Below are 70620 nucleotides of genomic sequence, written 5' to 3' on the forward strand. Positions count from 1 at the left end.
TAACTGGGCACGGGTGTGTGCAGTGGGAATTGTGACCTCTTGGCTGCTCTGCTCTATGACACTGAAGGGCACAGACAGGTGTTCGGTCCCTTCTGCCCTGCATTACAGCTCAAAGTGGCACAGCAGGAGCAGCAGAAAGACAGAAACGAAGCCTTCTGACTGCTGACCCAGAAGGGAAGCATTATGGTAAGCAGGAAAATGGGAAATCGAGCCTGAAGGGAAATGATTGCGTGTTTCTGCTACTTGCGCTGTTATGCAGGGAGGCTTATCAGATGGGAAGTGAGGCATTCATTGAGTCTGGACAATTTCTTTGATAATCACTCTTCCAGAGACCAAGATCTGCAGCCCTGTGCAAAACGACATGCCATGAGGGCTCCACCAGAGTCAGGAGGCCTTATTTCCATGTAAACATATTTAGGATAGCTGCATGTTTCCACCTTGAGAAAGAGCAGCACACACAAACCCGGGGAACTCACCCAGCTATTTCAATGCTGAGATTTTGAATATTTACTCTTACCCTTTCTTGTGGGTGGTGGTGGTAGGGGGTGTTATTTTACCAACAGATGCATAGGATATTATCCCCATGGTACAGATGGGACTGAGAGTGACTTACTGGTTCTCAGACCAGGGCTAGAGATGGAAACTGCTAGAACTGGTTTGTTGATAAGCATTTTTATTCTTCTGTGGGGTGGGGTGTAAGTGTGTGTGTGCCATGACAACTGCATGTACTTCAGTCTTTCCCACTACATCTGTGCTTTGGTATTTCACTGCACAACTGAGAAGCATATGCATCTTGGTCATTAAATATATATATGTATATCATTATAGCCTGCCTTTCCCCCCCCCCCCCCGCCCTGCAAGGAACACAAAGGAGCTTACATAGTCTTCCTCTGCCTCATTTTATCCTCACAACAACAACCCTGTGAGGTAGGATGGGCTGAGAGGCCAGGACTGATCCAAAGTCATCCTCTGAGCTACATGGCTGCATGGGGACTAGAACCCAGATCTCCTGAGTGGCAATCCAGCACTCTGACCATCATACTGCCTCTTATATTGGCTCACATAAACTGTGAAATTTATTGCTGCAGGAGGTAGTGATGACTACCAGTTTGGACGGCTTTTAAGGGGGATTGGACAATTAATGGAAGGAGGTTATCGAAGGTCTCTGGTCTTCCTGGCTATGTGCTACCCCCATCACCAGAGACGGCATGCTTGCATGCACCAGTTGCTGAGGAGCTTGGCAAATGGAGATCTTGCCCCTGTCGTGTTTGAGATTCCTGTGGGCAGCTGGTTTGCCACCATGAGAATGGTGTGCTGGACTGGATGGAGCACTGGTCTGATCCAGCATGGCTTTTCTTAACTTCTTACATTCTTATGCATATACTTCAGTTTGAAGATGCTTTTCTGGCAGTCACGTCTGCTTGCCTAAAGCAGCTTCTAGCAAGGAAAGTCATTTCATGTTTCTAAAATAATCCCCACATTAGTTTTCCCCTCTGACCTGGAAGCACAAGCCTCCCGGGCTCCCACTGGGCAGCCTGTAACCCAGTGTTTAAGAACCATTGTTTTCCATATTGATACAAAGAGCTGTGTGTAGTCTTTTACAAACAATGAGTTCCTCCATTCATCACACAGCCTGAAGGCTACTCACTGATCCATTTATGACATCAGGCACCTGCTGGCCTGTAGCTTCTGTCATAACCCTTTGGCTTACTGAAAGGTTGCCTGGGGGTTAGAGGAGCCTCATCCTTCCTTAAGACCTTATGGCAGCCTCCGGGGAATTACAGCTGGGATTACAGGAGTTGCAGTCCAACACGTTTTGGAGGGCACTGAGTTGTGGAAAGTAACTTCTAAGTTACCTTAGAAGTACCAACTCCTGTCTTTGGCTAGTGCTAACTCTACACACCGACAGCGCAATCTTATGCATGCATCCTTAGAATTAAGTCAATTGGAGTCTGAGCTAATTACTTTAATAATTAAACCGGCATTGGTGCTACTGTAAGCACAGCCCCTATTTTTAAAAAAGGTCTGATCAGCAGCAGTAAGATTGCTATAATTATAATGTAGTGGGGAAAGGCAACTTTATAGTAATGCTTTTTATAGGACATTGCTATCGCTGTGCCACCTCGAATATATTGAAGAGTGCAAACAAGGCCATACCTAAAGCAGAAAGCAGCCCTGGCCATCTTTGGCACTGCTTCTATTTAAATGACTTTTGAATATATACTTTTAAAATGGCATTTGTAAGCCACTGTGCAACTTCAGTGCATGGTGCACATGCAGATTTTAACACTGTCGTATAACGTGATAAATTTGCACACAAAGTTCTGATCACCATGTGTGCAACGTGTGCAAAATGTGTTCATTTCACCTCCAATAAAAAGCCAAAATTTATACCACACGGCTCAGTGTTGCCAATTTTACAAGTGAAATGCACTGTTGCTAGTTTTATTTGCAGCTGTTGAGTGGATTGTAGGATAGGTAGCCCAGGTGCCCTAAAACCCATGAGGTTTCCTAAGTCACCTGCCCCTAAATATGAGTCTGAATGGGACATTTAAACTGGCTAAGAACTTGCTCCTGGAAGATGTACAGTACAGTTTCCAAATTATTTTGCTTTTGAGGTTAGAGGCTCACCTTTAGCTAAGACACTTCAGAAGAAATAGCTTCCGTTCCCATTACAGAGAATAGGGTTGCCAATTGACCAGAGAACATGGCCTAGCCTGCCAGTGCGCATTTAATAGCAGACTGATCTACTAAAGACCAAAATAAGTTTCACGGGCTTATCACTAGCTGGCATGTTTATAAGTCACTATGAAGACATACACACACAAGGTACAGAAAATAAAATGTCGCCAACACTAGAACAAACTAGACTGCAGGGAAAGCCATATGAGGCGAGACTGAGGGAACTGGGTCTTTTCAGCCTGGAGAAGAGGAGACTCCAAGGGGATCTGCTGGCAATATTTACATACGTGAGGGGGTGTCACATGGAGGTGGGCAGTGACCTGTTCTTCCCTGCAGAGGAGAGCTGGACACATTCCAACAGAGCAAAGCTCAGGGAATCAAGGTTCAATTCGGATGCCAGGAAGTAGTTCCTAACACTTAGGATCCAAAGAGTATGGAATAGGCTCCCATGGGCGGTGATTGAAGCCCCATTGGTGTTCAATCAAGAATAGGCTGGACTTGCACATGGTATGCATGTCATGAGCGCAGCTGGCTGGAGCTGGAAGTCAGACTAGACTAGACTAGGCACTGTGCAGCTCAGGGCACAGACGTGGCCCATGAAGGCTGCTTGTGGCCCATGTGCTACCCACATGTGCCTTAACATATACCCCAGAATCCTCTGCAACATACAGAGGCCCCTCAGCCCCATCTGCTTTTTTGAACATGGCACCGAAGAATACCAGGCAAAACACAGTTGAGACATTGTGATAACAATACTCATAGATTGCTTTTCCTGTGAAAGAATGGGCTGGGGGAATGAACAACCATACTGAGCATTCTGCACTGTCGCTTTGCTGGTATTTCCCTGTTCTTCCTCCACAGCGTGAGTGCATCTCTGTTCATGTTGGACAAGCTGGTGTTCAGATTGGCAATGCGTGCTGGGAACTCTTCTGCCTAGAACATGGCATCCAGTCAGATGGCACTTTCCAGAATCATGCCAACAAGTTCAACGACGATGACTCTTTTACCACATTCTTCAGTGAGACGCGCACAGGAAAACATGTACCCCGGGCTGTCATGGTGGACTTGGAACCCACGGTGGTAGGTCAGTGGACTAATGCAAAGAAACGCAAATCATGCACTGGGGACTATAGCAGAGTGGGCAGATGCAAAGGCCCAGATGCAGAGGGCCAGAATTCAGTACTTTTAAGATCTGCTCAGAAAGGGGAATCCTGTTGGGAGGCCCAGCTTGCCATACCAGAGTGAAAAGCTCTACGTCTGCTAGAATTCTTCTATTGCAGCTACAGAGGTGCAACTTCTCTGCTCTTTGCATCTGACTACATTATCCAGAAGACTTCACTTTTCCAGCAGAACTACAGTTTAATGAGATGGCTGGGCTTAATGGAATTAAGAGTCTCTTGTAACTGTTTATGGTAGCATCAAAGACTGGGGTTGCCTGACAAGCTAAGCCATCATGGGATGATCCTGAGATGGTTCAGCGAGGCTTAAGTTTGGCTTAGAAACCATCTTGAAAAGCCATAACTTGTTGTAGGGTTTCTTTGCCCTATGGTAGCTTGCCATGTCATCTGGACCTGGAAAATGTGAACACGGGGGGCAAGCCCCATGACAAGCAAGAGGCTTGGCAAGACTGGCAAAATCCCCTTGTTGCTCTTGCAAAGTTACTCCAAGACATTGTTGATGATGGCTGCCACGAATTGCCCAATGGCCCTTAGATGCAGCTGTCATTGGCTTCCCCACCAATGTGCACCGGTTCTCTTAAGTCCCATTCAGAGATTGTGGCAGGGGCACCTCTGCCCTGTGCTGCCCCTGTGTTGCTGCATTGTCCCATGATAGCTGCCAAAGAGGAGGAAGGGAGCCAGAGGATGCCTTCGCCCCAGTGATGGCAGAACACCCGTCAGTGGGTGAGAAGCCGCACTGTGTACCTCCCTACACACCCTCTCCACACACCCTGCTGTGCAACTCTCCTGATATCTTCACAGCATAGGCTGGCATGAAGGCAGCAAGGGACTTTTCTCATGCCTGACTGCCTTCAGCACTGAAACTCCAGTGCTCCTTGTTCTGTTCTTGAGCTGATTTGAATTTCCCCCATAAACATTACCGGCTGCGTGGCCTTGCTTCTGATGGTGTATTTGTCAGCCTTTGGGGCTGTGCAGGAGGGCATTTCTTCCATCAGTTCTGAGAAAGAGATAGGAAGGACAGCAGTGTGTTTTACCGGCGAGCCCTTGGTTGATGGGAGACTGGACTGGCAGATCATTTGCCAGCTTCGAGTCCAGCATAATTCTTTCAGCCCAGGGGCTAAATTTCATCCTGGAGAAGCTTTCGGGTGTTGCCTTCTAGTGGTAGGAGGGGCCAAAAGCAGCAGTGGTGGACAGCAGGAAGGCTGAGGCATGGCATTTCAGTACAGGGGGGAAAACTGCACAAGCCCTGGGAAACCACCAAATGAGCAATAATCAGGAAAAAGGGGGGCAGGATAATGGGTCAAGCACCTCTGGGAAACTGAGACTCCAGGAGGGCTGAATTTGGCCCTTAAGTTCAAGTTTCTGCATGCCTCCTGCATATGACCCCTGACTGGCTTGACCACACGAGGAGGGGCTGCATCTGGGGAATATCATAAAATCAGGCACTGAAGCACCACCCCAGGTGTATGTATGTAAAAGATACGGCAGGGAAGTGGAATTCAGGAATTCTTTTCATGAAGCCGTGGCACTTCTTGACTGTGCCACCAGCATGAATCTTTCTGTCCCCTGATCTGCAGTCTAGACAACGGGGGATCAGCTCAGGCATGGGCACAGTTGGCACAAGCATGCCTGACACTCCCCAGATGTTCTGTCTGTAATCATCCACAGCAGAGACAAAGCCGGAATACACTGAAATAAAAAAGTTGCTCACAGAGACAGCAATGGGAAAAAAGTTGTCAGCTAAGCAGATCTGTAACCCACTTATATCTTTCCTTTTGTTAACAGATGAAGTGCGCGCTGGAACTTACCGCCAGCTTTTCCACCCAGAACAGCTGATTGCTGGCAAAGAAGATGCAGCTAATAATTATGCCCGTGGCCACTACACCATTGGCAAGGAGAGCATCGACATGGTGCTGGATCGTATTCGCAAGCTGGTAAGTCCATGTGTCCCACTTAAAGGGCAGCATGGCTTGGAAGCAGAACGAGTCAGACATCTGAACAGTGGGAAAATCTTGTTCCATTCGCATTCGTCACTTCAAAACTCTTCTCCAACGTGGCATCCTCTAGATGTCTGGATGTCAACTCCTATCAGACATGGCCGATGGAACGCTGAGAGTTGTAATCACATGTAAAATATACCAAGAGGAAGACCACTACAATATTAGCTTCTTGGGGAGAAAGCTAGGATAGGACTTTCTCCCTGAAAGTTAGAATTTTATGTCCAGTATTTTTTATTTTACTGTGGGGGAACATTTCCTTGGGAGATTCCCACCTGCAATCTGAAACACTTCAACCCAAGAAGAGTTTTAGCATGTGGCCTGAAACTTGTACTGATCAGCTCTGTTTTTGTACAGGCCAATAGCTTTTCATAGGATTGCAGTTCCCAGGTTTCTTGGTTCCTAGTGATGACAATTGAAACTAGTTTTGATTTAGTCTTGTGTAAATATTTGGAAGAGGCAGACATCAGCCTGGTGGAGCAAATCAGTTATGCTGGGCAGGTAGACAGATCAATTCTTAATTATAGTTCTTTTTTTCAGACTGATTCCTGCTGTGGGCTACAAGGATTCTTGATTTTCCACAGTTTTGGTGGAGGCACAGGTTCTGGCTTTACCTCCTTGTTGATGGAACGACTGTCTGTGGACTATGGAAAGAAGTCCAAACTGGAGTTTGCCATCTATCCAGCCCCACAGGTTTCCACAGCAGTGGTGGAGCCCTACAACTCTATCCTGACCACCCACACCACCCTGGAGCATTCCGACTGTGCCTTCATGGTGGACAATGAGGCCATCTATGACATCTGCCGCCGTAACCTGGACATTGAGCGCCCAACCTACACCAACCTGAACCGCCTCATCAGCCAGATCGTCTCCTCCATCACCGCTTCCCTGCGCTTCGACGGCGCCCTCAACGTGGACCTGACTGAGTTCCAGACCAACCTGGTGCCCTACCCTCGCATCCACTTCCCACTGGTGACCTATGCACCCATCATCTCCTCCGAGAGGGCCTACCACGAGCAGCTCTCTGTGGCCGAGATCACCAGCTCCTGCTTTGAGCCCAACAACCAGATGGTGAAATGTGACCCTCGCCATGGGAAGTACATGGCCTGCTGCATGCTCTACCGTGGAGATGTGGTTCCCAAAGATGTCAATGTAGCCATAGCCGCTATCAAGACCAAGAGAGCAATCCAGTTTGTGGACTGGTGTCCAACTGGCTTCAAGGTGAGGGGTGATAATTTGACATGTGGGTTCCTTGCTAGAGGAAGAAAGGCAAGGTACAAATACAAGGCAATGTGCTGGGGATGATGATGAGGGTGTTCAAGGAGAGGCTGGACATGCACATGATAGGCATGTCATGAGCAGAGCCGGCTGGAGTCGGGGGTCAGACTAGATGCCCTGGGAGTCCCCTTCTGACTTGCTCTGTTTCTATGATGATGCTAATGATGGTGATAGGACAGCAGCATTACAGTGTCCAATGAAGCAAAAGGTTTGGTGACTATAGGGTCCCTCGCTCATATGGGTGCTGCTTCTTTGTGAGTGGAGCCCAAATGTCATAAACTGCATTTGAATGACTGAGTCTGTTGGAAAGACCCGCATCATAAGCCCTAGTCGCATCGCTATGTCTCCGATGGGATTGCACATCGACCAAAAAGAGGAAAGGCAATGAGATTTATATCCTGCCTTTTCCTTTTTAAAGAACTCAAGGTGGCTTGCATTACTCTCTGCCTCCTGCTTTCAATCTTATCCCCACCACAACAACCCTGTGAGGTAGGTTGGGCTGAGAGTCTGTGACTGGCCCAAAGTCGCCCAGGTGGCTCCATGGCTGAGAGGGGACGAGGACCCAGATTGCCTGAGTTCCTATCCTGCACTCATGACCGCTGCACCATACCGGCTCTCACCAAAAGACCAAACAAACATGGACATCAAGCAACATAATTTTTATACATGTGAATGTATATGCATAGGTTCCCCTTTAGAAATAACAACCATAATTCACCAAGAAATATCAGACACCTCACCTTAATGGAGAAGACAGACTTGGTGAGCATTCTGTCCAGGTGCTGAGCACAGATGAGCAAGGTCCAGATCCACGCCTGCTCTCCTTATCCTTCCTCGGCTTCAAAACGAAGTTGAGCTGGTCAGCCCATCAGGAAGTGTTCACCTTCAGAGTGTTCTCTGCCACTTGTCCAAATTGGAGAACTATCCTCCATAAAGCTGGACACTTGACTACTCTAGTAAGCAAACAAGCGAGACCTTCAGCAACATCCTTGTCTGAACCGGACAGAATTGCGAGGAGAACAGGAAGGGCCAGCAAGTTGTGTGGAATCTGGCTCACTGAAACTGCATCCCTGCAGCCACATCCCCTCCTGAGCTGATAGCTGCTGGCGCCAGTGGTCACTGGGAGTAAGAGACTGACTGCTGGCAGTGCAAGGGATGGGAAGAACATGTAGAGCAGTGGATGTGTGTGCTGCCTTGCTATCCTCCGGCTTTTCTCAGTGCAGATGCCACTGGGGTAGTCAAGCTCCCACCAGTCTTCATGGCTTAGAAGGGGGGGGGCAACATGATGCACATGGATGTGCCTCTGTTGTAGAGCCAAATGAGCACCAAAACTACAGAAACTGAGGAGTCTCATCTGCAGCCCTCCGTAATCATTTTTGGAAGGGAGAAATTGCTTCCTTTTGGAGGGTTAATTTACTATGCCATGTCTTTCTGCATACATTAGATGTATAGAAACATCCCTCTTGTTTATGGATTGCACTGATTTTCTTCTAATATGATCAGGATGGAGCGCCTGAATTTGTTAGAAGGAGCAACGGCAATAGCATCTCATCCAGAGGCATTTATGGAGTTGTTGGTCTATCTTTCAATGGAATCAGCTGAACTTTCCTTCATGTTCTTAGCTGTTGCTCCATTTCCCCCTTCCTGCTCTTCCTTTCTGCTTTGATCAACTGCTGCTTCTCTCCTCTTGCTCTTTGGTTCTAGGTTGGCATCAACTACCAGCCTCCCACCATAGTCCCAGGAGGGGACCTTGCTCAGGTACAGCGTGCCGTCTGCATGCTCAGCAACACTACAGCCATTGCAGAGGCCTGGGCAAGGCTGGACCACAAGTTCGACCTGATGTACGCCAAGAGAGCTTTCGTGCACTGGTATGTCGGTGAAGGAATGGAGGAAGGAGAGTTTTCCGAGGCCCGGGAAGATTTAGCGGCACTGGAGAAGGACTATGAGGAAGTCGGAACTGACTCCTTCGAAGAAGAAAATGATGGTGAAGAATTTTAAAAAGGCAGGCTGCCCCTTAGCTGTGCCTGAAGACATCTTGGCAGTTCTTTGCGTCTTGGATGCTGTCCACCAAACCCCTTGTTCTGTAGCTTGCGTTCATTTCACAGGTGAATGGGAGAGAACAAATTGCAGATGTGCCACAGAAGTGACTGGTGGATTACATTCTGTTTAAAAAATAGACCATCAGCCTGAGAAACAATGTCCAGCATTTCCCTTCTTATGCCCCACGTTGCAAGGAAATTCATCCGGCCACTTCCCTACTCAAGAAAAAGCTTCACAGACATTAGTGTCAGTGTGTTCTAGAGGGCAAAGGCAGAAGGTAGACTGGGATGGTGATTTGCAGGGGATCAGCAAGGATTCCTGACTCCCAATTTTTTAAAACAAAACTAGCTCCCACTACAAATTACCCTACTGAATTGAAGAAAGTTTAGAGTAGGACAAGGGTGTTGCATCAGATGGCTTGTGGATTGCTTGTTCCCCCCGCCCCCCCCCCCACACACACAAAGAAGAAAGCAAGCAACTACGTTGGTGTGGTGTAGGGCACAAATGCCATTAAACATGACTGGTGGGTGCGGTTGTTTATGTGCCTGCAGAATGCATCCAAGGGAAATAGTCCTCAAACCAAAGTTGATCCTGCCCTCCCTCCCTCCCTCCCTCCCTCCCTTCCTTCCTTCCTTCCTTCCTTCCTTCCTTTAGAACAATTTTTTATCCCATCCAATATGGAAGAACGTTTCAGGACAGCTAACAGTAATTAAAACCAGTAACAATTACAGTAATAATAATTACAACAAACAAGAATAATTACAATAATTTAAGACATTAAATAACAAAACAATAACTTACATTCACAACCAAAAACAAAACGGAAACAATATCAAAATCGAAATGCAACTGTAGATGTCAAGCACTATTTAAACCTCCTAATGCTTAAAATGATGGGTGAATAAAAAGGTTCCAGAGGCACTGGTATCCCAGGAAGCAGGAGTTGTAGTTCTGCTGGGTAGAGCATGTGCCTGTTAGAAACAGAGGAAGCTGACTGTGGCAGACCGCCAGGCCATCTAGCTCAGCATTGTTGGCACTGACTGGGAGCTGGTTCAGGTAGGGTTTTTTCCAGCCCAGTCTGGAGCCACTGGGGGATGGAGCTGTGGCCTTCTGCACACAAAGCAGGTGCTCTACTGAGCCACAGCCCTTCCCTGCTATATACTTAGGCCCATAGCCAGAGCATTTGTCATAAGGAAGCCAGTAGGTCTGAGGAGCCATCGCAGAAGGTAAATACGGGGAGCCATATATGGCTTGAAAATCTTTTGTGGTGGTGTTTCATAGCGAGCATTTGAGTAAAAGATTGGCTATACACTTTCCCCATTATATTTTCAGAAATGGCAGGGCTGGATGAAAATCTTTCGGTGTAGTAGCTAATGCAAGACAAGTCACTAAAGAGCTGGCTGCAGCATCCTGGAATTTCTAGGCCTGTTTTCTGACTAAAAGGACATAGCACTGCACCCTAAGTATTTTTCTGTACACTCAAGCACTGGTGTGTGTGTGTGTGTGTGTGTGTGTGTGTGTAAACCAGAGTGTTGGACTGGAATGTTGGACAAAAGGGAGAGGAGGAAAAGCTTGCAAACCTCCTTTGGGTTTTTTTTTTTTTGGAAAAGGAAGAAAGGAACGGTATCAATGCAGTGCAGTAATACTAAATCTATATTGCTATGCATGCAAGAAAACTTCCTGTCCAACTTCATGATTCTATGAAGCAATATTGCAATGATCACACAGAAGCACTAAAGAGAAGTACTGAGAAAATAGGTTGCTTCACACAGCTCTTCCACTTAGCAATGCAAATTAGAATTGTCCACTAATCAAGAAAAAGCCGCCAGCCTGGTGCACATCATTTGGTGATGCTGAAACCAAGATACGAAGCTCTGAAACCAGCATGTAGAGCCTATTTTGCTATCAGGTGTTGCTTGTGTCCTATTCAGAAGACTTCAAGAAGATTGGTTAAGAACTAGTTTCCATGAAGACAAACAATTTTCCTAACAAAAGATGCACCTTTAAAGGATTCTTCAGCAGTGTGTGTCTGGCTCTACAATCCCATCTCACAGCAGACATTAAATCTGAAGTAATTCCTACTGAACTTGGCAGGCTTTCCCACATGAGACATTTATTGAGCTGTATCTACTTAGGTTTCATTGAGAGAAATGAAACTGACTTGAGATGAGCAGTCCATAGAACAAACCACCTTTCCTGTTTTTCTTGTACACCAGAGGTCCATTTCCTCACTGGAATTCAATTGCTTATTTTTCCTGTTGTTTTTTCAAGTGTATTGCTTCTTTGGAGTCATTTTGCGAGGGATATACCTTGGGCTAAATAACTTCCTTGAATTCACAGGGACCTCTGACTAGTGAAGAAACTTGAATTTCAATTTGCGAGGAATGAACACTTGGATTCGTGGGGAAAATCAGAACATTTGAACTTCAGTGGCTTTATTGATTGGTAGCCCAGTACCCGCAGTAACTAACGATTGCATTACTGGGTAGAAGTAAACTTGGCTACAAAATCACAGCACATGTAAAGACAGTTTTATATCCTGCTAGTCACATACACCCATACAGAGTATTAAGTTTCCAAATACTGTTAGTGCAATAGCATCTTGATGTCTTTAAGCATAACATGATGTTCTAAACCGATCAGAAATACTGGAAACAATAGTATGGAAAATATTACTGATTGCTTAATTGATATGTCAATCTAGTAAATTCTTGACAGTTCAGGTCAGTGTGTCTGCTTAAATATGGAAATATGTCTGATTGAGGAACCATTCAGGAAAATTGTTTTGACAAGCAGGTACTTGCCTCTGTGGAGCTAGATGATTTGTGATGGTTGTTGTTGTTGTTAGTCGCAAAGTCGTGTCCGACCCATCGCAACCCCATGGACAACATTCCTTCAGGCCTTCCTGTCCTCCACCATCCCCTGGAGTCCACCTAAGCTCACACCCACTGCCCCAGTGACTCCATCCAGCCACCTCATCCTCTGCCCTCCCCTTCTCCTTTTGCCTTCAATTGTTCCCAGCATCAGGGTCTTCTCCAAGGAGTCCTTCCTTCTCATTAGGTGGCCAAAGTATTTGAGTTTCATCTTCAGTATCTGGCCTTCTAAAGAGCAGTCAGGGTTGATCTCCTCTAGGACTGACCAGTTTGATCACTTTGCAGTCCAAGGGACTTGCAAGAGTCTTCTCCAGCACCACAATTCAGAAGCCTCAATTTTTTGGTGCTCAGCCTTCCTTATGGTCCAACTTTCACAGCCATACATTGCAACTGGGAAAACCATATAAAATGGGTCTATTCAGAAACAAATGAATGTCAGTCCAGCTAAGAATTCCATCTTAAAGGAACAGCAACACTAAACAGTGACCTGGCTTGGAATTCTGCTTTCTGAGAAAGAGGCACAGGTTTGATTTTGTAATACAAAGGCACATTTAAGCAACCTTTTCTTCCCAGGATTTATCTGAATTTTCCCAACACTACCCATGTAAAGGATTGGGCTCTTGTTGTGGCTGTGTGTGTGTGTGTGTGTGTGTGTGAACTAGAGCAAAGGTGGGAAACCTGTGGTTCTTCAGATGTTTTGGCCTACAACTCCCATCATCCCTAGCAGCACAGTCAATGGTGAGGGTTGATGTAAGTTGCATGCCAAAACACCTGGAAGGGGAAAATGCATGAGACAAAAACGTACAAATGATATCCAAAATGGAGGAGACATTTTGGAAATATATATCCTTCCTCAAGTGCCACTCAGATTTCTCCATATTTCCATCTCCATATCTATATATAAATATATATCTTATTGAGATTTTACCACAGAGAAAGATGAATGATTCTTGAAGAAGAAAAAATATCTTCCTGAAACATATTGGGCTTATTAAAGCATTTTGAGACACTTGAGAATCTCTCCTGTTTTGACAAACATCAGCAAGGTCAAATTTGCTTACCCTGGAATAAACCAACTTCATTGGATAGTTTTAGTATTAGCCTCACTTGATGGATATACAGACACACAAGGATACTGAAGGAGCCTGATTAGCTTAACTAATGTTATCTGCTTTTAGCTTAACTAGCACTATTTGCTTTTGTAAACTGCCGCTTGCATAGGAGTTTGGTTAGCCTAACAAACACCATTTGCTTTTTGTATAACTGCTTGCTTTGGGGAGGAAAAAGGGAAGGCAAAAGAATGTTGATAAAGACCCCCACGCAAGGACTGGCACGCAGTGATCACGCTCCCCCTGTGAGGGGACTGGACTCAGGGAAGCACCTGCATGAGGCCAGGCATGCCATGGACATACAGACCCCGCAAGGGGGTTGGGTAAAGGGTCAGGCAGACCCCGAGAGGGGTTTGGGTGAGGGAACAATGGGGGTGAGATTAAGTGTAAAAAGAGAGGAAAAGGAGGAATGTGTGTGTGTCGCTGCCTGCCTGCGTGTCGGGAGCGGACACCCGGTTGCTTTGCTGAACGAAACTGAAACTGAACGAATCTCCGCCTGACTGAACCTCACTGGCACTTGGTTTAGTGGGTCTGCTAGCAGGGACATCAACAATACTGTCAGAGTCTCTTTACCAATAGCGAAAATGAATACCAGGACCCGCAGGGAAGATTGAATTGCCTTGAACTCCAGCTATTTTATGGGTGAGATCACCCAGGCCCCCTGAACTTACTTACTACCAGGTAGTGGTTTGCACCGCCAGCTACAAGCTTTTAGAGCATACACAGAGTGTTTCATAGATTCTGAATCACATGGGGGCAGCAGCTGGGCAGCTGATGATGAAATAAGGGGAACAAGTCAGAAGAAAGTGAGAGGTCTGCAGAGGGGGCTCAATACAATGGTGTCTGATTGCAGGAGTCTGACATAATGACCACTGAGGCACAGAGATTATTGTAGGCCTTGGCATGCCAACAAGAGTGACTGCAATGCTGTTACTCTGGCTGCCTTATCAGCCCTTACTGATCAGTAAAAACAATAGTCCTAGCAGCTTTCTGGAGAAGCCATCAGGATCCACTTCTTAAACTAACAGCAAATGCTACACCATGGTCCTCAAACTACTGCCCGTGGCCGGATCCAGCCCATCTCAGAGGCTTTGGACTCGCTTGGAGAAAACGATCTCCGAGTGAGCAAGCTGTTGCCGCACCTCGCCTCACACCAGCTGCCCCTGCCCCTGCCCCTTGCCGGCCCGCGCCCACCACCAGCACCTTTCAACTGGCCCCCTGTTGAAAAAGTTTGAGGACTCCTGTGCTAAATAGTAACCTGGGTTGCGATTTTGGGTGCTTTCTGAGAAAGGGCATAGGCATTTTTATAACACAAGGGCACATGAGCAGCCCTTTTCTGCCATGATTTATCTGAATTTTCCCAACAATACATTCAGAGAAAAATTGAAGGCGGTGATGTAAAAAGCCATGCAGTGCAAGAGTTCTCATGCAGCTGTAAAATTGTTTCCCTGAATTCATCAGCTCCAGTTCCACTGACTTCCAAGCATAGTTCTGGTTCTGTTATGTTCTAATGTGGTTTGATAGTTTTCTAAGATAATCATGAAGGTTTCTTTGCTTCCTGCCCCTGAAATTGCTTGCCTCCAGCCAGGCTGATCTACCATTGACTTGCTTTTCCCATGGTCATCACATGCTCTGCTTTCTTATGTTAGTTTCATTTCTTTCTTGCTGCTTGCCAGGATAGCACAAGAAAAGCAAAACTAAGAAAAGTTTTAGGGAACTGATATCTCATACAGGCCACAATGGTGCATCCTCTGCTATGTCCAAGCCTCAACAAGGAGAATATTTACATACTACAAATCAACTCCTTACAAGCGCGGTTTAGCAAAATAGATGTGTAAATGATGCATATGTGACTCATTCTGAAATTAGTGCAGAAGAAGCCCTGCAGTGCCCGAACATAGGTTTCGTTCCAGTGTTACGGTTGTGGGCCGTGGGGGCCTAATCTAAGCTCTGTAGGGGCTTAGAGAGATTGCTTGGCGAATCCCCCATAGGATGTGCAATGGCAATTCCACATTTAGTGGGAGGAAATCAAGCTTGGCAAATTAGGCAGACACAGTTGTTTCGTATTTCAGTGAAAAAATACTCCAATTTCCACTTGTCCTGGAAGCGGCGGCCCTCGCTGTCAACCTTCCTTTTTTTAGTTACAGTCGCCATTTTAGAAATGGGCACACAAGCCTTGTGTCACAAGGGTCATGCGGCGAGAGTGCTGGCTCAGGTCTACTGCCATCTTCTGGTGAAATATAACCACCAGCCTTGAAGGAGCAGGAGGCAGCAGGGGGCAGCTGCGGGAACCACTGTGCGGTGAAGGGAAAAACACCGGCCGGCTGGCGGGTATGAGTGACAGGCTGAGCCGGCAGGGAGAAGAGGCTGCGGGCCGCTTGAAATGTGAAAACGGGCCACAATTGGCCCCCGGGCTGGACTTTGGACATGCCTGTCTTAGAGTATTATGAAATGCATACGGAAAAACCAATGGCACTGTTATTCATGGCTTTTGACGGAAGGCTTTTGACAATGTTAATTGGCAATTTATGAAGCAACAACTAGTTCAAATGGAGTTTGGTGAAAAGTTCATTAAGGTGATATTAAGCATCTATCAAAAGCAGTCTGCTAGGATTATAATCAATGGAGAATTTACAAATATATAAATATTTATATATAAATAGATATAAATAGATATACAAAAGGGTACAAGACAAGGATGCCCGCTATCACCACTGTTGTTTATATTGATCTTAGAAGTGTTAAACAGAAATAACAGAGACAATATGGACATTAAAGGTACTAGAATTAGAGATGAAAGCTATAAATTGCAGTCATTTGCAGATGACCTAGTTTTCATAACTGAGGAACTCTTAGTAACAATGCCTAAACTCCTACAAAGGATTGAAGAGTATGGCGAGGTTACTGGGATGAAAATAAACAGAGAAAAGATGAAATTGTTAGTAAAAAATCTCACACAGGAGCAGAGAAAAACTCTGGTGGAACAAGTAGACTTTCAGATTGTTAAAAAGGTTAAATACTTGGGAATTTATCTTACAGCTAAGTGTACCACTCTGAAAGAAGACAATTATGATACACTATTTAAGGAAATTAAGAGTGATTTGGAAAAATGGGCTAATTTGCAATTATCCTTGCTGGAAAGAATAGTGCTAGCTAAAATGATTATATTACCAAAGCTTTGTTTCTATTCCAAATGATTCCCATAAAAATTGATAGAAAATTTTTTGATGTTTTAAATTTTCAAATCTCGAGATTTATATGGAGAAAGAAGAAACCAAGGATTAAAGTAAAAATACTTCAGGAGGCTAAAAAGAATGGGGGTTTTGGTCTCCCTGATTGGATGCTGTATTATCAAGCTTCAGTTTTAATGTGGCTAAAAGAATGGATAACCTTAAGAAATAAGAGAATCATGTATCTCGAAGGGCATGATTTGCAAATGGGTTGGCATGCTTATATGTGGTATGAAAAGTGTAAGGTACATGGTTCTTTTTTAAGTTATTATATTAGTAAATCATTAATCATTAAAGACAAAACTGTATAATAAATTGCCAAGATGGCTTTCACCTATGGAAGCTCTTGTATATCCAAATGCATTGAACTTTGAAGCGATTGTAAGATATGACGACATTTTGGATAATGATGGAGGATTGAAATTGAATAAAAAAATACAAGAACAAGGATCTAATATTTCTTGGTGGCATAAGGTGCAGATACAATCGAGATATGCTAAAGACTATAGAATGTGGGGCTTTTATAAGGATTTAACAGCATTTGATCAGGTGATGCTTAAATCAGATGAGAAAATGAGTAAAGACTATATAATTTCTTACTAGATAGGAGAATGGAAGATGAACAGGTTAAGGAAACTATGATAACGTGGGCACAAAACTTTGGATATAATATTGAATTATATTATACTGTGCAGGACTGTGCAGAAATGGACAGATTGACTTTGTCACTGAAGGAGAAAGAAGATACTGACTTCTATCAAACCTGGGACTGTTTTTATTATTGGCTAGAGAAATGGGGCTTTGCATAGATTCAAATATGTTTATAAGTTAACATAAAAAGAAAAAATGTGGGGGCTGACCCAGCAGGTCTGATGTTTCTGATGATTGATGTTGTTCTTAGTTTTTCTTTGTATTAGGTTTATTTAGAATAAAACTTATTCCAAAAACAAAAACAAAAACAAAACTTTGCCTCTTCTGGTCCTTTCTTGACTAACAGCAGCAGTGAAGAAATGAAACTTAAATAAGATATTGCAGGATATGGTTTTTATGCATCAAATGGACTGTCAAGTCGTGATTGGAGGCCAGTGGATTAGGGGGCAGAAAACATTCATCTGTCCTGGGCCAGAGTCAAATGACAGGGTCAAAAATAGCATGATAAAATCAGTTACCATAGCTGGGATCCATCTGCAGAAATTTACAGTGGTACTGATAAACTCAGCAGATTTTGAGAATTAGTGGGCTGATCTCAGGAAAACTTAACCCCCCTGTGAAAACATGCATTGCCCATAAAATGAACCCTAAATGTATAGAAGTATATCACAATCCTTTCTCTCTGAACTTATTTTCAGTTAAGCATGCACAGAGCTAGACTCCCTTTACCACCCAAGGGAGCACCAAGTGGAACAGGAGCAACAAGAAACAGAGGACTGAACTCCTATGGCGCTGTTCCTTTACCTATTTTATTTTGTATTACAGAACAAAATCTAAACAACACAAAGGAAAAAAGAAAAAATGCCATCATCTTGCATAAGATGTAAAGAAATGAATAAATCTCTCTCTCTATATATATATGTATGTATGTATGTTATATATTCCTATATATTTGTATGTAGCAAGATATGCTACTATTGTTGAAAATAATCATGCCTAAGCTTCAAGAAAGGCAACCCCAATATCCAAACACTTATCCATTTATCATTTATGCCCAAGGACCATCCATTCAAAAATCAAGAGTTTCATTAGGTCTTCCACCCACCGTGTTATTGGAGGTGGATGTTTGTCCCTTAAAAGTTGTAATATGAATCTTTTAGCTGTCAAAAAGACAGATAATCCATTTTCATTGATCTTGTGTTCAATTCCAAGAGGTGGGTAGATAATTATGAGAATAAATATAACTGAATATTAAAAAACCCCTTTCCATCACCAAATTACCATCTCCTTCCAGAATGAAGCAGCCACTGAGCACTGCCAAAATGTATGAAGATTAGAAGTATTAGCTAAATCATACATCCAGCAACTGGCTGATTTAATTTAGCTGCTATCAAAAATATGTTTCGGCATCCAGTATTCTCAAAGCATCATCATCATCATTCTCTTCTTTTTTGGTTGAATTAAATGTCAGCTAAGATCCATTGCCCCTTCTGAAATAGATGGTAATGGAATATCCCAATGACTGGGCAAAATCATAGAATAGTAGAGTTGGAAGGGGCCATGAAGGCCATCAAGTTCACCCCCCTGCTGTTGCAGGTCACCATGTTATACCATCCCACTCAGATGGCTGTCCAGTTTCTTTTTGAATGTGGGAGAACCCACCACCTCTCTTGGCAGCTGGTTCCACTGTTGTATTGCTCTGTCCATCCTGCATCTGGGTTGTCGCAACTTGAATTGATTAGTTCGTGTCCTACACTCTGGCATCAGCAAGAAGAGAGCTTGACCTTTCTCTTCGTGACAGCCTTTGAGGTGTGAGGTGTTCCAATCTATTATTCCATTCTTGCTTCAGAATGGGCAAGAATACGTCATATTTATTAACTTATAATAGATATTTATACACATAGATTGTAGATTGAAGTAGCTGATTGGCTTCAGTCAAAACTGCCAATGACACAGGCAGCTTGGAAGCTGTAAAACCAGCAGGACCAACATTTTAATAAATGTTCCAGTTGCTTATATTACCATGTAGCCGTAGCTGGCAATTTCTGTTTAGTACTTAAAGTGAAAAATGGCGGCATGTTATCTTAAAGACCAACAAGTTGATCTAAGGTTAACATCAGCCTGTGTTAAGCCCACCAAACAGACTTCTTAGTCTCTCTTTAAGGCTTGATTTTCCCATAAGGTTAATTTCAGCATATATTAAACTGCAATTGACATTAAAACATGTGCCACATCTTTCTAACTGCTGTAAATGTAACAGGCACATTGTCTGTTCTGGTATAATGGGGGACCCAATGAAATCCATTTGGGAAGAGGATTCAAACTTGCTGCTGTACTTTTGACACTAATAGAAGCTTGACCAACAAGTGAAACTTCCAATGACATGGAGACAAGCATTTTGACTTGCTAAATGTCTGCAGGTCAAAATGCTTTCACAGCAGAGCAGCTGAAAAAAGTTAGTTTTATGAGTAGGCTTGGAACCTCAATGTTCTATATAGTCATTAGGATAAGATTGGTTTGTAGCATGCATTATTGCATTTCCAGCTAGGAAATTTTGTATTATATGATCCGATCAACCAATATTCTACTTCTTACAACTTTCAAAGGCACAGAGCCTCTTCCTCCATAGGAAGCTTGCAACCCTGACCATGAGTTATGAGTACAAAAATCATGAAAGGGAACTCTGTATATGCTCAGAGACACTTTTTTTCTCCAAGACAGCCTGTGTGATTCCGCTGTCAACTGTGCTGAGGGTGGCACAATTTTAAGCATGCATAGTCAGTACTGTCTGATTGGGGCTTACTCAGTGGGGGCTGAGTCGGGCTTACTTCCTTGTAAACGTGTTTAGGATCACGACCTTGCGATAAGTGGCCAGTTAATCACTTAGACAGGTAGAGTTTCCGACTTTAAAAGAAAAGCAATAACAAAACCAAGATTATAAATTAACTGATAAAGTGTCTCTTCATCTGTATTAACTAAAACTGTAAATGTGTACCTGTATATACGGGGATCCGAAACAGGGCTCATGAGGTGCCATAGATAATTTAGCTGCCCATTTGCTCCGTCTCCAATGGGTGGATCTCAAGGTTCTTATTCCAAAATAGAAGCAGAGCTCGCCAATCCGAACTCTGCAACTCGCGCGATCCTAGGAAAATGCGCGCAGAACTGCTCTTCTACCGGAGTCGTAATCCCGCTAAATTTACTTCGATCAATGTATACCATGAGTAAGCACACATCAGAACCGGCTCAAACTAAACCCCAGGCATGCAACACAAGAGCTGAGCACCAAGATTATTTTTAAAAACGTTATTAAATTGCTATCACCAATGGAAATCAAATATCTGCTTTGCCTCCTCTGCACCTGGAGGAGACATTTACATCGGACCGCCCCCCCCCCCCCCCGCATTAAACTGGAAGCTTTCTTAAAAGCTAAGGAAGCACGGAGATGCAGCCACGGCTCTCCTGTGGATTACGGGCAAGTCTCTTGCATCCCGGTGCAAGAAAGACTATGCAGGAAAAGCAGAGAGTAGAGGCGGAGCCAGCGGTGGAGCTATTAAGTTTCACTTTCCATTGCGGGCCTTCTGCAATGGGAAATCAAAACTATGTGGCTTGCTTAGCTCCGTCCTCCTGCAAGGCACTTTGACGTCAGAAGAGAAAGCGGTGGCGCTGCGAACGGAGCTGTTCTCAGGCTCCTGCAGACTCAAGCTGGCTAAGAAGTGGACCAAGCACCTCTTTCCCTCGGTTCGCAGTAAGTGCCTGTTCTTTTTGCTCACATCTTCCTAAGATTGAGACGCAAACTAGACAAGACAGAAGTGCTGTCAGTGGGTGTTCGCCTGTCCTGTTGAGTGATTTTCAGCCTGTACGGGGCAGGGTTGCACCGCCCTGGAAGACACGGTTCGTAGCTTGGGGGTGTTCTTGGACCCGAGTTATCATTTGAGGTGCAGATGGACTCTGCGGCACTGTTTGCTGATGTGCCAGCTCGGACCCTTCCTGGACAGAGAGAGCCTGGCGACGGTTCCCCACACTCTGGTAACCTCTTGTTTGGATTACTGAAATGCGCTGTGCGCGCGGCTGCCTGAAAAAATCAGCTGATCCAAAGCAAGGCAGCAAGACTGTTAATGGGGGCAGGATCACGGGAATCGTCTTCCAGTTACGCAGGCTGTTGGTTAAAATCCCAGCCCTATTCCAAGTGCTAGTACTGATACGCAAAGCCCTAGAGGGCTTGGAGCCAGGCTATCTGAAGGACTGGCTCCTCCCTTATGTACCTACCCGGAACCTGCGGTCTCTTCTGGGGTCCCTCTCTGGGTGCCATTTCCAAAAGAAGTGAGGTGGTTGGTTACCAGGGGGATGATCTGTTCAGTTGTGGCACCCCAGTTTTGGAATGAGCTCCCCAAAGTGGTGTACCTGGCACTACTTTGTATTCTGTTTGGTGCCAGGTGAAGGCCTTATTTTTCCAGCATTTTAACAGTTTAACTTTTAACTCTGGTTTTACTGTATATATCCGTTTTATTCTGCATCACTGCTGTGTTTGTATCTAGAATAATGGTAATTGCAGTTGTGGTTTTGTTCTTTTAAATCAATTTTGTTTGTGTGTCTTTTTAACTTTCGTTAATTGCCAGAGAACTTTGGCTATTGGATGGTTTAAAAATTAAAAAAATAATACTAAATAAATAACTAGTTGCTGCTTTGTTTTCCTGTGGATGCAACTTGAAGCATGCTTCGATGGGGCAGGAGTCCTACAATTCCCACCGAAGAGCATTTTTTTCTGTCTAAACCCACATAGGGTTGTACCCTAAATGTGGGGAATATTTAAGGAGTGCAGTGTGGATCCACCAAGTATGTTTAATCTCTTTTTACTAAAGTGCAGCATCACGTTTTGATCTCTGAAGGAAAGGGGTTTTGCAACATCCCATCTGCAAGGCAGTCTGTCCTAATATGGTGCTCTTTGAAGTGAAAAGATGGAGTTCCTTCCCAACAAAATACTAGTTATGAAACAAAAAAAGAACACATAATTTGCTTGATGTGTGCAGAAATAAATATTGCAGAGTTCAATAACTTTTACTCCCAAGTTAAGTAAGAACAGGAGTGTAAACTTAGCTAAACTAGATTGGGAAGGGGGAATCTTCATTTTACCCCTTTCTTTTTCATTATAACGCAAAAAGGGCATGCTCCTACAGGGATGGGTAGATTCAAAGTCCTTCCTATTTCTAGGTCTCCTTTCCCTGTGGAACTGCCTAACAATTGTGCTCATTTCACACACTAGTAAAGTTATGCTCAAAATCCTACAAGCTAGGCTTCAGCAGTATGTTAACTGAGAACCACCAGAAGTACAAGCAGGGTTTCACAGAGGCAGAGAAACTAGAGATCTGAGTTGTCTGTATGTGTCTTGCTCAGAATGGCTTGAATCTGGCCAGCTGTGCTTGTCAGCCTTCCGGACAGCACACGCAGTTAGTGCAGGTGCCGGTTTGATGGCTGCATTGCTGCTGCTTAAAGGGCAGTGAGCTTGTGGCACCTTCCTGGAACGTTCATGGCCAGGCTGCAGTATCTTTCCTCCCGGGCAGCTTCCTTTATACAGCAAGTTGGGTAAGATGACTTCCAAGGTTCCTTCCAAATCTAAAATTTTATGATTTTATCTGCAACATCATACTCCCAATGTTATGCTTTCTGATGTGTCCTCCTTGTTGCCAGGATCAGGACAGCGTTACTAACAAATTGCTTTGCGGGCGCTTTTGAACGTAGCCCAAGGCCCACATGCAGCCCTAGGGTTGTAGGTTGCCTACTTACGCAGTAAAGAATATAAGTCCTGGAAATCAGAGCTATAATCCATCATTTTTCCTTCCTTTTAGGAGACAGAAAAAGATCTGCCTTCCTTAACTTGGTGGCCTCCAGATGTGTTGAAATGCAACTCATTGTGCTGGCTGAGAACAATAGAAGTTGCAGACAACTGGTGGGCATCAAATCAGGTTGGGGTTTGCTGTTTTAGACAATTATTAACCCGTATCTGTGCCTGAAATGGAACATTATTGTTCAGGAGCTGTCTTTTGCTTTATTGAGAAAAATGTAATTCGGATGACTTTTTCTCCCCATCCCAAAGAAGCACATGAAGTAAAGTTAGATGCCTATTTTGACAATCCCATAACTGACTTGGTTGCCTGTTTGCATTGCACAGCCTGGTTGATGGGTCAGGGAGTTGGAAGGCCACTGGAAAGCAAAAGTCAGAAACTGGATGAATTTCAGAGCATGAATGCTGAGGCGCATCAGACAGATGAAGAAGAAAGCACAGAGAATGCTTTGGAAAATCTCAACCAGCAGCTCAAAGCAATCTTTGGGAAGGCAGATTTAAGAAATGGTACAATTAAAAAAAGTTTGTTTTTTTATTTTCATTGCCAGTTACACCTTCTTCTTTCTTTTGACACTCTTTTCTGTTTCTCCATGTTATGTTGGCAAAGCTACATCTTATGCACAAAGGTATGTGTGCATGAGGTGGAAACATTTGTTGCTGCTTCCGATGCAAGTTTACAGATGCTCTCTTGGCCTGAAGACTGAATTACCATATTTTTTGGTCTATAAGATGCACTTTTTTCCCCCTCAAAAGTAAGGGGAAATGTCTGTGCGTCTTATAGAGCGAATATGTGTGTGCAGTAAGTCTGTCAGATGTGCAGCCCATGGGGAAGTGATGGGGAATGTGCCTGTGATTATGTGCCCATTTGATTCAGAATATTTTTTTTCTTGTTTTCCTCCTCTAAAAACTAGGTGTGCCTTATGGTCAGGCGTGTCTTATAGAGCAAAAAATACGGTATACTCTACAAAAAACTCCCTGGAAATCCATTCCAGTATTGACTGGAGCCAAAAGGAAAAGAGGCAGGGACAAAAATAGCAGGATATTTTAGTTTAAAACTGCCAGTAAGTCAGTCTTTGGAGAGGCTTTTGAAGCTGTGGGACGCAGCAGAGAAGCTGGGAAACTACCAGACAACTGGAGATTGAGGGAAAAGGATATGTAGCCATCCAGGGAAGCCATAGGGCTAGACTGGGACACCCAGAAAACAAGATCTAGTCCTTCAGCTGGCATTCTGTACTCCTGTTCCAGGGCAAAAGGAGCTTTGAGTAGTAATACTAAGTACAGCTACATAATCTTAGACCATGGACTTCAGCGTGCTGTAAGGGGCCCAGTAGATGCCCGTGTGCATTACTCCAGTTGTGAAGCACACAACTATAATTCTTTTTCTCCTCTTCTGCATTTTATAATGGCTTCTTTTTTTGAAGTGACTTTCTCTTTAAAGCTGCCAAAGGTTTCAGGCCAAAAAACTTGACTGCCTTTACCCATCTTGACCTGCTCATGCTTGGAGAGCTGCATAAGAGCTCCTTCTTGTTGGCTTATCTATGAAAGCAGTGATGTTGGTGACCACATGAGCCCGTTTCTGGGTCCACATCTCTGGAGTAAGTTGCCCTCCATGACCCACCACAGGCCAACATTGCAGGCCAACCTTGCATCCTTCGGCCCTGCAGCCATGCTTGCTGTGGCTCTGAGGTGACCTCAGTTTTTTCAGGGTGCAGTGAGGAGCAAGGAGGGAAGATGGCAGGTTTCATCAGTGGGTAAAGTATCCTGGCAGCACCTTGGCTTCTTCTCCTTGCATCTCAGGGCAACATGGAGAGCTGGCAGAAATCATCTGCCTTTGAGGTGTTTTGTGCAGCAAGTGAGGCATGAAGGTGACCTTAATCTCTGCATTCTTTCCACCCTCTATAAGAAGACTGTACTCCTTCAAATTTCAATGGCTATAGACAACCTCATTGGATTGTGTGGGTCCAGTCTGAAAATAGACAGAAGGGGGAGCCAGGGAGAGAAATGCAGACCATGTCAGTGGGGGACAAATTATTTCTGTTTCATGTCTGTCGACACAGTTTAAGTATTGTGCAGTTTGATCTTGTGTCTGTTTTCACAACAATGGAACAGAACCTAAAATCAGTGTGCACTGGATTCCAGTCTCAAAGGATATCTTTCTCCTTGCCTTTCACCCAAGCAGAGTAATTCCCATTTTGTCGTTTAATTTCAGAAGCGGTTGGCTTGTACAATATTGGTTTGAGCTGCTGCCTTAACTCCTTGCTTCAAGTTTTCTTCATGAACAGACACTTCACTATGATACTCCGGAGGTGAGTATTGGCGAGTTCAGTTTCTTGCCCTGAACTGGAGTGCTGTGCAGTTGCCAAGATGAAACTAGGTGTTAAAACTGGGATTGCAGTTACTGAGCAAGGGATCAAGAGGTCTCTGGTTCGCATCTTGCCTGTGTTATGAACTTACTTAGCTTTGTCGCTCTTTCTCAGCCTCAGTCTTCTGGTCTGCAGTATGGGAGAATAATTCTCTCTTCTCTATGGTGATTGTAATGCATAGAACCTTTAGGGTGAAATCCTATCCATTTTTAGACAGCAAAAAGTTCTTTCATTTCCAGCATTCCCCAGCCAGCTGTGCCTGGCATATAAACCCAGGATTATTGACTTAAAAGCAGCCAGAAGAAAACAAAATCTGAACCCCATTCATCTAGACCCCTTTCTGGGGGAAACTATCCATGCAATACTTGAATTCTCAATTATAAAGGAGGCAATGGATAACTGGAGTCGAACATGCATTCTGGACTTCAAGAAAGCCAACTTTAATGAACTCAGAAAAATGATAAGCAAAGTGCCATGGCAACACATCCTTAAGGGGAAAGGTGTCCAAGAGGGGTGGGAAACCTTGAAAAAGAAGTTTCTCCAAGCATCCATTCCTGGAAATATTTGGAGCAAATTATTTAAAAAATCAGTCTGCAAACATCTGGAAAAAACATAGTGCTTAATAGAAGCCAACATGGATTTATCAAAAATAAATCTTGTCAGACTAATTTAATCTCATTTTTTGACTGGGTGACCTCACAAATGGACAGGGGGAACACTGTGGACATGGTCTACCTAGACCAGGGGTCCTCAAACTTTTCCAGCAGGGGGCCAGTTGAAAGGTGCCCGTGGTGGGTGTGGGCTGCCAAGGTGGTGCTGGCGGGGGGGGGGGGGGGAAACAAGGCAGCCGCTTGCTCACGAGGAGATAATTTTCTCTGAGTGAATCCAAACCAGTCTCTGTGTGAGCAAGCCATGTGCCTGCATGTGGCGAGTGCAAAACCTCTGGGGCGAGCCAGTTAAATGGGCATGACGGGCCGGATCTGGCCTGCGGGCCGTAGTTTGAGGACCATGACCTAGACTTTACCAAAATTTTCAACATAGTGGCACACAACACTCTGATAAGCAAATTAGCAAAAACTGGACTAGATAGAAAAACTATTAGGTGGATCCAGTATCGGCTGCTGAATCAGACGCAAAGAGTGCTCATCAATGGCACCTTCTCCAATTGGATGGAGGTAACTAGTGGGGTGCCACAGAGTTCAGTCCTGGGCCCAGTACTCTTCAACATCTCCATTAATGATTTGGATGAGGAAGTACAAGGATAGATAATCAAATTTGCAGATGATACAAAACTGGGTGGAATAGCAAACACTCTGGAAGACAGAATGAAGATCCAGGGCGATCTTGATAAACTTGAACACTGGCTGAAAGCAACAGAATGAGATTCAATAAGAACAAGTGCCAAGTCTTCCACTTAGGAAAAAGAAACCAAATGCATTAATACAGCATGCGGAATATGGGGTTCAACAGAACTGAAAAAGAGAAAGCTCTCAGAGTAATTGTGGACAATAGGCTAAATATGAACCGATGATGTGATGCAGCCACCAAAAGTGTACATGCTATTTTGGGATGCATTAACAGAAGTATTACTTCCAAATCACGAGAAGTAGTAGTTCCCCTATACTCCACTAGCCAGACATCATCTGAAATGCTGTGTCCACTTCTGGGCACCAAGATTTAAGAAAGATGTAAATAAATTAGAAAGGGTCCAGTGGAGGGCAACAAAAATGATCCAGGGTTTGGAAACTGCCCTATGAGGAGAGACGGAGAGAACTGGGCATGTTCAGCCTTGAGAAGGTTGAAGGGGGACATGATAACCCTCTATAAGTACCTCAAAGGCTGTCACAAAGAGGAAGGTCAAGATCTCTTCTTGCTGATGCCAGAGTGTAGGACACTGAATAATCAAGTCAAGCTGTGACAACCCAGATTCAGGCTAGATATCAAGAAAAGTTTCTTCACTGTCAGAACAATAGGACAGTGAAACCAGCTGCCTGGAGAGGTGGTGGGCTCTCCCACATTAGAGACATTCAAAAAGAAATTGCACAGCCATCTGAGTGGGGTGGTGTAACTTGGTGTCTTCACCGGAGATCTTTATCTTCTCATGATGTGTTCAATTTACAGCAGTCTCAGTATTGTCTTTTGTGTTTCCAGGGCATGTTCTGGTTTGATTTGATCTAGCATCCCTTCATTTGTCTTCCTGTTGGCCGCGTTCAGCTAAGTCTAGCATCAGGGTTCTTGTCTACCATTTAGTAGTCTGGTATGCTGAAAAACTAGTTGAGAGAGTATAGAACCTATGCTAGTAAGGTATTGCTTGCATACTAGATCTGGATAAAAGAGGGACACACATCTGGTTAAGTTAATTGGATACCTTTATCACTGCTTCATGGTGGGTGTGCATATCTCTTCAGATTTTAAAGCTTTTCCTGATTAGCATTTTTTTTAGACTTTGGAATGTTGTTATTTGAAACACTGTGATCTCTTATGTTTGGAATCATGCATCCCACCTATCATATACAACTCCCACACTACTAAAGGGATGTCAGAGACGAAGAGAGTATTAAGGCTGGATTGGTGAGGGCAGCTAGGGAGGGGGGATTTCCACCTGGTAGCAGTGGAGAAGGCCACGAGATGGGACGGGGGAAAGAGCAGGAGCACATCATTTTGCCTGTTCTCTCTTCCATTCACAGAACAAGGTATTGCTGGTTCTTGACATAGGGTCATCATTTGTGCTCTTTCTTTTGCAGAATTCAAGTGCCATTTGATCCTGAGGAGAAGAAATTGAGCGTCCCTTACCAAATGCTGCTGCTTTTGGAACAGATGCAACGGGGCAAGCAAAAATCTGTGCACCCCCTGGATCTTGTCAAGTGTCTGGTGAAGCACAATATGAAATGTAAGGAGCAACTGGAAGGGGATGACCTTTGGCGCGACTGTGTCTCTCCTCCTCCGCATGATCTGGGCATGGAGAAAGGCTCCTCTGATGAACAGTGGCAAAACTTGGCAGGCTGTGTGCATTGGGTGACAAAGTGCGCGGAGTATTTGCTGGTGTGCATGGTGCACATGCATTCGCTTTTAATGAAGAACTTCTTCACACAGTGCATAGTGAAATGATGGAATCTGCTGGCACAGGATGTAGTGATGCCCATCCATTTGGATGGCTTCAAAAGGGGTTTGGACAAATTCGTGGAGGACAATTCGTTGATGACTGTGTGCTCCCTCCATTATCAAAGGCAGTGTCTCTGTACTTGTTTCTGAGCTGCTTGGGCAAGAGGAGATGGTTGTATTCTCATCCTGCTTGAGGGCTCCTGGGGGCAGTGGCTTTGCCACTGTGTGGATGGAATGCTGGACCACGTGGACTGTTGGTCTGATCCAGCATGGCTTTTCTTATGTCCTTCCCTTCTTGAAACTGGGAAGAAGACAGTGATGGAACGGCACTGAACATAACAGAATTGGGGAAGTTCATGGAGAGCTTTGTTGGTAAAGTCTCTTTCTCTGTTTTGTATCTAGTATTTGTTCTGCATGATGCTTCACAACTCTTCCTGCAGCTCTGGAACCTAATTAAGGACCAAATTGCCAATGAAGAGCTGGTGAGTGTCCAGTTTGGCAAGAAAAACATGCCATCATTGTGCTGTGTGCAGGCACAGTAAATTTATTTTGTGCAGCTCCTTGGTGGGAGGGAGTGTGGCCCATGGGCTGCATGTATTCCCTGGCCTTTTGTGTGGGCTCCAGCAGCTGCCAGATTTGAAGCTGCAGTGACAATAGGAAAACAATGAGTGGTCTGCTGCTGAATTTTGGTGGCAAAGTGATGGTGGTCCAAAAAGGCCAAAAGGGGTTTTTGCAGGAGACACAAGTCCTATGTGTGCCCTCACTTTTGCACTTGTTCCTGAAGAATATACATTTCTCCTGATGATCAAACAACAAAGTCAGTTACTTAGTGTTCTATCAGAGTGACACAAGAGAGTTGAAAATAGAAAACAGACAGTCAAAAGAAATCCGAATGTGTAAAGAAAAGCCTGGAGGTAGATGATTTGACACCAAATGTCATAAAAGTATAGGTCAAGCTAACTTTGTACAAAAAGCTGATGAATATTTCCTGCTGATTATGGTTTTCCTTTGTGCTAGATTGTCCTTCTTTTAATGAAAGTTTCTTGCTTTGACGTTTTCTGCTCCTAATCATTACAAAAAGCTAAATGTGTAACTTGGCTGTGCATGATGTCTGTGGCAGCTGATCCTGACTGGAGGCAGGCTCACTCTATATTGTTAGTGTGCACCTATAATAAATAGTTTTTTAATATATAAAACAATTTGCTGGCATTGCCTAGCTCTCTCACAGCCAGATGTTGAACAAGGCGGACTTTATTTTGGTCCTCAGCATTTCTGAGCTGCTACCTCCTTGGAAACTATAATTGTGATACCCTATTTCCCGAAGTAGTTGCCTTGAAAACTGTCAAAAATTATATTTCAAGTGGGATTTAGAAAAGGTTTCTTTTTTAATTTTTTGGCAGGAACTGTTAGAGCAACTGATTAAGACAGAATCTTGTTAACACTGCAAGGTTTTCTCACAGCAGTTCTCGAATCAAGAAAAGTTATCTGGGTGTCTTTGGATAAAGCTTTTAGTTATATTCACTGAAGGACATGCAGCTACAGATACAAAAGGAAGGATTCTGGGTGTTGGCTAAAGGGATACATTTCTAAATAGCTGAATGGCCATTTCAGTTTGTACTAAAGATTATCTATTTAATAGAGCATATGAGTATAAGGAAGATACAGTAAGGAATAGTGATATAAAATTTGATAAGAAGCAATCCGAAGACTTGAGACCAGATACTGAACTGTGACACTGTGAAGCAGTGAAGGCATGGAAAGGATCCTAGAGATACTAAAGCTATTGCATAACACTGACAACAAGCTTCACTGACTTCCAGTTCTCTTCTGCCCCTTTAAGGTTGAAAGACTGACTCGTCTGTATACCATCCAGCTGCAGGAATACCTGGTGTGTCAAAAGTGCTCGCTTAAAACAAGGAAAGACAGCCACATGGTGATGCTTCCCCTTCCCATGTTTGATGTTAATTTTCATCGAGTCAGGACTTTGGTATGTTTACAGGGTTTATAGCACTGTGATATGGTATATAAGCTATGGTCATGACTTGGCTAATGCATCTGGAGCTTTTAATTGTTGATTCTACTTTTGGTTTCATCACATAATTGAGATTCGAGCTCTTCACAGAGTTCTCCTTTTGGTGACATACAGGTATGTGAGGGGTGTCACACAGAGGTGGGTTGAGACCTGTTCTCCCCTGCAGAGGAAGGCAGGATGTGCTCCAACGGAGCAAAGCTCAGGGAACCCAGGTTCAATTTGGACACCAGGAAGTCCTTCCTGACAGTTAGGACTCCAAGGGTGTGGAATGGGCTTCCATGGGAGGTGGTTGAAGCCCCATCATTGAGGGTGTTCAAGGATAGCCTAGACATGCACATGGTAGGCATGTTGTGAGCGGAGCCGGCTAGAGCTGGGGATCAGACTAGATGGCCAGGGAGGTCCCTTCTGACTCTCTCTGTTTCTGTTTCCATTCATGCTGCATAACCCCTAGGGGGCAGTATCTATAGTGGAATAACACAATCACATGAGTAGGAAAATACATTTTTTCCTACTTCTATGAGTACTCATTTTTCCCTGCTCCAACCCCTGTGTCCCACCCCACCCCAAAGCACTGTTAAAAACAGAAGTGCAACTGGAGGGAAACATCATAATCTGAAGAACTTGAAAAAAAGCCATGGATGAGAAATCACAAATGCAGCATGAATGCCTCAGGTAGAACACCTTCTGGATGACCCAAGGTTGGGCAAGGAGACATGTGGTTGTCCTTCCTGTCCTGTTGAGGGCATGCTCAAAGCACACAATGAAGCTCTGGCCAGGAACCCTAGAAGAAAGGGGGCAAGGGAAAAAGGAGGCTAAACTCTGCTCCCTGAGATAATCGAGGTAGGTGCAGCCCATGTTTAGGACTCCATGATCGACTATGCCCTATCTTCCCCACCTGGAGTCCTACAGATGTTTTGGATGACAACTTCCAGAATTCCTGACTGTTGGCTGTTCTGGTTGGGGCTGATGGGAGTTGAAGTCCCAAGCATAGGGAGGGCACCACGGTGAGGATAGGTGATCTTCACTGTCTTGCTTGCTTTGCCTGTGGAGGTTAGCTGTGGGATCTAATGTGCGCAGGGGCAGACAGAATTGAGTTTGAGGATGTCAGACCCCAAACAGTAAGACTTTGATTCTTCTATCTTCCAGAAGAATGCTTTATATTCAATTTGTAAGAGCCCACATTGTGATTGATGACTACGTCATGAATGTATCACTTTGGGATTCCCTGATCATTTAATGCTTTCCATGATTGCCTGGAGAGCTAGAAGTGAGAAATGTGCTGGATCAGAGCTTGGTGCAGAGCTGTCCAGTACAGTTCTCTCTGATGCCTGGGTCAAAGCAGTGCCAGAATGGAAAGGCCATCTGCTCCCAAACTCCCTTGAGAAAGGATACGGTGCATGCATAGGAAATGATTGATAAACAGGGCTTACCACTATGCTGGAAAGAAAGTCTTATCAGGAATCGCATACAACAGTGACTGAAGCTGGGCATTTTCAACAAGTAATCAAAGTATACAATGTAAGGCGTAAGAACGTAAGAAACGCCCTGCTGGATCTGACCAAAGGTCCATCTGGTCCAGCACTCTGTACACGTGGTGGCAAACTGGCTGCCCACAGGATCCCTCAAGCAGGATGGGTGAAAGGCTTCCTCAGACCGGCTCCTCAGCAACTGGTCTGTACAGGCCTGCGGCCGCTGGTAAAGGAGGCAGCACATAGCCAGCAAGGCTAGTAGCTGCTGATAGCCACCTCCCTCATGGATCTGTTCAGTCCCTTTCTAAAGCCATCCAGATGGGCACTTCCCATGGCTGTGAATCCCATAGTTTAGCTATACGCTTTTTGAAGAAGTTCTTCCTTTTATCTGTCCTAAACCTCCCACCAAACAGCTCCATGAGATGATTGTGGGTTTGAGTGTTATGGGAGAGCGAGAAGAATGTCTCCCTCTTTACTTTTTCCACAGGGCATATATACCTTAGAGTAACCTTCCCCAACCTACTGACTGTAACATTCAGCTGCCCCTGAGTCCCCATTTCCCAGCAGCTGGCAGGGATTTATTTTTAAAGAAATGTTTATTAAAAGAACAATTATTATTATTATATTTATTATTATATTTATTATTATTATATTATTATTATAAATAAATTAGGTGTGTGTGTGGGGGTGGGTGGGTCTTAAAACACTACAACATGCAACACACATACCAGGTGAGAATTGGAGAGCAGCTGTTTCACTGGATTCACATCACTTGGCTCCCCTCAAGACCCCCAGGCCGGTTGGCCTCCTCGGACTGAACATAACGAAGCTAGCTGTTCCTGCCCCTAACACAGTGTACAATACCTAATGTAGCCTTCTTCCCATTCGAGTAGAGCAGTATTTCTCAACAGAGCCTCCGGCAGCAAGAGGAAACCTCTCTTCAAAAAAGAACTCTGGTCTCCCTCAGCTCCCTGCTTTTACAGTGGCGCCTCGTACATTGAACTTAATTCATTTCAGCAGGCCGTTCGAACTCTGAATTGTTCAAAGTCCATATCAGAAATAATGGAAAGTGAATTAATCCATTTCCAGGTGCTAAATGATACTAAATACAATAAAACGATCGAAAAGGTATGCATTGAAAAGACATGGAAAGCGATCGAAAACTTGGGCGCACAACAGATAGTGTTTCCACGACGACTGCATTTTTCTCACTGCACGTGCAGTTTGAACTTAGAAGCATTGTTCGAACTTTGGAATGATTTTATCTCAATTTTAGTGTTCTAGTTCTGTAATGTCTGAACTTAGGATCGTTCAAAGTATGAGGCACCGCTTATATCTAGTTAGATCAAACAGATGACTCCTTTGGTGACATCTCCTGACAGTACCCTGGCGAAAATTGTATGTCCTTCAGGCCTGTAATCTCTGGCCTTGCAGGGTGTGACTGGCTTTGTCCTCGGAAGTAATTTAGGATGTTTGGCATTCCCATTGCTATCAAACCTCCACCTTGGTGCCTAGTTTTCCTTGAGTTGCCATCTGGCTGAGGCGGCCTGGCTTTCATGCCCAGGGTTAACCCTTCAGCTCCTGGGAAGCGCTGAACTGGTTCTCCATTACAGTGGCCTCCAGACATCTTGGGACTACAGCTTCCATCAGCCAGCAAGCCATTGCCTGGGACTATGCTGGGAGTTGTAGGCTCATCACCACCACCCCTGTGAGTGCTTTTTTGGCAGAAAGGCAGGATATAAATAAAAATATAGTCCAGCATGTTTGGAGGCTGGGGAAGGCCGCCTTGTTGAGTTTAGATTAAACTGAAGGAAGGGAACAAGAATCTGAGTTAGTAGAACCTAATATCTGCTCTCTTTGCCTTATACAACCCTTCCCTGTGTTTCTAGGAAGATTCATTGCGCTGTTTCTTTGCACCAGAAGAGCTGACAGAGGAAAATACTTTTCACTGTGACCAGTGCCACAAGAAAACCTCATGTGTGCGGGTAATGCTGTTTTTTGGGGAAGCAGTGCAGTATTCTCTAGACATTGCTTTCTGGGAACTTCTTGCTGTTTCCATTTTGGGGTGGGGTTGTTTCAGGCATTCATATATTGTGTCCTTATGCTGGGAAAATCTGCAAGGCAGCTGTATGGCTGCATCTCCTGGATAAAGTCGGATAATGTGTTTGCTCAATGCGAGGCCCAAATGCAATGAAAGGAAAGGCATGGTGGTTCTTGTACTGGATCTCTTGCCCCTCCTTCCATTACAGTTCATGCCTGCCAGTCATTTTTTTCAGTCTTTGCCTTGCACTAATAGTGTGTATGTTGATTTTTGCAGAGCACGAAACTAACATCTTTGCCCCAGACTCTGATTTTGCACCTAATGCGCTTCTGCACCAAGGAGGGCAACAGGACGTGGAAGATCAGCCATTCCTTAGTCTTCCCACAGAGCCTCGATTTCAGCCAGATCCTGACAACAGAGCAGTATCACCCAGATGCCCAGAATCAGGTAGAGTTTACTTACAACATGGTCAGTCTGGCCTTAGGAGACATCGTGAAATGGGTTTGGTTGCTCCAGGTTTAGCAAGGGGTGCCTCACCTGGACTTCAGGAGTAAAAAGCAGCTCTTCGTAAGTATTCCCCCATCGCTGCATTTAAGACCCTGTGTCACAGAATAAGATGTGCACAGGCTTGGAATTTCAGCTGCCCCTTGAAAGCACTGCTTACTTCAGAGTAAGCTTACAATCTGTAAAGATTCTTTTTTGGCCTTGCTCACTCCTTCCTTCGGCCTATGCATATTTTCCTCCTGGCCTCACACACCCAGGGAGCAATACCGCCCCCACCTGGCCTGCTCCCTGCAGGCTATTCCCAGATTGGAATTTGCTCTTGGGCTGACAAAAGCCATGTGCATCCTTTACCTGGCTAGATGGTTTACTCAATGCAGCACCTTCTTTTCTTTGCACCTTGTTACGTGGCAGGGACAGACCCCAGGCTAGTATGACTTTTGGGCTCCAAGGTGATCACACTCTTGCTCCATGATCCATGCTGGAGAAAGAGATCTTTGTCTCCTTTCCTCATCTCTCTTCTCTCTGCTGAAATGCTCTTCCCCAGAACTGGGTCCCAGGAAGTCATAAGGACAGAAACCTGTGACATTCCCAGAGCTGCAGCAGACTGTTCCAGGCAAGGGCAGTGTGCTGCCCTCCGATGACTTGGCCAGAACGATCCGGCATTATGGAAGCACAAGGTTATAACCCCTGGTGCTTTCCTTATATAAACATTTTGACAAGAAACTAACACTGAACTTTGATAAACTTTTATTCTTTTAATGTGTTTTCCCAAAGAAACCACTGTTGGTTTGTAAGTTCTGTGATGCTTAGTGGTGACTTGTCTTGATCACTGTTCTCCCTCTCCTGGGTAGTCAGCTAAAATATATATGAGTGCTAGCTCAGGCTGGGAGGACTGTAGCAGGACTCTGGGTAATTCAGTGAGTTTTCAGGCAAGGCAGGGCTTAAAGCAAGGCTCTCCCAGCTTACGTTTTTAGTTGCTAGTGCTCATGGTTTGGTTGTAGGAGAAACACTGTTGGAGTAGTTAATCCTGATCAAGGAAGACAAAAAGATCCAAGTACATGGGAAAAGATGTTACACATTGGATCAGTAAAATGCAGCTTCCTCTGTTCCTGTGTTGGTCCATCCTTGACCCACTCATGGTCTGCAGTGCCGTTGACTCTAGCCTTCCCTAACGTTGGGCCTGCCAGGTGCCTTGGACTTCAGCTCCTGTCAGCCCCATGCAGCATGGCCGATGGTCAAGGTCATTGGAACTGCAAACCAAAACATCTTGATGGTACCAGGTCAAAGAAAGGAAACCTTCAAAGAGCAGGACCTGGTAGAGAAGACAGTTGAAAAGAAATGGGGTTATGATGTTAATAGTCAATCCTTGCTGGCAGCTAGCAGTATGAAGGGTTCTTTTTTTCCACTGCAGTTGACCCTCTGTCTCTGTCTCTGTGTGCTTCTTCCCAGGACGATGGGTTGTACGATCTCTTTGCGGTTGTGGCCCACTCAGGATCAGCTGACATTGGTCATTACTGCGCATACATCTGGAGCCTTATAAAACACAAATGGTATTGCTTCAATGACTCCAGTGTCTGTCCGGTGAGGAAGCCAGACCTGTCCCTCGTATTCTTCTCTGCTAGCAGTGAAGGTTCCTGCATGTATTGCTTAGCCTCTTAACTGGGAAAGGGAGCCGTAGGCACAGGATCTGTGCTTTTATCTCCTATCACTGACTGGAGATAACAGAGGGAGTCCTCCTTTTGAGAAAAGGGATTTCCTCTGTACATGGAGAGGCAGAGTGTGATGGCTCTCTTCTTCCTCACTGCCCATGGGGGGAAAGCATTGGGCCTCTCTGCAGAATCAAGCCAAGGACTGCTTCCTCTTTCTCGTGGCACTTCATCTCCTCAAGTGCCAGCCAGCATGGCCAACTGCCCAGAATTATGGGAGTTTTAGTTCAAAATATTCGTAGGGCACTAGGTTGCCTCTCTTTCTGTAGGCCAACATTCCTCAAGCTGCATACAGAAAATAGCATCTCCCCTGTCTCCTCTGTGCTAAGACAGACAGGGAGTGACTCTGCCTGCACACAGAATGCCACATCTGTGTCTTTCTCTGCTTGCAGAAACAGTGGGTGGCATCAAAGCGAAGGAGCTCTGGGGCAGGGAATACCCTATAATGCTGTCTGGGCCTTGTGGGGTGAGCAGCAGAGTTGCTGTTCCAGCCCCCACAGGGCTTCTCTACAGCAGGCATTTGTGGTGCATTCTGATTTCTCACTCACAGGAGTTTGTAGGTGCTTTTTGTGATGTTGTCACTCTCCAGGGCCTCTCCTGTGCTTTGCAACCATGTTGCAGCTTTTTTTTTAAGATCAAGGGAAGTGTGGTATTAATTGGACATTGCACTATGAGATGCTTGAGTATTTTTGTAATTGTGCTAGACTGAAGCACCCCCTTGTGGCTGTGTAATGAAACATGGAAAGGCAGATAAAGGACCCCCCCCCCTCAAAAAACCCCCACATGTGAAAGAGCCAGTCTTAATCCTACCAAGAATCTGGACACTGAAGCCTTGGTAAAGTGGAAGATTACACTATTTCAGCAGGGAAGGCCAAAGGATAGCTAAATCTAGTTCCAGCAGTGTATGAAAAAAGTGTAATTTTAGTTCTGTGTATTGTTGTACTTTCACAATGGATCTGACTGGGGTTTTGAATAATTGTGCTGAACATGTTCACTCGGCAGGTATCTTGGGATGATGTCAAATGTACCTATGGAAAAGCACATCTCCACTGGTAAGGAAGAATACTTCCTCTTTCTCCTGGAATAGGAGAGGTGATGGCTGTGGTGAAGCCATTAGGCCAGTCTTCCTCACCTGGTGCCTCTTGCTCTCTTGGACTATCCCACTCTCTCCCCAGCAAGCAGCGCACCAGGATAGGGAGAGCTGCATTAGATTCATGGCTGGCTCTGTGAAAAGAGAATCAAATCATTACATTTCATTTTGGAATGAACAGATCGGAAGGCAGATGTGGGCTGTAATTTCACAGGCTTTCTCTTGAGGCCTGCATGCTTCCACTCAAGTCATTCTTTCAGTTCAGCCATTTACATGGAAAATCAGTTACAATAATTGTCTTTGAGGGGCTAAGTACAGATTACAAGCTGTTACCATCTCTTGTCTCCCTTTATTTTTTGTATTCTCTGACTAAAGAGGATGCAGTGTGAAGTGTGTGCCTGGATAGGCCTGGATCTCTGCTTGACTTCAGTTGTTGGCCGTGTTTACAAGGGAGACAGCCTTTTTCTCCCTTCCTTCATCTTCTATTGCATTGCACAACTGTCCTGAATGGAATTTGGTAGCTCAGTGCTAGGTCAAATGCTTTATGATTTAATCTCTGGTGTCTTCCTCTTGCAAGGAATTCAAGGCAGCGTACATGGTCCCCCTTTTCATTTCATTCTCACAACAATCCTGGGAGGCCGGTTCAGCACAGGGTCACAAGATTGGGAGCTGGGTTGGGAGAGATGACATATGAGGAGAGATTGAGGGGGCTGGGTCCTTTCAGTCTGGAGAAAAGGATGCTCCGAGGGGATCTTTTAGTGACTTTATAGGTATGGGAGGAGATGTCAAGTGGAGGAGGGCTATGACATGGCTTTTGGATGTGCTTTCTCCATCAACTTTCTGCTCTTTTTTTCTCAATCCTGTAGGGGAGAAACAGCCTATCTCCTGGTTTACTTGAAAAGGAACTGCAACGAGCTCTACTTTGATCCTTGATATTTCCAGGCAACTAGAGAGATGCTCCAGTTGGTAGTTCCAGAGTTGTCACAGACCCTAGCAAGATCTTTGACTTTTTATCCATATCAGTGCAGAAGAATGTAAGGGACAGTGTGAAAGACAGGAAGGAGGATCAGGAATAATACTGCCTCCTGGAAGATTTGCTGAAAAGCAAGGAAGCATATTTCTTTGCAAACACTTCTGGAAAGCCGAGTAGCCTTATCTCCAGGAAGAACTTGTGTCTGGCTGCTATAGAAGGCATGACTATTATTTTTGCATAAGGAGAATGTTGTAGTAGCTTGTGTCTGTGGAAGATGGAACTGCATTTCAAACTGATTTCTTTGAACCAGTCCAATTACCTTCTTGAATTCTTTTTAAGGCATGTGACTTTGGAAGCATTCTAACAATCAAAACCCTCCCTAAACCACTTTCCCAAGAGACAAGGGAATTGTAGCTTGCTGAGGATGCTAAGAATTATTTTAAGAGATCCCCATTCCTTCTCCTCCTACTTTAACAAAACTGGTCCCCAGGATATCCTGGACAGAAGCATGGACAATTTAAACAAGCTGTTCTGTAGCAGAGAACTGCTGTTGAATTTGCTGACACAGACCCACAGATACAGATATTGTTGACACATGATTTGAGAGGGACCCCTGTCTTTTGTAAAGCGGCCTACTTTTCAAGAAGTGGGAAGCAGGCAAAGCAAGAGCCATGGGGCACCCAGCTCTAGTGCAGTAATAGTTGACCGATCCAAGAAATACAGTGGCTGCCACCTACTATGAAAACCAGCCCCACTCTTCGGTCTCCTGGGGACATGTATCAGCCCTGGGGCCTTTACTTACGGTGAGCCCAATGTTCTTACTGCCATCTCTGCATTGTTAGTAGGTTTTTAAATCACTTTAAAAATCTTTTAAAAAATTACCAGACAGCCTGCAGTAGGCATCTGTGGTCCCCATCCTGCATTGTGAGGTAACTGACATTGCCCTGGCTCACATTCTGTAGTGCAGTTTACTCATAAGCAGCCCTACAGACTTGTACTATGACATTGTCACAAACTGCCTAGTCTGAAACATTCTGAAATTCCAGCCTCTCACCTTTTATGTCTTTTTCCCTTATAAACCAAAGTGTGCCCAAGGCTCAAAAAGGCACAGTTACTTTATATTTAAAATGTTATTGGTTTTTACTGTGTTTTTATTGTGTTTTTTTCTTGTAATTGTGAGCTGCCCAGAGGTGCCGTGGCACAATTGGGTGCCATACAAATGTTTTAAATAAATAAATAAATAAATAAATAAATAAATAAATAAATAAATGTGCCACAGAATCTCCATAGGGGTATTATTATATCCCCCCAAAAAGGCCGCAAACAAAGAAACAAAAGAAAGTTCAGCAAGATCACTTGGGTCTCTTTTTAAAGCTAAAATCTTCAGGAATCTGAGTCAAAATCTGTTTTGAAACTTTGCTATGATATTTTTCAAGTTGGTGGAACAACCTATTGGTATGAAAAGAAAAAGTTAATTCACTAAGCATTGTTAAATAGATTTTCTTGTTTTGCCTAGCTTCCAGAAGGATTAAACCTGTGTTCCCTGAGAAGCAGAAGTTAGTCTTATTTGACTGATACCTTCTGGGAGACAATTTCAGCCTGAACAAAGGCTTTTCATTTGCAGAATTTTTCTTGTCTGAGGAACTTTTCATCAGGGAACAAAAATAACCCCAAATGCAATTAAGAACTAGAGACAAGGACATTATATACTCTAAATGGATGTAAACATGAGTAATGCAACATTAAGGACCATGAAGTCCATCCTGTTTTGTATTTAAGTATCTGGTCAGATAGGGATGCAGGTGGCACAGTGGTTTAAACTGCTGTGCTGTTGGGCTGGGTGATCGAAAGGTTGCCGGTTCGAATTTGCACAAGGGAGTGAGTTCCCGTGCTCCGTCCCAGTTCCTGCCAACCTTGCAGTTCAAAAGCATGCAAATACAAGTAGATAAAAAGGTACCACTTCGGTGGGCAGGTAACAGCGTTCCGTGCACTTTGGTGTTTAATCATGCCGGCCACGTGACCATGGAGACTGTCTGCAGACAAACTCTGGCTCCCTCGGCTAGGAAACGGAGATGAGCACCGCCCCCTAGAGTCAGACATGACTGGACTTAACGACAAGGGGAAACCTTTACCTTTACCTTTATCTGGTCAGATAATTAGCAAATTCTTAGCATAAGGTAGTAGCTACTGTTGGTTAAAGTAGACTTGGTGAAATGGAGTCCTTTTCATTTTGATGGGTCTACTCTTACATATGACTAACATCCTGGATACTACCTTTAAATTAAAGCTGTGTGGGATCTCTGTTAGTTTCATGTTTATTTTTATCCTTTTATTTCAACATGAATGTGCAAATCTATGCTTTCTGTAAACCAAGAAACATATTTAATGAGTACGTATTCTATTTAATGCAGAACTTTGCCTGAAAATAAAACATTTTAAATTATTATGAAGGAGATGTACTGTTGTCAATTTCCTTATTTTCACTGAGGAACACATGTTTCTATCTATTGCTGGGCAGTGCCTTTATTGGGACTAACCAAAGTGTCATAACTTTTGAATTTCCAGAGCTCTGGATATTAAGTCTTTCGTGTTGAATTCACAATAATGGACTCCAGTAACAACTCCAGTGCTGCAGTAACACTGGGAAAATTAATCTTATGTGTATGCTCCATAAATTGTGTTCAGTAACAAGAATAGGTTCAGGCCACAGTCCTGGGGACTTACTGGGATGTTAACTGGTCCTGGGGTGCTTCCTACTTGTTCCAAGAAGTCACACAAAATGGGGTGTGTGTGGGTGGGTGGTGTGGAATTCTGGGCTGTACCGTTCTGGGGGAAGAGATTCCTAAACTATACCATTTCTTCCCCACACCCCATGTTTTAATGTCCTCCAGTTGTATGTATGTGTTTCAAGAGGCCCTTAAAGGACTAGAATGTATGGCAGAGAAACAGTTGCACAATAAAACTCTCAGTGCAAACGTATTTTCTCTGATGTACAGTTGTCTTTGTCTTGATGGAGGCAGCATTGATGCTCAGTTTATTTCCAGTTTATGGATCAATTGTAAGAAGTTTAAAAGGCATTACAGTATAACCAAGTCATTTTAAGGCAGAATGCGCCATAAGGTTTTGCTTATATATAAAAGTAATATAGATAACATCAGATATTATAGATAGGTATAGGAGAGATAGTGGACAGGGTAAATTTCTGGTTTTGTGGGCCTAGGTGGAACCAGAGTAAATTTCAGGAAGTAATAGTTTGGTAGCAGAATTATTTTCTTTTACTAAAGAAAAAAGCCAATTGCTGAAATCTTGTGGTTGATGCATTTTGTTTTTAGATATGCGGTCAACTGCTGGTTACAGAAACAGGATGCTTAAAGAGAAGCTGGTGATATTTTTGACTTTCTTTGGAATTAACAAAGGCCTCAGCACTGATGTTAATAGATGGGAGCCACTTAAATTTTGGTATTCTACATGCGGCATTTATCTTGTGTTCATCATTCTCTTCTTCTTGTTTATGGGTCCTTTAGGCAACCTCGTGACTCTCCAGTTTTGCTTCTATGCCAAATAAGCATGTGCAATAAGTGGTCAACTGTTTTTGTTGCTGCTTTTGCAGATAAGTCTTCTCCAAGTTATGACAGCCCTCAGCATGAACGCTTTCCAAAATGCCCCATCTTTGACAGGCCTGCTCTGCTCTTGTCCAAATATGACAGACTCAGTTTTGTCATGTTTGCTTCTAGGGAAATCTTTGACTCGCCATGGCCTAGGACTCACTTGCTCATCTTTCAGCTGGTCCAGGGTATTGTAAAGCTCTCTTCCAGCATCATGTTTCAAATGCATCAATTTTCTTCCAGCTCATAGTGTTTGGGACTACAATGGCGTCAATGACCTTGGCCTTGGTCTCCAATAAAACTCCTTATTTGATGATCTACAGTCAAATGCCTCAAACACAACACAAAAAAAGTTTTCAGCTTGGTGCCTGTTTAATAAAATGGTACTTGTTCATTGGCAGACAGTCAGCAATGAAGGCACAAGATGGACCTACCTTAAATGGAATTTCAGAGCCCATCCACATGATACCCTAATATTGGCAAGATGGAAAGAAGGGCACTGCCTTAGGTTTCTGTGCTGACTGAGCACCAGCTGGGGTTTTGAATCACGCGGAATAATTTGATGCTGATCACAAATAATGGCCACTTCACTGCTCAGTCTTGATTCTGGATCATTTATGAACTTGTTACAAAGACCAGATCATAATGCAGGTCTTTTGGGGGACCCCACTGTTTACATCCCTCCATTGTAGGAACTTTACTACCTGCCTTTTGTTCTTTAACCAGATAGTAAGTCATAGGAAAACCCTCAGTCTTATCCCATGACAAACTCAGGAGCCTTTGGTAAGGGACCTCGTCAACACTTTTTGAATATGCAGAATTTGGTGGATTTGCATTCTTGTTGACAGTCTCAATAGTCTTAAAAGGTTAGTAGCTGATTGCTTGATCATGGTTGGCTTGATAGCACAGCCAGAGACTGAGCAGCTTTGCAGGCTTCCTAGGAACGTTACATTATGAAGTGTCGGGATAACAGGTGAAAGAAGACTTGTGGGAAGTCCTCCAGACACAGCAAAGAGTCTTTCTGAAGGTTGATACGGTGGCAATGGAGCCGTCCAACGGATTCACCTGTGTGTTCTAGCCAAGCATTTATGAATGGTGAAGGGGTTCTTGCAAGCTGTCCCTAATGACATCGAAGGTCCATCTACAACCCACTGACATATAATGGGCACTTTGCAGATAAAGTCACTCATGTTGTTTCCAGTATGGATCCTGTTTTGCAGTCTTCAGGCTTCTTGGCATGAGGCATTTAGCCTGGCACTTTACTGAGACTTCTTCTTCTATTTTTCTATGTGCCCTTTTAGAGGAGCACTTTTCCCCATGTGTTTTCCATCTGTCTTTCTAGCTGTTCCTATATGTTTCACTTTACAATGCTCACTTGTTTGGAAAAAGCAAACAAGAAGAGCAAGGAGGTTCGCCTCACAGCCAAATAGGGACTAGAACTTGGATCTCCCGGGTCCTCACGCCAACACTCTAACCCCCACACCACACTGGATCTTTGGAGCATTGTCCAAGTTAAAAAATTTTTAGAGCACTCTGAGTACTCTGCAGGTACTTATAGGATCCTCTTATAATATCTATAATATCTTGCTCCACCACAAGCATGGCAAAGCATTTAGCTACTCCAAATCATTAGTTAACACTAGAAGGATCAGACTCCAAATGATTTATCGCAGCATCTGGGGAATAGATGCTAAATCTGAGCTCAGGGATTTTGTCACCATGATTCATTGTCTTGCCACAATCTTTGCTAAGGGCCATCATTTCAAGTGCTTATTTGGGCCTTTGCTGCTTGCTCAGATTTCAACAGGCTTCTGTGAAAGGGATTGCTTCAGTGACGGGGTGTGTTGAAGCGAGTGTGTGTTGAACAAACTAACTGACTTGGTAAGGCATGAGAGAGGAGTGGCAAAACATTCTGAAAAAACCGAAGAGATGGTGGGAACATGCAATATAACGCACCAGAGTCTTCAGAAAATATCAGTATTATTAGCCCAACTCATATTTGGAGAAGTTATAAACTCAACATTACTTTCTCATGGCAAATAACAGGTGTGCATGGATTGGGGAAAAGAGGTAGCCCTTCCTCGGTGGGAGGGGGGGTGTCTTTATGAGAGTTCCCCAGGAAAAAGAAGAATTGAAACACTGCAACAGCCAGGGTAACATTCCTGATACCACCTGGTCTGCTCAGGGTTTTCTGAGCCCTATTATGATAACCCATCGGGAAGTTATAAGAGGTAAGGTGCTTTAAATCTTGCTCAAAGTCCAAAATAGCTGGACTTAAAAAATTCCTCTTGAAAATCCTACCCCTGCCTCCAGAAATGATATTTCTACCAGTGCTCACATGGGAAAGAGTTTAGTGAGATTTCCTTTTAAAACAATGCAGCTGAAAGGCCACATATTCAATATTAACTTCCCCCTATCCTCAATCCTATTTGAAGCTGCTATGTTAGATTCAAAAGTGCCCTTCTTTGGAGGTTTCATCTGAAGCTCTGTTGTTCAAGGAAAAGAACGTTTTGCTTCAGTCTGATGTTTTCAATCCATTTTCATTTGTCCTGGCAGCCACCTTTTCCTTCCCACTGCCCCGCCAGGGATCGTGTAACAAAAAGGGTAATATTAAAATGCCACTTAGCCAATCAGTTGTAGCTTCATGATGATATAACTAAGGGCAAGTAAGAGCATATGAACACACACACACACACACACACGAGTGTGGAAAATTTCTCAGAAATGAGAGACCTTTTAAAGCACTGCCAGAAATGTTTGGAAAAAGCAAGCAAGAAGAGCAAGAAGGCTTGGCTGAGTTCTGTTAGGAATAACAAACTGGATGCAATTTGATTACAGCTTCAGAGCTAAGGAAGCCTCTAAACCTGGGTGTGGAACCTCAGGTCTGGAGGCCAAATCCTGCCCTTGTGGGGTCCTAATCCAGGCCACTGGAGTTCTGCAGGTGCCTATGTCCTCTTTCCCCCAGTCTTTTCATGTTTACTGGCTTTTGTGCAGGTTTTTCCCCATTCTGAAAGGTTGAAATGTCTCAATTAAGGCTACATCATTCGAAATAGGTGCTTTAAGGCACATTTCTATTTGAGTTCCCATAAATTCTGAACTCAGGCTTATGAGCACCCCAGAGAGGAGCAGTGCTTCTGCTCCCCACCCTGCATTTCCCAATAGACAGGCTTTTCCCTGAATCCAGATGAGGTGGAGAGAAACAGCTGGAATGGATGCAGTGCCCTGGCCTCTCCAGTCTCCTGAAACACCGTCTCTTCTCCCTCCCTGAGCTTGTGTTCCTGAGCTTAGAGAGGTGGCTGGTGCAGGGCTTTCCATGCAGGTTGCATTGAATGGGAAGATTGGCTCCTTGATTCTTCTCTCTTGCTGTCTTCAGCCTTGGAGCTAGGAATCCAGTCTCTCCCATGGCTCCTCAGATGCTATTTTGCCCTCCATTGAAAGAGTGCTCAGTCCAAGTTTCATATAAAATGAAGAACTTCCCAGAAGAAGGAGATGTAACTTGCAATATATAAGTCTTGTGCAAATGTGTGCCCTCTTTTTTGGTGTTACATTTCCTCTGTTTTGGTTATTCAGAGGTAGTTCCCTTATCCATAACATAAATGATGCTTATTTACTGGCCAAACATGATGCCCTACAGAGCAGATTTCCAGTTTTGCTAGAATTTTGAGATCCGGCAACTTGAGCCATCTGCAAATAATGGCTCAGATGGGCAAACATGTGCTATGAATTAGGGAAAAGGGTGTTCCAAGCAGATGCAGAACTCAGGAAATACCAGAGACTAACTCACAAGACCATCCATGCAAATATCCACTTCTTGTCCCCAGCACATTTCAGCAACCTAATTGAGGAGTTGAATGCATCTCAGTCCTTGTCACCCTTACACATGATCAAATCTCACGCTCATCATGCAAATGACTTGGTGATGTAGCAACAGATTCCAATCTGCCTTCTGTGTGGGGCTGGTGGAGAGATTATACATTCATTCCATCTAATCTTCTTGAAGGAGAACCTGAAAAGAGCCAGTGTGGTGTAGTGGTTAAGAGCATGGGACTGGGACTCGGACGATCTGGGTTCTAGTCCCTGCTCGGCCATGGAGCCAACTGGGTGACTTTGGGCCAGTCACAGACTCTCAGCCCAACCTACCTCATAGGGTTGTTGTTGTGGGGATAAGATGGAGGAGAAGAGATGATGTAAGCTGCCTTGAGCCCTTTGTAGGAAAAAGGCAGGATATAAATCGAAAAATAAATTAAAAATAAATAAATAAATAAATAAATAAATAAAAAGGGAGAAAGGAGAGACAGAGAGAAGGTATTACCTTCAGATGCATTTCCATTTTTTTGTTTGGCTTCCTGTCATTGACAGCAAATGAGTGGGTGGTTAGGCAAGGAGGTTATTTTTGATGTAAGTCCCTGGGAGGGGGGGCTACTTTTTGTGCAGAATGTCCCTACAGAGAGATTAGAAGAGAGGAGAAATGGAGACCTACCTGGAGCAAAGTGACAAGGCAAAAACGCCCATCCTAGGGTTGGGTACATGGCAGGTAATGTATGGAATAGCTAATATTTCATATATGCTGGCATTTTGTCTGCCTGTATAGAACATTTGCAGGAGAAATGCTTGGCTTGTTATGTTTTGACTTCCTGTTGTGTAACGGATTAGCAGATATTTAAGATGGCACCACCCAGCTCTCTCTCTGTTCATGGTTGGTTAAAAAATATTTGCCTTTGGGTGAGAGAGAGAGAGAAAAGGCTCACATGGCTGTTGTATACAGCAGGTGTTGGGCAGATATAGAAAAATAAAAACAATTTCAAACCTGAAAATTGAACGACACTAATAGGATGAGTGCAGGAGAACAACCTGAAAAATGTAGGACATGTTTCACAGAAAGTGCAACCTGCTGAAATAATTTGGTTATGTGTGGCATTGAACATTTTGGCATAACTCTTACATTTGTTGTGGGAATCAGGCATTATGTGGTCATATGCTAACATATTAATTCTGTGAAGGTAGTACCCATAATCATCTTCATTCTACTACCCTCTTCTATGTACATTGCAACTGGTTTATTCATTTCCCAGTCTTTAATTGTCTGAAATGCTGTTTAGAGAAGGCAAGGTAATCCAAAGCGAGGCATCATTTGTCTGCAATTGCTGTTGAATAATTGGCACCTTTTGGACTCCCCTCCTGCAGCCTACAGTCTTTATTCAACAGCCATGCACTTTAAGAGAGTTCTGTTGCCGGCGCACAATTTTACAAAGTACCCAATTCATGTAAATAGGAGGAACCCAATGAAGCCCTTTTGCTGGTAGAAATGCTTGTGCTAGTGGAGTGGGGAGGGGGCCAGTTCTCCCTTCCCTCTGTCACCACACAAAACTATTCTGGCCAACCGTGACAGACTAGGGATAATATTTAGGTAAAGGAGAGGAAGATGAAAAAGTCCCATCATCCAAGTGGACTTATGCAACATTCATTCATTTAATCAATTTATACCCCCGCCTTTTTCCTTTCAAGGAACTCAAGGCAGCTTGCATATTTCTTCTCCTCTCAATCTTCTCCTCACAACAACAACCCAGCTAGGAAGGCTGTGAGAGGCTGTGCCTGAGAGTCTGTGCCTGGCCCAAAGTCACCCAGTTGGCTCCAGGGCTGAGTGGGGATTAGAACCCAGTTCACCTGAGTCCTGGTCCCATGATCTTAACCTCTACACCACACTGGCTCTCAAAACATTGGACTTTGCCCTGTAAGGGCTACACTGTTTACAGGTACAATCCCATGAACATTTAGACAGGGAAAAAGTCCTACAACTCCCAGCATGCCCAGCATTTTTTCCTGTTTAAAAGTGCATAGGACAGTGCCCTGAATTGGTCAGCTATGGAGTAGTGATTCCTGACAGTGAAGTGATGGAGAACATGGGCAAGACAAGGAGAAGTACTAAGATAGGCCCCTTTTCATACACTCACAGGGTGATCACAAAACCGCAGCAGTGTGTTAACCACACTCTCCATGGTGGTTGCACATTGGCAGAATCACCTTGTCTTGTGGTTTCTGAATCAGGTGAGGGCGGCTTGGTGGCATCATGAATAAACCATGTTGTGTGCCAGGTCACCCCCGCTTCACACGTCCAAAACTCACACCGTTCTTTGGCAAAAGCTCCTAATTCCTCAATGCTCTTCCTGTACACACAACCAACAAACATGAGTCTCTGAGTATGCAGATTGCCGTTCGTTGAGCCCAATCTAGCAACTACTCCTGAGCATTCTCCTTTCAAGGACCCCTGGGGCCCCTCTCTCAGGAACGTCATTTTTGGAGATGGGTGAGCCTCTTTCCTGCCTTTCACCCCTCTAGCTGGTGAGGCTGTCCCTCCTGAAGTCACATCCTGGGGTCAAGAGTCACGCCAGGCTCGACTGGCTGCAGGAGTTCTCCTCCTATGACACCCCCACCCCCTGCTGAAGTGGTGAGCCCTGACCTTTAGCTAAGCCCATCTGCTTCTCTCATTTCGACAGCTGAGAATTCCAGTTCTCAGGGCCCCTTGAATAGTGCACTAGTGAGATGTTTCTAGTGAGCTAATTCACAGTGTTCCGCTCATGGACCTGTAGGCAGACCTGGCAAGAAACCTTTCTATTTTATGGCCTTTGTCCTTCTCTGCGAGAAGTAGACCCCTCTCTAGGTTCATGGACCAGAAACGGCATTCCAGAGTGGTGATACTTCCTGGTATAGCCTACACTGGAGGTCCTTCTTCATTCCTGAGACACTCCCCACACGTGAAAACTGCCCAGTAGGCACATGTGGCTTGCTTCCAGCCCACCCAAGTGTCAAGGCCTTTGCAGAAAACTTCAAAAAGCTACCACTGCAGCTAAATTGCAAAAAAAGTACTTTAAAATCCTTGAACCTAACTTCCCTTCGCTTTCAGTCTCCTTTAGGGAAAGCGGGAGAGGCCGTGAGACTGGCGATTGCTATCGGATACCGACACTTTGATTGTGCCCATGTCTACGAGAATGAAGAGGAGATCGGAGATGCAATCCAGAAAAAGATACGGGAACAGAGTGTGGCATGAGAACATCTCTTTATAGTCAGTAAAGTACAGCCATGCAGACAACTACAAATCCACAGGGAGATCCACATTTTGTAGAAAAACAACAACAAGCTGTCTTTTTGTGCTTAGAACACACACTCCCATGCTCCTCTAGAGCTCTCCATGCTCCAAGAAATCTCCATTCATTCAAGTGGAGACAGCAGAACTTGGGCAAATTCCCTTGCACTTGAACACACCTGATCTCCATTTGTATCGAATAAAAGCTCTCCCTGAGTGCATCAGATAACATGCGGAGCGTTCACAGCCTTAGCAAAAAGTTTCTCACCTACGGATGGAAGCTAGGCATTTCCAGATAAAATAAAACATTGTTTGTAGCATTTCTATACTATTATAATTGCTAGGGAAAGCTGAAGGCACAAATAGTGGAGGAATATCAAATAGGATTGCCTGGAGTTGGCAAGAGCTGAGCAGGGCTGTCAAGGGCAGGACACCCGGCAGGGCAGTCCATTTGAGGGAAACCAGGTTGGATTTCCCAGTTATCAGCTGCACATTCCTACAAGTAAACAGACCAAGTCTCAGATCTGGAAACTGCCAATCAGTAGCAGCAGCAGGGGGCTGGACCCGATGGCCTTCATGACCCCTGCCAGCTCCACTATTCTATGATTGTAGGAATTTGGCTTCAGTTTATTGACCCTTATTCAAGCCATCACCATATCTAGGCACTGGATCAGAATGTGCTCAGCTCTCCTAGTTCACATGCCCTGCAGGGACAGAACTGGCTGTCGTCAGCATGCTGGTGACATCTTGTCCACAAGTACTGTATGCAACTGAGCTTCTCCAACTTGGGTTGTACCCGATAATTGCCAGGGTGGACATGAGATTCCATAGGATGAGTGGCAGATCCATGTGGAATAATTCTGGGACTCTTATTTGGGAAACATGGTGGTTGTTTTGCAGCTCTGGTGCATGTTTCATGAGAAATCCTTGGTGAAGGGAGCATGTGAAAGAACCCTGGCATCTCTAAAGGTGGATTATTTGGATCTCTACCTCATGCTTTCTCTGCGGTGGCGCCCAATCTATGGAATGTGCTCCCCAGAGAGGTCCGCCTGGCGCCGTCATTATTTGTTTTTCGGCGCCAGGCGAAGACCTTTTTATTTAAACGTCATTTTAATTGTTAATATTATTTGCTTATTTTATCTGGCCAGGGCGACTTATTTTATATTGTTAATTTGTTTTATATTTTTAATGTATTATATTTTAATTTATGTTGTGAGCCGCCCCGAGGCTTCGGCAAATGGGGCGGCATAGAAATGTTTTAAATAAATAAATAAATAAATAAAATGCACTGGCCCATGGGATTCAAGGTACTGTAACGGAGTTCCTCTTTCTCTATGCATTTATTATAGTTATTTATATCTGCCCTTTCAAGATATAAATCCTTTCAAGGGTGAATTCCACGGAACAGCAACAAACAGCAACACAATCACAATTAGCAATACTTTGCAAAGAACAAGAAGTGATATGATCCTTCCCACAGGGCAGATTTTATGGATGTGGCTAGTTTTCCCATCTTGCAAAGAACCCAGAGTGGTGTACATGATCTGTTCCCTCTCCATTTATCTTCACAACAACCCTTGGAGGAGGTCAGTGAGTGGCCTTGAGTCACCCAGTGAGCTCCATGATTGAGCACGGACTAGGATCTAGATCTCCCAAGTCCTAGTTTAACCCTCTAATCACTATACTGCACTGCCTCCTTCAAATGGTGGTAGATGGCCCTGGGGAGAAAGGAGAAATCCAACTAGAACAGAACCTGTGATAGTAATTCTCCTGCTGACCTCCTTCTCCCATTCTGAATCTGTGAACACTTTGCTAATTTGTCTTTTTGTTTGTAAGCTCTATTCCGATCATCAGAAAGACAGTTAACTCATTACCCATTATGAGAAAATCTGCCAATTTGTCCGGCTTTCTGCCAACACACAGATTCAGATTATGCTCAGGCACTGTTAATTAACTGTGTGTGCATTGCCCCCTTAAATGCAGCCAAACCATCAGACTTCCCGTTTCTTTTCTTCCTTTGTCCTTGGAGAAGAGTCCAGCCCAAGTGCCATAAAGAATCCATTTAATTTACCAGCATATTTTGGAGACTGAGTTCCTTTATCAAAATTATAATTCCATAATCAAGGTCCCAACACAGATTTTACACTTCTTCTTTGCCTCGATATAATAGCCAATCTACTATCATTCCTTCCTCCCAGGAATATTAAATTAGACGTGTTATGGACCCAAATGCCTGGAACCTACACGTGGGCCTTTAAGCCATGGTCAGTGGCTTTCAGCTGGTGCGGAAGGGGAGCACTAAGCAGTGCATTAAGTGCATGATGGAGAAGTTGGTTACATCCTGGATGAACCTACCTGGCTGAGTCAGGCGTGCAGGACATGGCTGGCTGCTACAAAGCCTGCGGAGGCCATTTATCCACTCCTGAGCATCAGCCAGGACTTCAAAGCGTCTGTCCTTGGTCCGGAACTCTAAGCAACCCTAGTTCCAGAACCTGGGCAGCTCCTTAAAAACTCAGACTGCAACCTGGAGCGGGTAAACCACCCAGCTTATGTGGGGAGCCAGCAAGCTGCACTGCAAGCTACACCAGCCTGAACGGGAAGTTGCTGCAGGGAATGAGCAAGCGCAGGGCACACCACACACCGCCGTGGCAACATGACAGTGCCCAGTGTTCCCGCTTCAAACATGTTGCCAGAAGAGGGGGAAGCGAGTAATGGGGAGCTCTTTTGCATTAGCTTAGGTGCGGAAGCCCTTGCAGCCCAAGGGCTGAATTCCATCTCGGAGATGCTCTCCATTCCAGTGGCGGTTGGGGAACCTCTCGGGAACCTACTGCAGCTGAAAGCTCTTGGTGCCAGGAAGAGGCATTTCAGCCTTTCAGGATGGTGGCATGGGAATTGTGCAAAAATTGGGTGGCCACAAAGCAATCCACGGCGAAGGGGGAAAGGGTGGGGCTGGAGGAAAGGGCAGGGCCTTGTGTGGAGCCTTGGGGCAGTGAGGGGCCTCTGGGCTTGAGGTGCTGCAAGCCTGCATAAGAAAAGAAAAGGCTTGGAAACGATTACGATTAAGCTCTTTTGCTTCCAACAGGCTGGAGAGAAGCTTTTTCCTGAAGATGAGAATGGTATATTACCAAGTGATACAGATTTTCTGGACACATGGGAGCTAAACTTGGGGCCCCTCCTTGCTTTCTCTGTTTAGTTCCACACCTTTGATTTTGGGTTAAGCTACAGTGTGACCAAGACTCTGGGTGGTAGTCTGAGCTTTTAAGAAGGTATCTATGGCATTGAACCTGCTTGGGGAACAAGATTCCATCCTTTCAGACTAAAACCCAGAGTGGATACCCCCCCCACCATTGTCTTTGGAGCCACTGGGTATGCCTCCCATAGGCAGTTGCCCCTGCGAACTTCCTAGTATTAGACAGCTGAGAGTGAGGAGCACATTTTACTTAATTTTCTCCTCTACAAATTCCTGAAATGGGAATTCAAGCAGGTCCACTGATGTTTGCATGAGCAAGTCCAATTTCTCTCATTAAGTCACGGTTAGGATAATTTCCTTGCAGATTGTGCCAGAGGAATTTTTCATGAGCAGATGGCTTCTTTTGCAGAGCAGAAGCTGAATTGTCGTGGTCCCGATCTATCCAACTTATCTGGTGGTCAGTTTTTAAGTGCAGGAACTCCTCCTGACAGCTCCATAGCTCTGACCTCAGGAAAGGCGGCTGAGTTGGCCCATGTCCACAAATGAATTCTAGCAGTTCACCTCTATTAGGAGCAGCTCTCTTAGGAAGCCATTGGCTCTAAATTTCCCATTCAGTTTTAGGCCACTCCCAAATACTTGGCATTACAACGGGGACAGCACACAATTATGCATCGTTATGGAGAAAGTTAATTCCACCCAGCTACTGGGAGGGTTGCAGCTTAGCTTGGAGGGAACAGGAAGTGCAAATACACGTGCGTGTGAGTGTGTGTGTGGCTGATGACATTGATGCTAAGCAAAAAGTGCCCACTCCGAATCCTTTCAAGCCCTGACTCCGTGGCACCCCTGCTAGGCTGCCTTCACTGCTTTATTGTGTCTGTTATCCTTACAGGCTTTGGAGGTCTGGTGAAATCCACTGGCATGTCAAACTTTAATTGTGCCCAGATGGAAAGGCTCTTGAAGAAGCCTGGATTAAAATACAAACCAGTGAATCACCAGGTAAATTGTGTGCATGGAGCAGTGCCAGTGAAATGCTTTTTTTTTTTTTTTTTGAGTGTCTGGATTGTCGTGTTATGGTTTGGGAGGTAGGCTTCAAAGAGCCAATCGCCTGCAGGGGACTGCGTCCCATGTCGGCTCCCACCTTGCTTGCCCCTCCTGCACCAGCCACGGGCTCACTTGGAAGCTAACTCCGTTCAGCCACAAGCCACAATGTCAAACCGTTCGGCATAGTGCTGCATCATGGCAGTTGTGCAATTCAGCGCTGGGCTTTGCACACCCACACTTCTCTTCAGCCTGTTTTCAGCTGCTAATTTTGCACGTCCCTTCTGGCCACATTCCTCTAGTCAACCTTTCAGAAAATTTGCAACCAAAGGTGTGTGTGTGGTGTGGGGGGAGGGATTTCCATACTTAAGAAGCAGAAGAATTGTAAACATGCAGGGTGAGCAATGGACGGCACACTCCTTTATTGGCTCTCAATATTATGTTGGGACATAAATATTTGAGAGCTGGAATGGAACGCTGGTTAGAGTGTTGGACTGAAGCTTCGAAGATCTGGGAACTAGGCCTCCCTTGGCCATCATGCTCAGTGGATGACTCTGGGCTGGTCAGTAACTCTCGTTAAACTACTTCTTAGGGTTGTTGTGAGGATAAAATGAAGAGGAGGAGGAGGAGGAGGATCTACGCTTCCTTGGATTCCCTGCAAGAGGGAAAAGGGATATGAATGAATGAATGAATGAATGAATGAATGAATGCAGTTATATAGCACCTAATAACAATCCTCTGAGTGGTTTGCAAGAGGGGTCAAGGGGAAAGTAGTCTGGAGGTCTTCCTGAGTGACCACTGTCCAAGTGCCGTAACAGTCGGTTCATGTGAAAGCAGCCTATGGAGCATGAGAAGGACCATTGCAGGCCACTGAAGTTCATCAGCCCGTTCACAGTCTGGGGCAGTCCAGTGTACCATTCCCCATAGATGCTTGTGAACAGGACCTCTGTGTCCCTCTTTGTGCCTGCAGATTGAGAGTCACCCATATCTACCTCAGGAAGAGCTGCTCCACTTCTGCCAGTCCAAAGGGATTTCTGTCACTGCATATCGTCCTCTTGGAGCTCCCAACTGGCCAAGGGAAGGTGTGCTTTGAAGGCCGTATCCTTTGTAAACATTGATCTTGGATGTTCCTTACTTACTTTATTCTACACTTCATTGGTTTATTATCCTATCTTGTTGTTTTTATTCTGGTGATATTACCTGCTTTGAAGGGCTTATTAAAACATTTCTGCATTTTTTAAATTAATAAATGGATATTCTGCCTGGATACAAGTCCAATGAAGAGCCTCCACCTCCCTCCTGCTGTCAGCTCTGGCCACTGAGGAGTTCAAAGGAAGAAGAAGTAGCAGCCCATCCTATGTTTAGATCCAACCCGATGAGCTTCTGAACTTTGCAACTAAGAATCTAGTACCTGAGCCTGCCTTTTTCCTCCTCCCTCACTATCTACTTTCCTTTTGTGCTGTGTCTTTTAGAGTATAGGTTTGCAGGCAAGGGCTTTTTAACCCTGTCTGAAAACGTTTTCAGCTGAAGAATGGAATAAACATGCTATTTAAAAATAAATGATGGGGTTCCAGGTGGGCATGCTAATGGCAGAGCTGTCTATTGATACCTGTTCTGCTGCAGCTACATATAATGTGGAAGAAATAGGTTTGGGATGTGGGGACCTCTCTGTGCCCACTGGCCAAATTCCATTTCAGAGAAACCTGAGGGTCCCAGTGGTCACCAAGGCCAAAGGCAAAAGGACAGGGTCAAAGTTAGAAAAACAACCTATTTTCACTTAAACATCTTTGGGACAGTTTTCAGAGAGGAATTTCAACTTTTTGGAGTGGGCAAGAGAACTGTATAAAACTGGAAGGCCAAGAGCCCAGGGAGGAGGGCTGGGCCCAAGAAAAGGCACATGGACCAGCTTGGGACCAAGAAGGACTGGGTTTTGCCCTCTGGCTGTGACATAGCCCACCCTGGTATAGGAAAGCTGCATTTTAGAACAAGCAAGGAACACACACACACACACACACACACACACACACACACACACACACACACAGCTTTGCCCAAGACTTAAGCCCTGCTACTTAGCTGAGCATGGGAATGAAAAATGGACCCAGCAGGGATAAAGTCCCATTGCTGGGGTGGTGGTGGAACCAGTTCCTTCGTCCATGTTCCCTTCCCAGCAGGGGCTGGTGGCTCCAAAAGTCAGTGGGACAACATTCTGGGTTCCAGTCACAATTTAAATGGGGCTATCCATGCTGCTAAATCTGTTTTGGGGATAGGAGTCAACAGAATAGCTCCTTAAAAGTTCTCACTGAACCCCAAAGTGGCTATACCATCCTGCTTGAAAAATCAGACAGGGTGCACCTTGGACAGATCTGTGCAGACCCCAGTTGGAACAAATCTGTCGTGTCTAGCTAAAGCCTTCTCCACCCTGAAGGTGCATTTTGGAGGTTTGTAGCTGGAGGCTGATGTCAGGTTGTCTCAAACTTATGGCAACCCTCGAAATCAGTGTTCTCCAAAATGGCCTGTCCTTGTCAGCCCTGCTCAGCATTTATAAACTCAAGGCTGAGACTTCCTTCACAGAGTCCATGCATCTCCTGGTTGGCCTTCCTCTTCGTCCACCTTTGAGCTTCAGTGGCTAATAGCCATGATGGTTCTGTGTTATTACCAGTTAGAGTTCACAGGATGCCTCTGCATGCCCATTGCCGGGGAACATGGGGAAGAGGCTGCTGCTGTTCTTTGTGTCCTTGTGGGCTCCTCAGAAGCATTTGATTGGCTGCTGTGGGAACAGAAAGCTAGAACAGATAGGCCTTTGGTCTAATCCATCAGGACTCTTCTTATGTTCTTAAATTAGTATGAAAAAATAAGATCTCCAGACACCCCAAATCTACGTGTTTCATCTTCCTTGGGTTCAGCCAACCCAATAAACCATACTCAACTGTTGAGTGTGGGCTGTTGAACTGTGAGTTGCTGTTGAAATATTGTTTATCATGTTATCTGAACCCAAGGAACCATTCACAATGCAACCATAAACCATGGACTCCCTCCATGGGTTCTTTGCGATTAACTAACCATGGTTTGTTACCACAGTTTGGTTTAGACCAGTGGTGGTGAACCTATGGCACGCATGCCACAGCAGGCCCGCAGAACCCTCTCTGTTGGCATGCTGGCCAAGTGGCCCCAGCATCACCCCCGCAGCCGAGCATTGGATAACAGCGCACACAGGGGCCATGCGCATGCTCGGAAAGGAGCAGCAGCGCCAGGCAATGACATCACGAGCCACGGCTCATTAGCTGTGACTCGTCCAAGCTTTCACATGGCCGGTCAGTGCACTGCCAAGAAGAGATAGATAATAGATATATTTGCTTGGACTGACTGTGGGTTGTTTTTTCTAAACTAAAACCTCAGTTTTCAGGTTTTATTGCAGTGTTGGCTCTTTGCGATAAATAAGTGGGTTTTGGGTTGCAGTTTGGGCAATCGGTCTCTAAAAGTTTCGCCATCACTGGTTTAGACCATATGAGCATTCATGTTTCAGCCACAATGTATGGTTCAACAGCTCCCTGAGCCCTTTTGCCTGAGCCCATACATTTCATAACGAAGCATGGTGTGGCTTCGCAGAATTTCAAAAGGGGATGCTTCCTAGTCCATTTTCCCAAGAGCTTTATGGGAAGCCCATGGGCAGGAAAGGAGGGCCAGAACCCTCTACCACTGTTGCCTCCCAGCAGCTGACCTTGGAGGTTCCAGAGACTCCAGACCATCACTGATAGCATCCCTCCCCATTCCTGTGTCTAGGTGATACCTTTGAAAGCTGCCTTAAGGTGATGCCCACTTCTTGAGGAAGGGAATTCCACAGTTCAAAGATACTGGGAGCACTGATCAGCCATTGAAAAAGCAAACCTCTGTTTTCTACTGTTTAGGCATGTGTCTGAGAAGGTGTCTCTCCTCAATGATCCCAAGGTCAAAGAAATTGCAGCCAAACACAATAAAACACCCGCTCAGGTAGCTCCGTTCGATGTGTCTTTTCCCTTTATTGAGTGACATAATTTTGTGCCAACAGTATACATGGTTTCTGTTGGCTGCTACATCACAGGTGGGCAGCAGGTAGATCTGTGGACCCCACGCATTGTGCCCTGCCCTTGGCACCAAGCAAGGGCAGGGGGTGAGCCTCTTTCTGCTGGACACCCCCTCCCAAAGCCTGAGGAAGCAGTGTGGGGAAGGGGTCAGCGGCTTGCCCCCACAGCCAAAGGCCCCTAAGACGTTGCAAGTCCTCAGTTCCAGCCGGGAAGGAGGAGGCATGAAAGCAGGTGGGAGCTGCTTTCTCCTCCAAGGGAGACCAGCACAAGCAAGTGCTTCTGCCCACTCCACTGGCCTCGGGGATCACCTCACCATCGGGCTTTCCCCGCTGGTCTCCCTGAGAGGAGGCAGGGAGGAAAGCGACCATCCCCGCTGGCCTGCAGAAGAGGGAGAGGAGGCGTGCTCTCTCGCACCTTCCCCAGGAAGGGGGAAATGGGGAGGGGTGCTAAGCCACTCCTTCTTAGCAGAGTGACTCGTTCTTGCAGCTGCGCTGCAAGGTCTGCAGCAGTGGGTGCGATCCAGCTGCTCAGTCTTGCCTCTTGGGAAGAAGTGAGGCCTAGTAGCTGGAAGGCAATACCTGATGGCCTCTTCCTGGCCTTGGGGAGAGCAGGACTGCTTGCAAACAATTCTGGAATTTGCTCCCCAGAGTAGTTCGCCTGGCACCATCACTATTCTTTTTGGCACCAGGCCAAAACCTTTTTATTTTCCCAATGTTTTAGGACCTGACTGTTTTAATTGGGTTTTTTAATTGGTAAAATTTTAGGATGCTGTGTTTGGTTTTTTTAAATATATATATTGTATTGTTAAACTGTCCAGAAACTTCAGTAATGGGACGGTCTACAAAAGTTTTGAATACATAAATTAATACACAAGCCCACTGTCTCAGCAGCTGCAGCAGCACTGGGTGGAGAAGCCGATGACGGCCCTCCAAAGGCTTGGGCAGTTCACTGGCTGTCTTGGGCTGGAGCCCCCTGGCCAGAGCAGAAATGATCTTTGCAGCACTTGCCAAGCAGCTCTAGGCTCTGGGCTTGAGCCTGACTTAGTGTGCTACCCAGGTTCGAATGCTACACTGAGCCCCGGGGGTTTACATGTCTCATTGGCCTAGTTTTCAAGCTAATCCAAGGTGCTGATAAACTGCCCCCAGGAAGCAGGGAGGGTTCAGATAACATGCTAAGCCAGCCTTAGAGCTTAACATGCAGCACAAACCTGGTCTAATTGAAATTCTCTGTATAGGATGAGGGAGTGGGGTTATAATTTTCCTTCTCTACCCACTAGGCATTCCTGCCTTGCCTTCCAGACTACTACATTTCCACCCAGGGTCCGCAACATTTGGCTAGGATGCATACATGTGCAATCCAATGTGCATAGGCCAGATGGCTGCAGTAAACTCTGTACCAAAGTCCTGGACTACATTTTCTGCCACTCTTCATGCTTTGTTACTGGCATGTTGGGGGACCAAAAGACGTGTTTTATTAATTGGGAAGCATGGAGCCAAGAATGCTCTTTGTTTATTCTGAAGTAAGTACACACAGCTGCAATTCAGCTCAGGTCCACTACACGCTGGAGGGGAGGATGAAAGCTCCAGGCAGCAACATTTCCTCAGAAATCTCCACATTTTAAAGGCCGTGGGGATCTCTTGCTTCTTCCCAGGCAGCTGTGGAAAAGGGTATGTGTGGAGAGAAGGTTTAACTCTTACCTCCCAGGACTCAGTGGTCCAATCCAAATTTACTTCCTCTGGAATAAAAATAACATCGAACATCTGCATGCGACAGAGTTAATATCATAGCTAGTATGACCCTGACCTGATTCTATACTGGAGACACAGAAAAGAGGAATGTAAAGGGGGCAGTATTTTGACATAGTCTTTCATTTAACCATTCCCATGTCTGGTTTCTCATAGGTTTTGATCTGTTTCCAAATCCAAAGACACGTGAGCGTGATCCCCAGGTCTGTTACTCCCAGTCGTATTAAAGAGAATTTTGAGGTACACCTGCTTTTAAGACATCCTTGGTCTTGTTATGTTGAAATTAATTCATATATCTAGGAAGGTTTGACAATACTGCTTATATACCAGAGGAAGTGTTGAGAATGCTTCTCCGATATGAGATTCGACAACATTATTTGTTACAGCTTTCATTGACTTTTTGTTCTCCAAGCTGGCAAATCTCCCCTCCCTCCATTAATTGGGCAGCAGAACATTTATTTATTTCTGTATTCAGCTTATATTCCACTATTAACGAGTCCAAGGACTCTCTAAGTAGAGTACATAGGAAAGTTAATTACATGAGAGATCTGAGCCCTTGGGTGAAAACTGAATCCTCTCTCACTCCACGCTTCTAGACTTCACCTGGGCCACTCCCATGTCCCCTCATGCAGGTCACGTCCTCCCACGTCACCTTCCAGAACTTGTCAATACTATTTCATTCATCCTGATTTGTTTCTCAGTATGAAGCTGACGAAGGAAGCCTTGCAGAAACTGGGGAAGGAGAATGCCTAGATGCGAATCTCTCACCCTTAGACCAAAGACAAGAATCACACCTGCAATTCTGCCCATATTTGATCCTGGTCCCACTCACAATGGGCTCCGACTACACTCAGTTCTGGAATGCAGAGCCTAACTGGGTTTAGCCAAGGTTGAAGACCATAATGGGAAAATTTTCTGGACTCCAGAAATGTAAGTTCTTCCAAGAACAACAGAAGGGAGATAGAATCTTAGAAGAAAATCTGAAATCAACAATCAGACAAACCTGTATTAGTACATTGTTCATTAAGCTAGGTCGTAAAAAACCCCAGCGGGAATGGGCAAGAATGGGCAACTTGTGACCATCCAAATATTTGGCCTACAACTCCTATCAGCCCTGGCCAACATAGCTAGGGAAAGGAACAGAAAAGTCCAAAATATTGAGCAGGTGCTGTGTTTCGGTCCTAACAATGGTATTATCCAACTGTGGGGTTTGGATCTTTTCCCGTTGCGGACCAGCGCAACTATTTTTGGGGATGGCCATCATTTGCAACTTGAAGCAACCATCCCCTATTCACTCACACAGGAAATACAATAAAAATACAATATAGAACTCTAAGGAGATGATGGTGGCAATCTAACACATTCAAAGAATCTTTTTTAAAGCTTCAGCTCCTGTTTTATGCCTATGGAAATTTATGATGACCCTATAAATTATGAGTCAATTCAAGCTTCTTTATCAAATCATCTAGGTACTTAACTGATGGTTTTGTGATGGGATATTCTCATAGGTACTACAGCATTATGGGAAAACTTCTCTTTTCAGGTGTTTGACTTCGAATTGAACCCAGAGGAAATGGAAACACTGCTCAGATTTGACAAGAGATACAGAATTTGTGCAATGAAGAAGTGAGTATCTCCCCCCACCCCCCGATTTATATCCTGCCTTTTTCCTACAAAGGGCTCAAGGCAGCTTACATCTCCTCCTCCATCTTATCCCCACAACAACCACCCTGTGAGGTAGGTTGGGCTGAGAGTCTGTGACTGGCCCAAAGTCACCCAGTTGGCTCCATGGCCGAGCGGGGACTCGAACCCAGATCACCTGAGTTCCAGTCCTATGCTCTTAACCACTACACCACACTGGCTCTCTTTTTGGCCGTCTAGGCACTGAATATAAACAACATCACTTCAACTATCCATTGGTTGTAAAACCAAAATCATCTGGCATGTGCCAGCAAGTGAAAACCAATGGAATTATACTTCTGAACTTTCATAGAAGTTTTGAAACAAGCAGAAAGGCCCCCAAATTCAAAATAAATATACTCAGTCTACAGTGCCATAAAGCAAAAATGCAAGGGGCCTTGAACTTTTTCAACTCCTGTATTAAGGATTTCAAGAACAAATTACATCACTTTTCTACATAGCCACCTTTCTTTGCGACGCAGAAACGTTTTGAAGACCCCTCATATTTTAGAAATAATTTTATACATAAATAAACAAATATTTACTGTAGCTCTTCCTCAACCTTAAGACTGAGGTTTTGACTTCAGCTTACATAAGTCCCACCCAATGGGCAAGAATGCTGCGAATCTGTAGTCCAAAAGAAACGTGGAGATCATCAGGTCAGTGAAGGCTGGTTTTGTGCAGCTTATTGCATCCCGATGCCTTTATGCCAGAATTAAGCAGGCTCATATTGTTCTGCAACTGCCAAAACAGTTGTTCTCTTCTCCTTGTGTATTTTAACTGAAGTCCATCTGGCATGTTATGGCAGCAAGTTGGAAATCATTACAAAGTCACCCCACATGACAGGAGCAGAATTTGTGAGTACAAACAGCTTAGTACACATGCTTGGTGACCATCTCCTAACCAACAGATATTAAGAAGAGCTGGTCACCGTGAATGGATGAGGCCTTCACAGAATCCACTACCAGACAGGGACAGAAAGTGCTTGCAATTGTGCAAAGTGGCCACAAGACGGGGTGGGCAACTTGTGGCCCCCAGATGTTTTGGCCTACAACTTCCATGATCCCTCACCATTGGCTATGCTGGCAAGGGCTGATGGGAGTTGCAAAAGAAACAAGAGATGCTTCAAATCATCCCTCAGGTTGGATACTTTGCTCTTGCCCCACCACACCTGTCTATACCTTACCTGCCTATACAGTAGTATACCAATACCTAAGTATGTGGGATTTTTAAAAAAATCTCCCCTCTAGAAAGCATAGAAAAATTCAAAAAAGGATAAAGATCAAGTTCTTTTTTTCTCCACAGCTGGTGACAACATAAAGATTATCCTTTCAGGGAAGATAACTGAGTGTGATGTTTGATCCCTAGAAGCTGACAAAGCAAACTTCACCTGCCTTCACTCATCTCTGCAATCACCTCTACCTGTCGTACTTCTCACCATCTTAGACCAGAATACATGTAACAGCAAACGCAGGAAGAAACTGCAGGCATAATTCCAACTGTTGTAGGTTGATTCAGCTACAGTCATTTCTCTTTGGTTTGTCTTTTCAGCAAATATTTTAAAATTATATGAATTATTCTTTTGTACCTCTCCTGCCCTCAGTAGCTGAAGTTGTCTGGGTGGTTTACAACAGCAAATACTTACAATAAAATACAACACCGTTCGGATAATAAAACATTGTTAAAAGTTATAGAAAAAGACAGATGTAAAAATAATTTTTAAAAGGAATAATAGCTTACACTCATTAAATCACAAGTCCTGTTAAGCTGCTGACATAATGCCCCAATACAATATTAACTCTAATTAAATGCCCTGTCCTGGAGCATGATCTTAACCTGCCATCAAAAGATATTAGAGTTGACCTCAGGTGGACCTCAGTGGGGATTAAGTCCCATAACTATAGGTGGGGGCCAGCACTGGGAAGGCCCTTCTCCCCGTTGCCATCAACTGAGGCTCCTTTAGACGTGGCAATTGGAGGCAGGCCCTGGATTTTGACTGTAGTTCTCAGGTAGATTGCAGCTGGGAAAGACATTCCATCAGATACTGTGGTCCCAAGCCATCTAGTGCTTTACAGGTTAAAGCTGCCACCTTGAACTGGGCTTGGAAACACATAGGCAGCCAGTGCAAGCAGGCTAGAATTGGTGTTATGTGTTCAATACTTCTAGTCTCTTTTATTAATGTGGCTACAGCTTCTGAACTGTCTTTAAGGGCAGCCCCATGGAGACTGCAATGCAGTCATCTAGTTTGCAGATACCGGTAGACTAGTGATCACTGAAACCAGGCTACTCCAGTCCAGACAGGGGCATAGCTGGGCCACCAGCTGAAGCTGGTAAAAGCCATTCCATGCCACTGAAGCCACCTGGGCCTTAAGTGACTCAAGGAACACCCCCACGCTATGAACCTGCCCCTTCCTGGGGTGTGAAACCCATCCAGAACAGGTCAAACATCCTCCATCCAGTCAATGAGAACATCCATCTCATCTGGACTGAGTTTCAGTTCGTTAGCCAGGCAGTGGTTTTACAGCTCCACAGCCTCACCTACTGAAGATGAAAAGGAAAAATTGAACTGTGTCATCAGCTCTCCAAGTGCCTTTTAAGCATAGCAGTGTTTAAAACAGAGTGCTGAGAAACATTTGGGGCTTTTTACTGAGGGACGGTATATAAAAGTTTTAAATAAACAAACAGCATTGCTTAATATTTGCTCAGCAAAGGCAGTACCCCTGCTTCGATGTCACGACAATCCAGGGTCCTGCTGGATGTCACCCGGCACTCTTGCTGTGAGTGGGAACAACCAGGCAGCCCAGAAAATCAACTTCCCCGGGTTGGGTGTGAAACAGGCCCTCTGGCCTGTTGGGGAAGACAACCCAGAGCCGCAACCCAGGTGCAGAGGTGACCACCAAGCATTCTCCAGCAGCCCACTCGCACCACTGAGCTGCTGTGATATCCAAATGGGGCTATTGCCTTTGGCTGAGCAAACAGCAAGGCGATTAATGTCACTTGACACTCTATTTTTATCACTGTTTTGACTGAAAAACAACAATTTTGGATTGTCATGAGATCCAAATTGAAACAAAGCCAGGCATTGTCAAAACTCCCTGATGAAGCATGGAAGGAAGAGTGCGTTTTCCTGTCTTTCCCTGCCATGGTTTTCCTAAAGGATTAACTTCAGCCCAGTGCACAGTTATAACTAAAGTTTGGTGCTAGACTGTAGCCTTTCTTTTGCAGGTTGGACAAAATTCTGCTGCAAGTGTATGCTTTTTTTGTACAATAAATCTCTCTTTCAGCAAAAGATCCCTCACACCTGTGGACTTCTCTTGACAGCTCAACTTCCGCTCACCGGTGCCTTTCCTTTTCCTGCATCAGCAAGTGCCAAGCCCAGACTGGAGTATCTTCAAAGGGAGAAACCAGCCCAGAGGTCTAGGCCAAAGGATCCATCATGCCAAGCATCTAAGGCAGGCAGAAGTGTATAAGAGTGGTCCAGGGGGACAATTGATGGTTAAGGAATCTGTCCAGGCTGAAGGATGAAGCCAAGTGCTGAGCTGAAGCTGAAGCATCGTTCTCTGCTCCAGCTGGGCTAATTCATAGCTACTTGTAGCTCTAAATCGGCGCAGGTGGCTAGTTAGGTCTGTGTGTTGCTTTGAAGGAAGGCCTCTCATTGCGGCTTCTCTTTGGGCTTCTGATGCTCCTGCTTGATCCTCCTTTTCAAGGAGTGGATTTCTGCCAGCTTTTGGGGAAGTCCAGGAACAACCCAGGAGGGCCCAGGAAAGCTGTTGTCTGCAGCATCAGCTTCATTATCTGGCTCTGGATCTCCCCTCCTTCTTCCTTGGATGAATCCTCTTCCAAGTAGGGCAGGACAGCCTTACATATCTCTTCTCCTTGAACTCAAATGCATCTTGAAGGAAGAATAAAGGAAACTGCATATTGCATCAATGAAGAGAAATTAGTGGCACTGTAAGCTGAGAGTCCAGAGAGTACTTTGGATATGCCATTATTCCTTTCTGTTTGATTTTCACTGGTGCAAGACCTTTCGGTCACTCCCAGATGCGACTACCAGTTAGAAAACACCGAGCACCTATTTCAGCTTCTGTTGATGACAGCAAAGCAAACAAAGACTGAAGACGTGGTGGGAAAATATAGGAAGACTGCAGAATAAATGCCATTTGGTCTAATCCTTCCACAAAATCCTGTGAATGAAGTTGTATAATTGCACAATACATGACATTGCATGTATATCCAGCTTTATTCCCTCTTGTGCAGAACCCAAGGTAACGTACATAGATTCACTCTCATAACAACTTCATGAAGTAGGTTAGGCTAAGAGGGAGTGACTGACCCAAAGTAACCCAGAGGGCCAAGTAGGGACTAGAACCTGGGTCTCCGAAAAGTCCCGTCCAACACTCTGAGCACCACTCCACACTGGCTTTCTTACGTGGAAGCACAATTACTTGAGATTTCATACTAAAGTTAGATGGAATGCTTTGAACATAAGGGAATTGCCAACCTATTGGTACACCTGTAGATGAAATCATAAGAGGCAAAACCTGGGGGAAAGGTCAACATGTGCTAGACCAGAGTGGCCCTACATGACTGGCAGAGGGTTGCAGCCCCCCCCCCCAATTAATTTTGCCAAGAAAAGGCAGCTAAACAGTGGTGATTTTACAAGAAAACCAGGTGAACAGGGAGCATGTATTCAGTTTACAGACAGAATCAGAAGCTTCTTTATTTCATTGCAAGGATGGCATTTTGGTAGTGGCCCAAGCATCATGGGATGGATCTGACTTTGCTGAGTTCCTCTGGATGTTACTAGAGCAAGTGTGGTGTATAGTTCCCTTTCCCCCTCATCCTGTCCCTCAAAGGCTCTTGGTCCCTCGCCAGGGAAGTTCTTTCCTTGAAAGAGGAGTAAAAAGCAGCTCTTCGTAAGTATTCCCCCATTGCTGCATTTAAGACCCTGTGTCACAGAATAAGATGTGCACAGGCTTGGAATTTCAGGTGCCCCTTGAAAGCACTGCTTACTTCAGAGTAAGCTTACAATCTGTAAAAATTCTTTTTCGGCCTTGCTCACTCCTTCCTTCGGCCTATGCATATTTTCCTCCTGGCCTCACACACCCAGGGAGCAATACCGCCCCCACCTGGCCTGCTCCCTGCAGGCTATTCCCAGATTGGAATTTGATCTTGGGCTGACAAAAGGACCCTTTACCGGTAATTCTCAGAGGTGTTTAATGTCATATTCACCAGGCTGAACCCGCAGAGGTACTTTGCAATAACCTCACTGGTGTTAACAGAATGGATGGAGGTGCCCACGGTTCTAACTATACAGTCAGGCCACCATCAGACCTCCAGTAACAAGAGCACCACGACTGCGGCATAACTTTGGTGCAACATTTGGAGCAATTCTCCCTGCCAATGGAGTGTTGACTAGAATGAGGTCACCCAAGTCGTTTCATGGAGGTTTCCTCTTCCACTCCCCTCTCTGCTCTTCCCAAGTCCTGGGAACAGCAAGGCAATGAAGAAGCTGCAGTTGATTTTGCAGTATCTGCAACTGATACTGGACCTGAAGTAGATTCAATGTCAGCATTAGATTTTCTGAGCTGCAGCAGGGAGCCTGATGTTGTGGTTTCTACATGGTCTAATATTTGCTCACGGTGTGACCTTTTCAGAGGAGAGATGTCATTTGTTTAAATTTTCCCCAGCAGATGCTCCAGTTTAGAGAGCAGTACGTAAGTTGGCAAGCCAAGACTGGCTTCCCTTTCCTTTGCAGTAACTGGAAAAAAGACTGAATGGTGGAGTTTGCGTGCGGTAATGTTTATTGGCATGTCCTTGAGACACTTTCTGTGGCGACAAGGACACTTCATTGGCCTAGCTAGAAAGCACACGTCATGCTTTTCCCCAGCAGTCAAGTGTTCCCAGTGACACAGCCTGCTCTCAAGAATTCAGCCTTGTTGCCCCTTCTCTGCAGCAGGAGAGATATTTCTAAATATTTTGCCCTAAAACTCCCACTGGATGTGTGTGCTGCTTAGGATGGATGGAAACTGTAAGCCAGAGCATTGTAGACCCAAACAGGAAGTTACCCATCTTTGCTCTAGAGTTTTATTCGTAACAGTTTTCCCTTGCGCCCATTTTACAGGCAAGTTCTTTTTGTAGGATAGTCACCATTTCAAAAATTCAGCTAAAGTTTGCATGGCAAGAGTGTTGTTCTCCCAAAGACAGTTCTGGCATCTCAGTCTCAGCAAGGTTGCAGTTTTGGTGTCTTCTGCAGGTGAAAAGGCCCCCTAGCCAGGAGAGAGGGATGCCCAATGCAGCATTTCTCTGCAGCTCACGCACGTGCCTGCTGCACTCTTGGAGAGCCAGGAGGGTGCTGGTGGTTCCCGAAGGGGGCCTGATGCTGAGAAGATCTGGAGATCTCTGGTGCTTTGGTGGATTGGCTGCACTTCGTCTTGCAGAGGGCAAGGGACTCCTTCTGTGCTGGGCATCAGCACCTGGCAACTGCACTTGTGGCTGGAATCACTAGGACACCTGGCCTGATCCAGAAGGATGCATCTTAAATTGTTTTCTGATGTGTACGGACTGAAGAAGACCCTGATGCTGGGAACGATTGATTTCAAAAGGAGAAGGGGACAGTAGAGGTTGAGGTGGTTAGATGGGGTGGTTGGTGTGGGCTTGGGTGGACTCCGAGGGCGGGTGGAGGACAGGAGAGCCTGGAGGAATGTTGTCCATGGGATCGTGATGGGTCGGGCATGGCTTTGCGACTAAACAACAATGGGCTGAATAGCGCTTTCATTTGAAGGGTTATGGGGCCCTCTACTGTGGGTGCTTGGAACTGCATCCCCTAGATTAGGAAATCCTCGGCCGAGAATGCTGAGTGGGACATTTGTCCCTAAATGAATTACTTTTCCCTAGAATCCAGCTGCCACATAACTTGCCTGTGGATGGGCTTTCCCTCTTGCCAATAGGAAATTTCCAGAAATCTGAGGGCAAGCAAGGTCAGCTGTCAAATACAGAGGTGATTATTGTACTGGCTTGGCTGAACACAAGCCCGGGCTTATATCTGGGAGGAGAAAATTCACATTGCATGAGGTAAACGCTTTGGAAATATGTGAAAACTGAAGTTTCCTTTAACATGTTTGATGCCAGTCTTGTGGCTTAGGCACTTTACTTGCTACATTTCTGTTCCAGCTTTTCCTTCAAGGAATCCAAGCCGCTTCCTCCTCTCCATTTTATACTCACAACAGTCCTGTTGGGTAGGTAAGGTGGAATGTCAGTGACTGGACCAAACCCTGAATCCTTGTTGGGCGCCCCAGATCTCTGAGTTGTGTGCATTTGACTGTTCCCCCCTGTTCCCCCAGGGAAGGTCAAAGGCCAAGCAAAGGACCCCCCCCCCCATGAGCTGCTGCTCCGCAGGGGTGCTTCTCCCTCTTAGTGGATGGCTTGTGAGTGTGCATTGGGTCTCTCTGAAAGGCTGGCATGGGGCCAGAACAAATCCAAGCAACCCATCTACTCTGCAGTTGCCCCCCCCCCCCGCTGCCCCCCCCCTCCAGCCATTCCAAGGAGCCATCCCAGCCCCAGCTTAGTGCCTGTTGAGCAGATCAGAGAAAGCTGAGGATTAAAGACATGGCTCTCTGGTTGTTTTGGCCAGAAGCAGAAATGCTGAGCGAAGGGGAGCTTTGCCTATGAGGACGATGTTGGTGCAAGCAAGCGGGGGAGGGACTTTGCGAAAGGCCTCACCTGGCCCACTCCCGCCCTGAACCTGGCAAGTTTCATGCAAACCACGTGCAAATCCTACGTGAACGTGCAGCTCTGTCTCCCTGCATCAAGCTCACGCTTCCATTCACTTCATGATTCCTTTCCAAAAGAAACTCTCACTGGATGCTTGGGCTTAACCTGAGGCGGCTAAAGAATAAAGGAAGCTTGCTCTGCCCAGCTGCCCATCTCTATTCGCGTAGCTGTGTAGCTAGAGCAGTTTATGGTTACTCAGCTGGGGAAGATGATTATCAGCAATGCTGTTATGAAAGGTCATGTGGTGCTTATCCTGTGGACAGCGGAGCTTTGCAAAGTCACACACTGTACTTCTGGTGTTCCATGGCCATTCGGGCCTCACATTTGCAACGGTGCGTTTCTCTCCCAGTGTGTTTGCATATCTGCCAAATGATAGACGGTTGAGAATAATGCTTCACATCAGGGCTCTGGTCCATGAATGCTCATGGCACGATCCACCTGTTAGTCTCTAAGGTGCCCACAAACACCCTCTCTCTGTGAGTCCCAGCAATGGTGGAAAGCACATTCTGCTAAGGATGCCAGAAGACAGGCTAAGGAGAAGGGGTGCTAGGCCCAGTCCAATATTACATGGATAACTGAATTCAAAAGAGATCTCAGCCGAACTGAAAAGGGACAGTTCATAAGTATCCTAGAATGGTACATATAAAATTGTGCTTTTCATGGTTCAGGCATTCTCAAGCTCTGGGGTCAGTGTCACGTGCAGGCGTTTGGGGTCATTGAAAAGTTTGTAGCTAGCAGGGCTGACTGAGGGCCGTCCTTTGGACTTGCTCCTCCACTGCAGCTGGTTTGCTCTTGCTCTGGTCCAGACAACTCTGGGGGAGACAGTAGCTGCCGCTCCCGGCTTCCTCACTTGGTCTCTGCTTACCCAGCAAGCACCTGTCAGTTGCGCTGCTGAGCAGTGGACCCACTCAGGGATGCTGCCCACTGAGGGGGCTTCTCCAAGGGCCTCAAGCACTCGGCCAGCACGGTCATTGCCTACTGCATTTGGCCCAGTAGCTCTACTCTGACCGGCAGATGCTCCCTCCCTCTATGTCTAGGCCGGGATTTTCCCCTCTCACCTGCTAAAGGATCCCCTTTCAAGGGGGGATGCCTGGGACTGAATGGGCAGCCTTTTGCATGTGGTATGTGGGATTTGTACCATTGAACTTTGACACACACCCCCTCCCCAAGTTGTTCGCACGCTCACTTAAGCCTGATCTGGCATTTGGCAATTCTGCGCACCAAGTTGCAGCTATGCCAACTTTCTGCAAAGTCAGTTGCTTGACCGGTTAATTTCATCATCTGGTTCCTAGGCTACAAGTTGGCACCTCCGGTTTTATCAGTGCCATGTAGCACCCATTATGCGAACCCTTCCTCCCTGTCTTCCGGGCAGGCTACAGCACAATGCTGACAGATCAGGGGTGTCATTCCCCGTGCAAGCGGGAGAGGAATGTTCTGTGCTACAGAGCATAGCATCCGTGCATCACCTGGGCAACACGGCGACTCTCCTGTTTCCCGGAACTGTGCACTGCCACACCAGAAGAACAAGATGCTGATGATAACCCTGCTTGCAATGATCTAGAGGAGACACACACCTGAGGCCATATTTGTGGGTTTGCCCCGAGGATTTCATGCCCTGAATATATTCCGTTTTCTGCTGGGCCTACCTCTTTGGAAACTTGGGTGACTTATTTTCCAGATGCAAGCATTTCTTCCAAAAGTACAAAGATTTGGGAAATGCAGGGATGGCCCTAGCTCCACAACAGACCAGGTGCTTTTGCACGCATAAGGACCTGGATTGGTTCAAAGCAGTGGGGCTGATCTTGTGTGGGATCCTGGAGTATTTCTGTCAGCCAGAGAAAAATGCATTTGACCAGATGCAGCACAGCACCTCCAGGTCTCGTAATTTGCAAGCCACTTGCATGTTAGAGAGAGAACACCATCTGAACCACCTCTGCCCCCACAGATAAGCCTCCAGCCTTTCTCAAACGGATGCCCCCCAGGTGTTTTGGAGTTCATCTTCCACCAGCCCCAGCCACTAGGGCCAATGGCCAGGAATGCTGGAAGCTTTGGTCCGTGTCATCTGGTGGAGTCCAGTGTGGGGAAGGTTGGGCCATACCTTGCTGTTAAGCCAAGACTGGCTCCCAGCGAGGTTTTCATTATGATTTTCATCTATCCAAGGACACAGTACGAGGTGTGTATTTCTCCCTTCTAAGTCCATGTGTTTTTCATGAGTTTTGGGTCACTCTTGTCATACTTTGCTTGGCTAGGTTAGTGCTTTGCTGCATTTTAAATCAAAGCCAAT

The 70620-nt window shown here is 45.1% G+C and overlaps 3 protein-coding genes and 1 long non-coding RNA gene across 6 annotated transcripts; all 4 read left to right on the forward strand.

Annotated features, from left to right (window-relative positions):
- The first annotated feature begins 3723 nt into the window (after positions 1 to 3723).
- On the forward strand, positions 3724 to 9134 carry TUBA8 (tubulin alpha 8). Its single transcript, XM_044455465.1, has 4 exons — positions 3724 to 3766; positions 5646 to 5794; positions 6398 to 7078; positions 8840 to 9134. The coding sequence occupies exons 1-4, from the start codon at positions 3739 to 3741 to the stop codon at positions 9131 to 9133; spliced, it is 1152 nt and encodes a 383-aa protein (XP_044311400.1). The 5' UTR covers positions 3724 to 3738; the 3' UTR covers position 9134.
- An 11551-nt stretch (positions 9135 to 20685) lies between these two features.
- USP18 (ubiquitin specific peptidase 18) lies at positions 20686 to 40065 on the forward strand. Of its 3 annotated transcripts, XM_044455342.1 has the most exons (12): positions 20694 to 20786; positions 22885 to 23001; positions 23208 to 23387; positions 25090 to 25186; positions 27988 to 28133; positions 28748 to 28827; positions 30186 to 30332; positions 33736 to 33831; positions 34164 to 34334; positions 35841 to 35972; positions 37100 to 37149; positions 38054 to 40065. In XM_044455342.1, the coding sequence occupies exons 2-12, from the start codon at positions 22938 to 22940 to the stop codon at positions 38118 to 38120; spliced, it is 1230 nt and encodes a 409-aa protein (XP_044311277.1). In that variant the 5' UTR covers positions 20694 to 20786; positions 22885 to 22937; the 3' UTR covers positions 38121 to 40065. The 3 variants fall into 3 exon arrangements, with proteins under 3 accessions (XP_044311278.1, XP_044311277.1, XP_044311279.1); XM_044455343.1 differs by lacking the exon at positions 22885 to 23001 and having other exon boundaries at positions 20686 to 20786; XM_044455344.1 differs by lacking the exon at positions 20694 to 20786 and having other exon boundaries at positions 22920 to 22985; positions 38054 to 40064.
- Positions 40066 to 46219: 6154 nt separating this feature from the next.
- Positions 46220 to 49837, forward strand: LOC123036238. The gene is made up of 3 exons (XR_006417107.1): positions 46220 to 46299; positions 48667 to 48834; positions 49747 to 49837. It is a non-coding gene; the product is annotated as an uncharacterized LOC123036238 (long non-coding RNA).
- A 3102-nt stretch (positions 49838 to 52939) lies between these two features.
- Positions 52940 to 62106, forward strand: LOC123036237 (aldose reductase-related protein 2-like). Its single transcript, XM_044455330.1, has 6 exons — positions 52940 to 53032; positions 54045 to 54149; positions 56981 to 57064; positions 59040 to 59123; positions 60427 to 60509; positions 61869 to 62106. Exons 1-6 carry the CDS (start codon positions 52955 to 52957, stop codon positions 61873 to 61875), a joined length of 441 nt encoding a protein of 146 aa, XP_044311265.1. The 5' UTR covers positions 52940 to 52954; the 3' UTR covers positions 61876 to 62106.
- The last annotated feature ends 8514 nt before the right edge of the window (positions 62107 to 70620 follow it).

Source organism: Varanus komodoensis, unplaced genomic scaffold (genome assembly GCF_004798865.1).
Source record: "Varanus komodoensis strain SLA01 unplaced genomic scaffold, ASM479886v1 scaffold8, whole genome shotgun sequence".
In the NCBI taxonomy this organism is placed as follows: Eukaryota; Metazoa; Chordata; class Lepidosauria; order Squamata; family Varanidae; genus Varanus; species Varanus komodoensis.

Coding starts and splice junctions, on each gene's coding strand:
- TUBA8 (XM_044455465.1), top strand. CDS start 3,739: ATGGTGGACTTGGAACCCACGGTGGTAG. Junction 5,795..6,397: donor TGGATCGTATTCGCAAGCTG/GTAAGTCCATGT, acceptor TCTTTTTTTCAG/ACTGATTCCTGCTGTGGGCT. Junction 7,079..8,839: donor GGTGTCCAACTGGCTTCAAG/GTGAGGGGTGAT, acceptor CTTTGGTTCTAG/GTTGGCATCAACTACCAGCC.
- USP18 (XM_044455342.1), top strand. CDS start 22,938: ATGCAACTCATTGTGCTGGCTGAGAACAATAGAAGTTGCAGACAACTG. Junction 23,002..23,207: donor ACTGGTGGGCATCAAATCAG/GTTGGGGTTTGC, acceptor TGCATTGCACAG/CCTGGTTGATGGGTCAGGGA. Junction 28,134..28,747: donor GGTGAAGCACAATATGAAAT/GTAAGGAGCAAC, acceptor TTTTGTATCTAG/TATTTGTTCTGCATGATGCT.
- LOC123036237 (XM_044455330.1), top strand. CDS start 52,955: ATGTCAAACTTTAATTGTGCCCAGATGGAAAGGCTCTTGAAGAAGCCT. Junction 53,033..54,044: donor ACAAACCAGTGAATCACCAG/GTAAATTGTGTG, acceptor TTGTGCCTGCAG/ATTGAGAGTCACCCATATCT. Junction 59,124..60,426: donor GTATTAAAGAGAATTTTGAG/GTACACCTGCTT, acceptor TTCTCTTTTCAG/GTGTTTGACTTCGAATTGAA.